Below are 63,861 nucleotides of genomic sequence, written 5' to 3'. Positions count from 1 at the left end.
TGCATTTTGTTGGGGGGCCTGTGGCTCTTACCTGTAATGCTAGTTACTCAGAAAGCTGAGATCTGAGGATCACAGTTCAAAGCCAGTGAGGTCAGTAAAGTCTATGAGACTCTGATCTCCAATGAACCACCAAAAAGCTGGAAGTAGAGTTGTGGCTCAATTGGTAGAGTGCCAGGCTTGAGTGAAAAAGCTCAGGGACAGTGCCCAGGCCCTGAGTTCAAGCCCCAGGAATGACACATAAGCACAGACAACTCTCCCCCCACCCCCGCCCCATGCATTTAAGCTAGGGACTCAGCGGGAAGGGGGTGCTGAAAGCAGCTTATTCCTGCTCCAGGGTAGGCATGTGGTATCTGAATGCATTTTGAAAGGAACACAGCTGATTCCTTTCAGAGTAAGCCCATCTTTAAGACTAATAAACAGTGGTTCTTCTTTGCCTCTCTGGCATATCCTGAGAAGCTACTCCTGCATGGTGGAGGAACTGAGTACCCAGGGGTACTTATTCTCATCCTCTTGCTCCTTCACCACCCAGGGTAGTGACTTAGTCTTCTCTACCCCAAGGCTGGCTTTGCTCCTGGCCCTCCAATCCCAGGAACCAGGATGGGAGCTGTCATCAGGAAAAAGTCTCTGTGGCGTATGGCTTCCTTGAACTTGAATTATTGGTGCACTTGTCAAGGAGCCATGGGGACACACAGGCCCCATTGACAGGGGAGGAGAGTATAGTTTTCCATCTGTTCTCTCCAAAACTCATTTCTGCCCAAATGAGGACATCTAATCAGCAGTCTTTCCCCTCTGTCTTCACTATTCCCAAACCTCACACCCTTCTAATAGAACCAAGGACAAGAGGATCCTAGGAACAAAGGGGGAAAAAAACCTACCTCTGAGCATGAAGCTTCATCCTTAAAGAGTGAGATTGGAGTCAGCTGTTGGAGAGAAAGTGACCTATTTTGCCATGTGATCAAGCAGTCTTTAGATTGTCCCCCACACTCAGACATTCCACTCTCTCTAAAGGGGAGCCCCAAGTGTCTAGGAAGGCCTTCTTTTCCTTTTTGAGGTGCAACCAGAACCCGAAGCCCACCTTTGTTGAGTGAACAGTCCATTGGTTTGCTGGCTCTGGGCTGTCTTTCAATGATGTTCTGTCCTGCTCTATGCTTGGCTCGGTGCAGTTCACATCCAAGCAAGGAAGGCAAAAATAAAAAAAAATAAAAAATTCCCCCAGCAATGTGGAAATGGACATGCCATCATGGAGATGCACACTATAAAAAAGGCCAAAATGGCAATTTACAATTTAAATAAGTCACATCATGGAATAGCCTTCTCCATTCCATTCTCCCAACTAAAACCTTCCAGTAGCTAATTCCAAGTACAGGTCCAGTAGGATCTGATTCCCAGAGCCAGAAGAAGTTTTACTACTCTGTTCCCTCTAAGCTGCACAAAACTCTCCCATCTGCCACAGGAACTGTTTTTGTTGGTTTGTTTGTTTTTTAACACTGTTCTTCAGTCAAAATTTTCATCCCTAGCCTCATCGTTTAGGTCCTAGTATAAAATCCTCTGCTACCATCAATGGTCAACACCCTAATGGCTGGGATTTCAGGCTGATGGGGGTGTGATGGTTCTGGGAGCTTCTCTCTAGTGGGCCAGAACTGGAAGATTCCATGGTGCCTATGTACCCCAGTGGCTTCTTCCCTCTTTTGACCCCCGAGAATGTATGGAGTATGAGTTGCCTGAGGCTCTATGTTGAGTCTCTTGGAGTCACAGAGGGGTTGCATGAGTGAGCATGTGTGCACATATGTAGGGGGGCACGGGTCTCCTGCATCCTCCTGATTTAGTTACTGGCTGGCTGGCTGGTGTTTCTTTCCTTGTCAAGCAGAGATGGTCAGAAGTGGCCCCATTTGACTTCTTTGGAGAGGGCCTGAGGCCCAGCCCTCATTCCACAGGCTCATTTCCTGGCTCTGAAACAGCTCTGAGCACAATATTCCAGGCAGCATCTCAAAAAGCATCACATTGGATGATGCTTTCCCAGCACAGAGGTGTCTCCCCCTCTCTTTCATGGCAACTTTGCGTGGTGCTTCTCCATACCCGACATGGTAATAAGAATGGACTAGGGTGGTGCCAACAAAGATCAGGCCTGCTAGGGCCTCACATAGCAGGGGAGGGTGGTTCTGGCTACCAAGATTGCCCAAGGTTTTTCAGTGGATCCTGAGTAGAGAGGGAGGAGATTGCTCAGGCTCTAGAGTCACGTGGGCTGCATCTCTGTTTTAGTTCTTCCTGTTCTGTGGCATGTCAGACTCTCTCAGCCTGCATAGCTTCCATTTCTGCAGCAGTAAAAATGAAAATTCTCAAGGTACTTCTCTAGCTCATACATAGCACCCAAAGGAGGACTAGCAAGGCTGATACATGTAGATGAAAAACAGTCCCATGCTGTGGTTCCTCTCTGACAACTCTTGGCCCAGGAGTCTACATTGTTACTCCCGTCGGGAAGACCTCTGAGCCCCAGTGCAGAGGGTGTCTGCGGGCTTCTCTATATCTCAGGAGGCCCATAGACCCAGGAACAACAAAGAGGGGGTGTACAGGGGAAAGGGACCTCCATCTTCTCTTTCTTCTTTCTTCGTTCAGTCTCAGCAGCAAGACTCAGGTGAGGCCTGGTGACCTCCTTCCCCTTTTGGATGCCTTGTGGCCTTGGATGGGGCACAGGGTAGCACGTAGCTCTATCTTCCAGTCACCCAGTGATGCCCCCTACTTGGTCCCAGTAGTGACATCTGTTTAGCCTGGGCTTCAGGTAAAATACAGTGGGAACAGAGGAGCAAGGAGCTGTAAAAGACCTGGCTAGGAGGGGAAGGCTCTCTGGGCCCAGCGTGTGGACTCTACGTGCCTGAGAGAGTCAAACTATCCTATGATCCAGGAACATGGCTGCCTTCAGGAAAAGGACACACATAAAGTTTGGGTCACAAAGGTCCTGCATAGCCAATAAACCCAGCGTTGTGCCCAGAACTCTGAACAGACTAGCCTACTTCATCTTCATGATAAATCTAGGAAGCAGAGGTTGATAGTCATCTCCCTGTTATAGAGGAGGCCTCAGAGGTTAAATGACTACTGAAGGGTACACAGGTAGAGAGCAAAGACACCCCAGACATACAGCAACCCATCTCAGAGTGATGGGGACACTGGCTATACAAGAGATGGAAGATGCAGGGAAAGGATGTGAACATGGGTTGGCACAGAACCTGCAAGGCCTAGACTTGTCTCCTGCCAAATGGTCATCTTTTAGGAGTCAGGAGACTTGGATTAGAGCCTCAAGCTTGGTTAATTTCCTTGGTTACCAGTGGTTTTCCCTTCCCTGGGCCTCAACCTCCCCATCTGTGTGATAAAAATCCACTGCACAGGTGCTAAGCAAACCAAAACCCCACCACAAAGACGGGATCAAAACAGTGGAAAGAAGATGTTTTGAGTGTCAAGAGGGGTACAGGGCCACATGAACAGTGAGAACTCAGGACTCTGGGGCTGATAGAGGCTCAGATTAAAAAAAATGTTGGTCACAGACAGAGTCAGATCCCCATTAACTGTGTGGGCATCTGAGGGTTCTCTGTCACAATTTGCCTCAGAGGTGCTGCTGGGTGGGCTTGAGGGGTATAGAAAGAGTGGCAGCTCGCCAAGGGTAGACTGCACCTCTGATTCCCAGGCTGGCACAGTCCCATCCACACAGGCATACATTTCTTTCATTTTTATTATCACAAACACACATGGCTCCGTCACACTCAGGAAGTCTGGGGGCCACTATCCTTTTTCTTTCTTTTCTACCTGGACAAGGGCCACATAGAAGTGTCCAAGCCACATGTGGATGCAAGACACATTTGACAGAAACAGTTCAATTCATAGCTTATAATGATGCCATTTCTCCAGCTGTGCAAGAGCTCTACAAAACCAGGCCAGGACTTCCCAGAATGCTGGATTGCTTGATTCACGTTTTATGAGATCCACGATGCCCCAGAACGTCCCTTTTCCAGGCACTCGGCATGGGCGGGAAATTCCACGTTTGGGATGGTTCCTTTCTAGAAATGAGTGTCAGATCATGACATCCAGATCTGTGCATGCAATGGGCATTAACAACCATGCTTGGGGTGTATGGGGTGGGATGGAAATGAACAATAAAAATAACAAAGGGCATCTTTCTCCCTGCCTCCCTCTTCCCCATCCAAGGCTCAGATCTCATTGCAGTGCGGCCCATGTCTACTGAAGTGTGGTCTTTGGTTTCCAAAACATTCAAATGGTCTCTTTGGCAAACTGAGAGAACTGGTGGGAAGCTGCTGCGTGCGTTCCTCCTGTGGTCCTTTGTGCTAGTGCTTCATCCTCTCCAGTAACCTCTGATAGACCGGGGCTGAAAAGAGGGAGGAGTGCCAGTGAAAGAGCTGCACAGATGCCACCTGATGTCAAGATGTCATCTCAAGGGCAAGAGCCAAGTGGCTTCTGCCATGTTCTCCTGTGCTCACCAGGGACTGTGCGTGGCTTGTGGAACTTCTCACTTAACTTGTCTGGTGATCAGGTATATTTTTTACATCTATCAGCTTGGAACCAAATCTCTATCATCAGCTCCTGCCAAGCGCTGTGCTCTATTCCCACAGTCCCAAGCCAAAACTCACATCAACCCTAAAAAGGCTGTTATTGTTATGATCTTCCCCTTACTGAGAAGGAAACTGCATTTTTCTGCCTCTGACCCTAATTCACCCCACTGGTCTGATGCCCAAAGGCAAGGCTTGTTCCGCCAAACCGTGATGCTCTTATCTATATACAGCTGTTGGAATTCTTGAGTCCTTTGGAGATGGGCCAGAGAGGGAATACAGAGACTCAAAATGCTGAAGAGACTCACCTAGCCGCACAGACCTCTGGGCAGCCTGGAATAAAACACAAGGGGTCAGGTTTTCTAGTGAAAAATCCGCTCCGTGTTTATGGAGTAGATTTGTGCATCATCATGCAAGCAAACAAACATTAGGGCCCAAGCAGAAGCCCCAAGGCTGCTCCATCTGTGTCCAACCCTAGCAGGCGGCTTACCCTGGAGAATGCTGATGCCTGCTTGAAGATTTCAAGGGCAGAGTCAGCCAGCTCATCCCCTCGCTCCTGAGGCCGGTTGGCTAGAGAGGATGGAAAAGGCCACTTTGGTGAGAGCGGAACCTCCAGCGCAGCATTCCTAGCAGGCATGGCTGGGAGGCACTGCTGAGATTCCTGGTGCACACTTCCCAATGAAGTCTTTTTTTTCCTGTATAGCTTTATTACTCATGGTGGAATTTGGCTCAGAGAAAGGTGAATGTACAAGTGAGGAATGGTGGCACTGAGGGTTAATTGTCACCTCGAGGGGTACAAAGAAACCAGGGGAGAAGAGCTGGGATCCCTGGGAGTCAACATCTGTATGCATAAGAACAGTGTCTAAGACCAGAATGCGTTTATAGATCACAGATTTTCCTGTCCTCAGATCTCAGCCTCCTGAGTAGCTAGAATTACAAGAGTGAGCCACTAACACTACGATGTAGTCTTTGAAGTCACCAGTTCACTTTTCAGTCAGCCGCAGGGAGGCCGGCCACAAAGGCACTGTGTGATGGTCATGATTTCACCTTATTCTGATTCATGCGTAGGACAGTTTTCCTGCTAAGCACAAGCTACCACATGAAGAGAAGGTCCAGGCACCAAGACTCAAGGATGAGCTATGTTGGGGGTCTCACCTGGAGGTTGCAGAATGCTGTTGATGGCATAGACCACACCATTTGTGGCCATGATGTCGGTTTCAGCAACAGGCTCCTTATTGACATTCACCACATTATTTTTCTATAAGGAAGATAAATGATGGTTATTAAATGTATAACAGACTTATTTTATCCATGTAACTGCTGAGGACAGACCTGGGCCAGTCCCGGGGGATAGTCTCGGGAGAGGCACAGTCCCTGCCCTCTGCAGACCTTCCTTCCCTCATGGACTCAACACAACACCATTTACAAAGTTCTTGGTCCCCATAGCAGAGGACAGCAAAGGAGGGTGAGTATTGTTGTGTCTGATCAGAAGTGGAAACAGAGATATGAGGGGCATAGTGTCCCCCCCACCCCTTTCAAGCTGGGACTAGAAGCTAGGCCTTCAGATCTGCACAAAAGGCTCTTCCCACCTTCCCAAGATTGGATAAAGAGTCCCTCTGGGGAGGCCTATTATGTGTGTGTCTGAGAAAGGTAGGACCCCAACACCTGAAACGAGGCGCAAGGAGATTATTGGAGGATAAATATCTCCTAGACCTCCCTCCCTCCATTCCAAGGGAAAAAGAAAAACCAATAATGAGTGAGCCAGAAAGGCTTGTAATCAAGAGAGAGGAGCGGGGGGGGTGGGTGCTTCCAGCCACATTCTAGAGTGTCCCTCCCCAGGGAGACCAATGGCTTCCCCTGAGCAGTGGTTCTCTCTCTCTCTCTCTCTCTTCTCCCCTCCCCGGCTCCCCTCTGAGATAGGGTGTACTAGGTACAGCTCCAAGGTAGAATGGTATCATCCACTTGCAGAGCAAGGTAAACTCTCAGAGCAGGAATGGGAGCCCAGGGCACCTCTGGGGACATCTGGATCATGGTGGCATCTGATTGAGCCCCATGTGTGGGGAATGGAGCAGGGATTGGCTAGGGGGCAGATTGCTCATGAGAGACACACATAATCGCCTACCCTCTCCTAAAGGGCCGCTCCCAGATGCCAAGTCTGATGCTTGCAAATCTGGAAGTTCTTACATCTAATTGTAATCTGGCTTGATTTCCCTGAAGAGCTCCCCCCTCCCCAAATCTTTTCTTTATTTCTGTGGACAAGTTGCCCTCACAGATTCAAGATATATCTCCAAGGTTGTGTGTCTCATGCCAGCCCTGGAGAGATGTGGCCTGCAGGCCCTGTAGCACACTCACGGAGCTGACTTCCAGCTTGTCTCCTTGGAGAGATTTCAGCCTCACCAGGGCCCCGATGCCTCCGCTAACCAGGATTTCATCGCCGATGTGGTATTTCAGGATGTTGGCAAGTTCCTTAGCATTTCCTGCAGGGATGAGGGAAGAAGAGGCAGATTTAATACCAAGGTTGGTAACTGGCAAGGTGGAGGGCTCAGAGGAGAAGGTGCAAGTGGTTGACCCAAAGATGGAAAAGTCCATGCACAAGATAAGCATTCACGGAGCACCTATTGTGTACTCAGCCCGTGAGGCATACTATCTGCCCCCAGGACAGCAGACATGAGACGTATGATTGTGGCCCCGGACTGGCCCCGCATGGCTGAGCTAAGCGGAGCTTCCTGGTAATGGAGGAGTTAATCCATATTCCTCTGTGAGCATGACTCGTGTTTCCATGAGCTAAATATTTGCCTGGAAATCCAGGGACCTTTCCAGGTTCGCCATCTGGGATGCTTCATCATCGGCATGGCTGGCTCCTGCCGGCCATAACACAGTAGTGAAATATTTACACATTCTATCCTCTGATGCATATTCCACCGGAGAGGGCCATTTCCTGAAGGGGGACTTGAAAGAGGCAACAGCTGTGCTCTAGAGGAGCCATGGAGCTGGTGAGGTCAGGACCGAGGGGGTATTCCCTCCCCAGTCCCCCTGCTCAGCACTGCACGGCACCGGCATTCCTTCCAGCTCACATCAGTTCCCCACCCCCCCGCCCTGCCCCCATGGCTGGGGAAAACATCCAATTGCACATAAAGGTAACATAGGCCTTTCCCAAGTTTGGTATGGGAGGCAGTGCCTAACTCTGCCAGCTGCCTCTCTGATCCTCCCTCATTTCCCCAATGCCCAGCTGATGGCTCATTTTCCCAGGGCTCCTTCCTGGCTGTCTGGAAACTTTCTCAGGAGTTTGCTTGGTTATTGATGAACTCACATCAGTGCCAAGGGATGGAGTCAGGGGTATCAGGTGGTTTCCAAACATCCACAAATGGTGATGTGTCCCATTCCCCTCCCCAGCCCCTGCCCCGCCAAAGTATCGCCTGGCTGGGAATAGATAAGCCAGCCCTGAGCTGCTGGAAGCCATCCTTCTTTCTAGAACTCTTACATGGGGATGGGGGTGGGGCAGCCCCCATTCCTCAGGTCTGGAGAGGAGAGGTCATGTTTGGGAAGCTTTCTTTCTCCCCCTCTCCTACTCCCACAGAAATGAAAATGAGGGGAATCTGAGCAGGCTCAGGCCACCTGGGAAAGAATAGTTCATTCCTGCATGGCTGAGAGAGGATGGAAAGTTTATATTCAGAGTGAACTTCTCCCCCTCTTCTCAAGAAAAATACGTCAGCATCACAGACACAGGCATCCATTTGATAATAAAGAAAATTAAACAGGACACAAATTCAGCTCAGAACTGACAGCAGCCTGAGTCTTCTATTCTCCTGCAAGAATGGAAATGTAAACAATATGTATCCCCAGGTTTGACTAGGGTCCTTCCTTGGTCCTCTTTGCCCTTCTCAGAGTCACCTTGCCATGCATGAGAGGGCAAGTATCTCTTGTGGGCATTCATCTTTGTTCCCCCCACTCTCCATCCCATGGTGCACCTCAGTGCCATTATAGTTATTCAATATGTGTGTCCAGCCCTACGCATGTAACATCATCCCATTCCATCCTCACCACAGACAGCAAGGGGCTCTGCCATCTCCTTTTTCTAATGGGCTCAGGTTCTGCATTTGTTTTTGGTTCTAGTATCAGGGCTTGAATTCAGGGCCTAGGCACTGTCCCTTAGCTTTTCGCTCAAGGCTAGTGCTCTACCACTTGAGTCACACCTCCATTTCTGGTTTTTTTATTTTGGTGGTTAACTGAACACAAGAATCTCATGGGCTTTCCTGCCTAAGCTGCCTTGGAATGGTGATCCTCAGATCTCAGCCTCCTGAGTAGCAAGGATTTGAGGCATGAGCTATTGGGGTTCCTGGCAGGTTCAGGTTCTGGCAAGCGCTCACTCACCTAGTAAAATGCCAGAGAAAGGAGTTGAACTGCTTCCAGGTGAATCAGCTACCCAAGCTTGTGAGCACACAACATTTGCAGCCCCATGACTAAAAGTTCTTGGGAAGGCATGGTTCCCCAAGAACATTTCCTGCAGGTAAGCACTTTTCCAGGTCCCCAAGGGAGAGGCATGCCACAGTGACTGGCTGGTTGTCTTTCATCTACTTAGACCCTGACCTCTGTGAATTGCAACATCTGCTCTCTCTGCCCTCCTGGAATCAGCCAATGGGAGCACTGACCTGTAGGAGGCTGGGGAGGCTGAAGTGCTCAGTGGTCCTCACAGGAAATGAAAGGCTCCGGTGGCTTTCTGAGCCTTTTGTCTAAGCCCTTCCTGGTTCCCGTCATCACTCCCGTCCCTTCTTTCCACTACTGTCAGCCTCTGGATGTCTTCTGCTCTCTCTCCCAGGTCCTTCAATCCTCCTGCCCTCCTACAAATGATCTCATTATTGAATTCCTAGAGTTAACCCCTTTGTCATATGCCAGCTCTTTCCCCCACTCAGGGGCCTGATGGCTGATGACTTTGGAAAAAATAAAAAAAAAAATAGGAAGGCATTGTTAAGCCAGTTTTTACCCAAGAGTTTGTTCAGTTCCTCTGGCGGCATGGCTTGAAAGGCTTCATTTGTGGGAGCAAAGACTGTGTAGACCCCTTCCCGGTTGAGGGTCTCTGTCAGGCCTGCAGACTGAATGGCGGCCACCAGCATGCTGTGAACACACAGGGAAGTGTCACCTGCAGGGAGCATGGCACACTTTTTTTTCTTCCCCTTCACTTCTACCCCCAGGCAAAATAGGGAACCAGTTTATCCATTATCACACTCAGATGAATGGCCCAAAGTCAAATTCCAGAGGTAGTGGGAGGAACAATATCAGAGCCATGGCCGACTCAGAGACTGGCTGGCCCTGGGAATGGGTTCTGGGGAGAACAAAGAGGATGTGGTCCTCTTGTGTTGGCAGGTGGCTGGAGTGAGTGACGGGAAACACTCCACATGAGAGCATCCATGGTGGATAAGCAAGCGAGTCAGGAACAGAAAGGGCAGGTTAGGAAGGTAAACTCACACCAGGGCCACAGTTACTAGGAGTAGATTCTGCACAGAGAATGGGAGACCCACCCCAGCTTCGAAGCCAGCTGCTACCAGCTCATTGGGGATTTTCCAGCGACCATGTGATGTTTTCTTTGGGCTTTTATATTAAAAATGCTTTCTCTCCCTTACTCTCTCTTCCCTTACTTCCCATTATAAGAAGATGACACTCCCAGAAGGAATCCTGCTTCCCAACTCAAGGTTGCAAGATGACCTTCATCTTCTCCCTGCCCCAAGCCTAGATGCATTACTAGCATTAGGCAACCCTTAGCACAGGCTCTCTCTTTGATCTTCCAAAGCAGGGATCTTGACACAAATCTGACAGATTTCCTCATCATCTCTGTTTGGCAGAAGCCCCACTCTGGGAGAGACCGGTTACCTAAAGCGATTGTCCCCTTTCAGGATGTCCATGACTGTCCCCATTGGGGGGGTCAGCATCCGGTCGATGGTGAACAAGGTCCCATACCGCCCCCTCTTGTCATGGGCAGCAATGCAGCTGTTCTCAATGCACAGGCTCTGCACAGAAGAGAGACAAAGAGAGGAACAGCTGGTTATCCTCCCAGGCAAGGGCCTCCTGGTCGGTTCAGGGCTGTGTCTACAGCATATCCCCAAAGGCTGGTGAGTGTGTGTATCATAGGATATCCTAAAACCTGGGCCATCATGATGTATTATTTTCAGGACAGAAAACCATAAAGAAAAAAACGGTCTTTCTCAAGGAAAGGATGATCCAATAAAGGCACACAGAGGTTCCATAATGAGGAGATCTATTGATAATGATCAATGACTGAAGCTATTGATATTTGATTGAATTTGAAGAGATGACAACTGAATAGAGTTGGTTAATCCCAGGCCTGAACAAGATTGAGTTGAGCTTCTTTTTAGATATACCAAGGTAGATTAGGATTTGAAAATAAAGAGGAGACAGGAGAAAGGGAAGGAAATTTTTGTGGAAAAAGAAGGGGGTTGTAATTCTGTTAGAGGGCTTCTATTCATAGAATCCTGGAAGGACAGAAAACCTCCATCCCTCCTCCCATGTGTATATTTCTTTGAATCACAAGCTAGGCTTCCTTCCTAACTATTCAGACACGAGTGGGATTTATTCTACAGGACATCCACAAAATGATATTCTAACTCTTCTGCAGAATCTCAGTTAGTAAGAAATTACTTTTTTACTAGATTATGTAAGTCCCTGCTCAAGGAGTATTTATTTTATTATTTTTAATTTTTATTAATAAAATTTCCACAGACAGGCTACCCGTGGCTCACACCTGTCATCCTAGCTACTCAGGAGGTTGAGATCTGAAGATCACCATTCAAAGCCAGCCCGGGCAGGAAAGTCTGTGAGACTCTTATCGCCAATTAACTGCTAGGAGACCAGAAGTGGCACTGTGGCTCAAAGTGATAGAGTGCTAGCCCTGAGCACAAAAGCTCAAGGATAGCACCCAGGCCCTGAGTTCAAGCCCTATGGCCAACCAAAACAACAAAACAAAAACCAACTTCCACTTTTTAAAGAGTTGAACCAGAGAAAGAGCATGACTGAGGACTCAGAACTTACATTACGATAAACAAACACTCTCAATTTCTTGCCACCCAACGTGTCCAGAGTCTGTCCATGGTATAAGTATTTAGAGGCCAGCTGGTCTTTCACTATGTGATTCAGAAGCAAATTCTTCATTTGGGCATCAATGCTAGGGGCTCCATCTGTAAGACAATGAGTAGTTAGGGCCAGAGTGAATTGGGTCCCCTGGTGAAGAAGATAATGGGAGACAAAGTGAAAAGCTACCCTTCCTTGAATTTGTAAATGGAGATTGAGAAAGTGAGTGGGGGCTGCTAATATTTCTGAACATCTCGCATCTTCTGCAGAAAATAAAAAATATAGGTAATCAAAGGCACTTGGAGTTTCACCCTAACAGGAAAGGGGAGGCATGGACACAACTTGGCTCCTTCCCTGCCTTGCCCATGGCTGTAGCTCAGTGGGTCCTTCCTGCCTGCACAGTGATACTTGACCTTGCAAACAGAAAGGGGAGATGCAAAGCCTTGAATTCCTAGGCAGAGATCCCCCAGCGCATTCTTGGCTCTTGCAAACCAAACAATCAGTCAGAAGTTTCTGCTGGAGTCACATCTAGCTGAGTTAGTTGGGAGGCCTGCTGTCGAAGGACTGTGGCAGAGCAGAAGAATTTCATAAAGGTGGCTGATGGGGGTGTGGTGAACTAGCAGGGTGCTTTCCCCATGTTACCTTTGAATACAGAATTCAGTGGGGCCAGGAGGGTCAACCGCTCATTTCCAGAGAGATGCGTGTTCAGGCCAGCTTGCCTGAGAAGGTCAACGGTTGTGGAAACGTCCGATTCTGCTGCCAACTCAAACAGGGTCTTGGCTACAGGAAGGAGAGAAGGGGTTCAAAAGTTAACAGTGTTGTTTGTGCTTATCTTCTGTGCACCCCACCGCATGGAACTCGGCAGCAGGAACAACATTATGGGAGTCAACAAACCCTCTAACCACTGCGGGGACCCAGCGGGTTTGTGTCAGCTAGCCACTGGAGAGATGATTTGAGTGCAGAGCTGGCAGAGGGCAGAACTGTCCTCTGGCGAGGCTGGGATAGCTTGGGTCAGGGCCACATTGCCTGTGTGGTGACTGAAGAATCTACAGGGCCAGTGACCACTCCCACCCAAAGAGTTTTACTTTTCCCAGTGTGATTCCTTCTCTCGTGGGCCAAATGGAAGCTGAGTCAAAGTCCACCCAGTCATCCTCTCTGGGTCAGTGACTCAGGGATGCCTTGGATACCCATGAGAGAGCAAATGCTCTGGGGGTCAGGAAATGGGCCTTTGTGTTCAGCCGCCATAGGCAGATCTGAAAGGGCTCTGGGGACCTTCAATGACTCCCAGTGCTGCCTCTAAGACATATGACTAGAGCTCAAGCACCTTCTCAATCTTACACCCCATGAGTTTTCTGGCTGTGGGCTGTAAAGTGGCTCCAGACAGGGCAGTACCCTGAACAAATCCCTGAGTCCCTCAACCCTCATCACCAGGGACGATGGCAGAGGGATGGGAGGCTGGGCAGGAAATGGGCCCTTGGAGTCCGGCTTACCTGAATCTGGGATGAGTAGTTCATCAATGAAGTGGATCACGCCATTAGTGGCCAGGATGTCTTTGTTGGAGATGATGGCCTTCCCGTTGATGGTCAGCCTGTCTCCGCTGCAGCCCACTTCTAGTGTGGTGCCCTCCAGGGTCTCCATGGACAGTCCTGCCACAATGGCTTCGGCACACATGGCTGACTTCAGAATATGGTTGTTCAGTAGGTCTGGGAAGGGGAGGGGCGAGAGGCAGAGAAGGACACAGGCCAAATGAGAGCCCAGTCAGGCCTGATCATTTGGATCAATCTCCAAATGAGGTTGGATGCCCAGATCCTTTTCTTCTCCAGCTTGCTACCCTCTAAAACCAGAGCTGGGGCTCTGCGGTCAGCTTGCCTGAGCTCAAATCCCATGGTGACTTGCTACCTGGGAGCCTGGCTAGCCACCTAGCTTCCTTGAGCCTCATCTTCTTCATTAGAGCAGATGACAGTAGCAGCATTTGTCCTCTAGATGTGATGTGTGAAGCACTTAACACGCAGCCTGACCAAAGAGTAAATGTCCAACGAATGTCAGCCATTGGCTGTGAACATGGAACTGCATGCTGAATTATCTTATTTAGGACTTCAGGGAGGAAAAAAAGAAACTCAAGTGAGCTTACCCTTTTAAATCTACTGACCTTGCTAAAACAGGTAAAACGTGACAGGAAAAGGTGAACACTGTACTGAAGGACAGTTTCAAAATATGTTTAATTTGGCCAGGTTTTGTTCATTTTTACCCAAGGATCTCTTAGCTGCCATGGTCTGTCTAGAGACTGGTAGTGATGGGCAATAAGAAGTGTGGCCTTTTTTCCCCATCCCGTCCACTATACCTGTAAATAATAAATATAGCTGCTATTTGTCCAGACATTACATTTTGGGGAGAGGCTGAGGGAAGGGATCCCCTAAAAAGGCTCTTACAAGCATAAGACTTACACAGATGAAATCCCAAGGACCAGGGGAGGAGGGCGTGCCTCCACCCTCACCCCAGGCTGAGCAGGCTCTCTGAGACCCTCTGTCTTATCTTCTCACCACAGAGAACAGTTTTAATCTGTCCCTAAAGTGTGGGAACCAAAACTGTGCTGTCACAGGCAAGAGGAAGTGGAGACCCACACTGGGCTGCGGGAAACTGGCAAGTCAGTGCTTACCCAATCCAGCTAGATAGGAAGAAGGGATATAGGAGCCTGTGGGAGGGGCTGGGAGCATAGCTCAACTGGCACTGTACTTGCCTAGCAAGCAAGAGACCCTGGGTTCAATCGCTAGTAGTGTGAAATAAAACAAAACCAAGGCCTAAGGGAATGATGCTTTGGGAAAATTTTGCTTCTCAAAGAAGGAAACCAAAGGCCTGGGGTGAGACGGGGTGATCCGCAAGGGTTATTCAGAGGCTGACCAGAGCCAGGACTGGAAGCCACACTTCCCATGAAATACATACCAGGCCCCAGCTGCTACCTGCCTGCCTGTTGGCCCAGAAATAACAAGAGACTGTCAATAGTGGACCCACACCCCCCTTCCTTCCAGCATGAAGCTATAGCACCCCGCAGAGGGCCCTTACTTTGAGCAAACCAGTTACTGAGTAGGATAAAACCAATATGCAAAAGACCTAAATTAGGAGTTGATTTTTCTTCTTCTACTTTAGAATAAGAAGATCTGGTACCTTAACATGTGCTGTGTACAGAAGGTGTTTTAATGAGGACTTATAGTTCAAACCTGGAATGTCCCCCCGAAGCCTTGCTGCTTGATGGGGGAGATTGTGAAAACCTTAAGGAGTGGAGTCTAAAGGGGAATGGTGCCCTTTAAGAGGACTTGAGATCCAGGCACCCCCCCCCACCCCCACCCTTTGGCTTTGGGATTACTTTGAGTGAGCAGGCCTAAAGCAAAAGGGTCAAGTGACCATAGACTGAAATTTCCAAAACTGAACCAAAGCAAAGCAACCCTTTTGTCTTTATAAGCTGACTTTCTCAGGTATTTGATACAGTAATAGGAAGCTGACTAATGCAATGGGAACATGGCTCTTTAAAAAAAAAAAGACGCCAGGTGTGTTGAGATGCATTTATGTCTCACCTCCTCCAGGAAGCCTAGAGCCCCCCCACCCCAGGATGTATGGCCACCACCCCAGCCCCCACTTCCACTGTGTGCTGCATAACTTTGTTATGGCACTCACCAGATTACATCCCAACAACTTGCTCCTCCTTGCTACCCACTAGGCTTTCATTCCTCGAAGGCACAGACAGAACTGTATCCAATCCCAGTTCCTGGCATGGAACAGACTGCTAGAGGCACCATAGTCACTTGGACACAGAACAGATACCATCTGTGCTTTCAGAAATGGGCCCTTTCCCATCCCCGTCTGGCCAGAAGGAGAATGTTTTAAATTTACAGGGTGTCTGAAAGGCATTAGGCATCTGACATACTACATTGCCAAGGCGTTTTAAATAGATTCAAGAGAAATTAAGATATCCCCCTGATGTATTAGGGGTGGGGAGGGGAGAGTGTGATTAGGGTACACAGGGAACTTGGGGCCTCCTATCCTCTCCCAGACTTGTGAAGACAGCTTAATGCTCAAGGTCCTTCAGAGGTCATGGAGTTGAAAGTGGCCTGGTAAGGGGAGGACAGAGCTCCCTCCCCCGCTCTAACTCCCTTCTACGCTTAGTCCTTCCCCATCCTTCCATCCCCTAGCCTAAAGGGGAACTGGCAGTGAGAGTTTTTAACTATGATGCCGGCCTTTCCATGAGGCCTCTGGCCAGACTTAAAGGAGGGGGACACAGGAGGTATTGGGCTCAGTCTAGCCATCCAACAAAGACAGCAGCCGAAGCAAGAGGGCACTCACCTCTCAGGGCCTCTGGATCACCCAGGATCCGGTTCAACATCTCAGCAGGGATCTTCTCAAAGGCCTCATTTGTTGGGGCCAAGAGTGTGAACTGGCCTTCACCCTCCAGCACAGTGTTGAGCCCCGAGGCAGCCACGGCAGCCTGTGGGGATGAGGGAAGATGAAGTGCTCTCCAAAGGGCCTGGGTTCTCCTCGAGCCCAGTCAGTCCTCCTTCTGCTCTCATAGCAGCCGAAAGAGGTGGGTCGCTGCTCCTCACTTACCATGGCCTGGGGTCTGGCTCTGCACCCCAGCCGCACTGGCCATCTTTCAGGCATTTAATAAACATGCCTTCTTCCTCTCTACCTCCATGTCTTTGCCCTTGCCATTCCCTCTGCCTTTCCTTCTTTCATTGCTTCTTCGACTCCTATTCCTCTGGGATGCAAGTGGGCATCTCCTCTCTGGTCCATGGGCCCCAAATGAATAAAAGTCTGTCTGGTATGGATGTTCTTGCTGTCCTTCTGGTAACTGTAATTTCAATTGCCTATGTGAACTCCAGGTAGAGAGGTCACATGACCCACTCTCTACAGAGCAGCCAGGATGATCCTCTAACAGCAGAAATGGATGCCTGCTGTTCTTAGGATGGAAATGGCCTCCTCTGTGTATCAGCAAAGCCCTGAAGGATGTGGCCAGTCTACTCCCCTGACACCCTTTGCCTGCCTCATGCTTTTCCCTTTGGTCCACAGACCTCCTCCTTACAGCACTCGTCTCTGATCGCCCCTCAGGCCCTCCCTGCATGGCTGTGATTGTGCCCCAGTGCCATGGAACAGGTCTGTTCTCATCCTTCAGCCTCTCTTTCCAGGAAGCCTCCCCTACCATCCATCTCTCTCCTGTGACTTCTGCTCACCATGGACATTGCTGACTGCACAGTACTTATCACAGTGTTAGGATGTTCAGGTTATGTTTGTCATTTGTGTCTTCATTTTCTCCGGGTTTTTTTTTGGGGGGGGGGATATACATTAGCTCCAAAGTGGATAGAAAAAAGTGTGTCATCCTTGTTCACTCAATACTCTAGCACAGAAAACAGTCTCTGGGAAGGAGCAGGTGCTTCCTAAGCATGTGTTAGAAGAAGCAAAGATGGGCGTTAGGAAGTGGCAAAGGGTTAGAAGGAAGGAAAAACCTAAATAGTATGGGGAGGTTACTCAACAGGACCAGCTGTGGTTAATCAAAATATGTGACACTGACTTTGAGGTCACATTATCCCTTTGCAGACCCTCCCCCATCCTTTGTGTAACCCCCAAAGCAAGGCAGAGAAGAGCTTAGAGAGTTAGATCCCTTGGGGGTCCTCCAGAGTTAGTTAAGAGCTGCCCCCAACTTGCTGAGGCCTGTGGATACCAGCCAGCCCGAGCGTGTTTGATTCTGTGTTGGAGATCTCCAAGGAGGGGCCACCCCACTCCCACTTGTGTCCTTTGTGGTTAGGACGTTCTCCTTGAATCAGGGCAAAAACCCTGACAGGGCAGCCTGCATTCACTTCCTCCTCCCATGCACCATCTGCCAAGAGGAACGCCCACTTGCCCCATCCAGTTGTAAGGCAGAGGCCTACTGGGCAGTGGGGAAGGAACAGTATCCTTATGGACACTCCCCCCCCGCCCCTGCAAGCAGTCAGAAGCTAGTCCAGGAGTCAGACCCTCAGACTCCCGGGTTCACACTGCACCTCTCTGCTTGGTCCGGGCACCAAGGGATTAGAGGAGCAAGGCATGCACTCCCGTGTGGGAAGCAGATCTGGAGGAGAGGCCCTCTCGTTTCAACCTCACAGCACAGGCTCTGGGGCACAGAGGACCCTGTCTTGCTGCAAGCCACAAACCACTGGATTTTCCAAGGGAAGCCAAAGAAAGAACAGCTTTATGGAGGAGAGGACAGACAGGCATTTCACAGGGTAGATGGAGGCGAGCACTGACGCATGGTTTCCCTGCATGAGACACCCTGTGCTTCTCCTACAGAAGCCATCTAGCCAGACCCCTCTCCGGAGGCCACATGTGTCCCCAGCCTGAGCCTCCCCTGTGGAGGTCAAACCCTCACCCGCAGGGTCTCAAAGGTGTCCTCGATCTCGATGATTTGCTGGATGTTGTTGGTGACGGTGGAGATGACCTTGTCGATGAGGTGTACCACACCGTTGGTGGCATGATGGTCAGCCTTCAGCAGCCTGGCACAGTTGACTGTCACAATCTTCCCAGAAGAGAAGCAAGAGCAAGCAGTTACCCGGGTGCTGGTGGCTCAACGCCTGCCATCCTAGCTCCTGAGTAGAAGGCTGAGATCTGACGATCATGGTTCAAAGCCAGCCAGGGCAGAAGAGTCTGTGAGACTCTTATCTCCTATGAACCACCAAAAAAGCCAGAAGCAGAGGTATAGCTCAAGTGGTACAGAATGCCAACCTTCAGTGAAAATGCTCAGGAAACCAGTGCCCAGGCCCTGAGTCCAAGCCCCAGAATGAGCAGTTCATATAACAGAGTCTGGAAGCTTCTCTGTGCCCAGGAGGAGAAAACCATACATTCATATCCAATATCAGAATATAGGTTCCACCTGCTGTGGGGCAGGAAGATCCCAGAAGTCTGGGAGGCATGGGAGGCCAGGGATGGCCTTGTCACACCAGAGGACAGGTCCCAGAAAGCAGCTCTGCCTACAGGCCAGAAGTGGGAACAGAAGCCAGTGCTGTGCATTGGGGGGGTGCCCTTACCCCATTGGGATAGTGGTGGATCTGGATGTTGGAGTTCTGGTACATGGAGGTAAGTGACATGCCGTGCTTCAGCTCATCGGTCAGGACCCGCCTATCTACCATGTGGTAGCGGAGGGCGTTGAGCAGCTCGATGTTGACATTGCTCACCAGAGAGTCCAGCACTTCCTAGAAAGAAGCCCAGTGTCAGAGGGGCTCTGGGGATGGGTCCTGGCTCCCTTGGGAAACACATTCCCTAAGCCCTCAAGGTGGGGGGGTCTACAACTCTCTTTCACTCTTTAATGGGATGGCGGGGCACCGGAAGAGACTTGGCCCTGGTGAGGAGTATGTTAGCTTCATCTGCAGGGTTAAGGAAGCTGCTTCCTGAAACTGTGGGGGGGAGGGGGTCACCCATGCCCATGTCTAGAGAATAAGGTAGCTCCCAGGAAGAATCCCTTGAGCAGAAGAGACGGGGGTGGGGGGTGGGGGGAGGTCATCTCACCGCAGGCAGGGAAGCCCAGGCCTCATTACTAGGAGCGAAGATGGTGAAGCTGCCTGGCCCCTCTATCTCGGGCCTCAGCTTTTCCGTGCGGTCTGTGTACAGCTGCGTGGTGGTGGAGCCGACAACGCCCAGGGTCTCGTAAAGGTTTGAGAGTGGAAGGGCTACAGTGGCAAAGGACAGAGGAAGGATTGGTCTAGGGGGAGGGGGAGGGGCGGTGTCCCAGGCTACCCAGGTATACCTGCTCTCCCTGTTCTTCTGGAGAGGACAGTTGGGTTCAGCTTTGGGGGAAGAAGAACCAAGCAGTGGGCCCTAAAGCTGGGGTGCCTAATGCTGGCTGCAAATGTCTTAAGAAATGACTCAATAAGTCAAATGCTGCCCTATGTGGACCCAGCTAATTGGTAATTTCTAATCACTTTAATGCAGCAGAGCAAAGCTTTTGTTTGTAGACGTTTGGATAATGTAGGCAAGAATGTGCACCAGGAATAGACATCTTAATTACAAACTAGTCTTACTAGTTGCAGTAGCAACTAATGTCTTCATAGCTTATACTCAGATGGAGCTATATGTCTGTGAGGTAACATCGTGCATTTGTTAGATGACAAAATGTTCTTTTCACAAGGCGTCCTGAAGTTGAGAGGGGCCTTCTCAGACAGTGAGTCTAGCATTCATTTCTACTCAACACATAATATGTAAAAATTGAACGATGTGACTTGAGGGCAGGGATGGGAAGGGGGAACTAGGGGAGAATGATGGAAGGGGGGATATTGATCATGACCCACTGTACTCATTACCTCACATACGGAATTGCAACCTCTTTGTACAACCACTTCATACATAATAAAATTTAAAAGGATCTGAAACCAGGCTCCAGAGCTTGAATTCCTCTATAGGCCAGTCTCCTATTCCCCTGCCTGCCCTCTAACTTGGGTCAGTAATGTCAGGACCCCACCCATAGCACTTGTAACAACCATACACTCCTTGTGACTTCGTACTACACTGTCTTCAGTCTAGTGCAAGGCTGAGGTCAAGGTCATTTGCAGCTCCCTTCTTTGCCTCTGTGAAAAACTGACTGGCTGGCTAATCTCCTCTTGTCACACTCCTGTAGGCCAAGCTCAGATGCTGAGGGAGGTGGGGCATTTGGGGGCTCCCAGTTCAGGCAGAGGCCAAGTTACCCCATCTGATCTCTCACAGAATTAATGGGAAATTGACTGACTGCGCTCCATGCACTGAGAATCCTAGCCAGCACCATAGTGGGCTTCTGTTCCATCAGGTTTCTGAGGGGCCTGAAGGACTTGCTCAGGAGACTTGGGGTTTCCAGCTCCCATCTTCCATGCCCTCATGGACCTAGAACAGAAGCCTGCTCATCCTCATTCTGTGGACCTCCATTCAGAGCCGACTGCCTTTTCCGTGTGTACCCCTCCCTCTCTTGTACCTCATCCCTCCAGTACACCCACAGGCAAGGCCTGGTTCACTCACCTGCTGGGCAGCCTTTCTCTCCTGGGACCTTTTCATATCCAGGACAGCACTCATAGCTGATGACTCTGTAATGAGAAAGACACACATGTCAGGAGTGCGTCACTCTTCCTCATATGTCCACGGGGTCTTTCCAGGCAGAATCCACTGTTGCAATGTTCTCCACTCAGGACATTTTTGCTAGAACATGATGGTGCCACTCCTTCACAAAGAGCTTGTAGTTCTTCCTGAGCCTTATAGAGTGCTCCTGATAGCTGGCTACATGGAGAAAACCAACAGGGAAGCCAGACTGCAGCCGTATACTCAGTAATGTGATTAGAAAACATAACTCATCTAGAATGGACCTTCAGTACCATGTGTGGGAACTCAAATATTAGCTTTTTTTTTTTTTTGGCCTTGGACTCAGGGCCTGAGCACTGTCCCTGGCTTCTTTTTGCTCAAGGCTAGCACTCTGCCACTTGAGTCACAGCGCCACTTCTGGCCATTTTCTGTATATGTGGTGCTGGGGAATTGAACCCAGGGCCTCATGTATACCAGGCAAGCGCTCTTGCCACTAGGCCATATCCCCAGCCCCCAAATATTAGCATTTTGGAAAGGGAGAGATAAAGAGTAGAGACACCCCCTTCCCCTGCCCAGTTCTGGCTCTATCTCTCAGCCTGCCATGGCCCCAACCACTCCCATCTCTTCTCTGGGTCTTAGTGTCTTCAACTGTAAGGGTGTGTGTGTGTGTGTGTGTGATAGGTCATCGGCTTAAGTCTCTCATGCTCTTCCAATTCTGATTAACAACCCAAAGGGCAGTATATAGATTGAGTTTTCCCTCAATCTTCATAATCAAGCTTTAAAATTAAAATACAACAAAGCCCCTGACCTGAAGATCCTTTTTTTTTTTTTTTTTGGTCGCGGGGCCTGAACTCCTAGCCTGGGTGTTGTTCCTGAGCTATTCAGTTCAAGGCTAGTGCTCTACCATTTGAGTCACAGCGCTATTTCCGGTTTTCTGGTGGTTAATTGAAGATAAGAGTCTCATGGACTTTCCTGCCCAGCTTGGCTTTGAACTGTGATCCTCAGATCTCAGCCTCCTAAGTAGCTAGGATTACAGGTGTGAGCCACCAGTGTTCATCCATTTAAAAAAAGTGTTTTGAAAAAAAAAGTGTTTTGATTGAGTAAAGAATATTTTAATTTAAATAAGTAGAAAAGCTGGTGGCTCACACCTGTAATCCTAGCTATTTAGGAGGCTAAAATATGAAAGATTATGATTTCAAGCTAGCCTGGACAGAAAAGTACAAGAAACTCCATCTCTAAAACAAATAACAAAAAAGGCATGGCTCAAGTGATACAGCACCAGCCAAGCAAACAAGCTGAGCAAGCCAGAGACTCTGGCTCAAATCAGCACTGACAGCAACAACAGTTTTTATGGTTTCACATTAAGTTCCCCAACCACCTCCCTCCTTCCACCATCCTACTGTCTTTCCAGAAGGCAACCAGTTGGCAAAGTTCTTCACTCTTGGATAACTGGCAAAGGCTCAGTTGAAATCACTTGTGAGGAAAGCTAAAAACGTTCACCTCTCCTTGCTCAGGTGAGCTCATCAGAGGGCATCGCCACCATCTATCTGGAGGCTGAAAGACATCACTTCTGCAAAGCTCCGTACTTTGTGGGAGTCCCAAAAGTCAGAGAATTTCACTGTAAGAAAGAGAGAGTTCTGAAAACCACTCTCTCTAAGACAGAGTTAAAGTTACCTCTTTACATTCTGCAGCATGAGCTCAGTCTTAGTAGGTCTAGAGCCAAATGCAAACATGCCTATCTTCTCTCCTTCCCTTCCTTCCCTCCTCTTTCCCTTCTTTCCTTCCCTGCCTTTTGCTGGTTAATCTGAGATGGACTCACACTTTTCTGCCTGGGCTGGCTCCAAACAGCAATCTTCCAGATCTCAGTCTCCTAAGTAGCAAGGATTACAGGCCTAAGTCCCTGGGGGTAGGCTCCCTCATTTTTCTTAGCCATGGATATGTCCTCTGGGATGGGAGCACTCCAGCTTGAATTGTGGCTTTGTGTCGCGCCCGACTTGTGTATGAAAGCATGTGGTTAGTACCCACAGCATTCTCCCCACAGCAGAGACTCGGCCTCTGAGGCTGCAGAGCCTCCATCATCCAAGGGATTTAGCCTAGCTAGCTCCATGCCAGGAAGCTTTCTCCTAATCTTCACGCTCTGTCACCATCTCCTTCCCCTGTCTTCCCACTGCCTGGCCAGACATCTGAGCTGTTTCTTAGAACCCGAGGGCCAGGCATGTCCGCTGCGGGAGCACAGCAGCCTGATGGGCAGAGATGGTCCAGCGGCCGGCAGCTTCTCTGCTCCCAGTGTCCTGACAGCACCAGGCCTTCTCAAAACTGGATTTCCCTGCCCCAGAGAAAGCAGAAAGCAAACTACAAAGCCAACCCTTAGGGACAACCTTGACAAGAACTTCCTGCTGTCTGAATGGCAGCCTGTCCCACCCACTCTGTGCCTCTCTGTGTCAGCTCTGGTCCTGGGAAGAACACAGCTGCTATGAGCAGAACAAGGCTCATGAACCCTCTTCAGCCCAGAGCCTGGGTTTCATGATATCTCTCTCAGATGGATGCAGAGCAGGATGAAAAGTACAGGGCACCTGCAGGTCCCCTGCAGTTCCACAGTGTCCCTGGGCAGGAAGGACAACTGTACCAGCCTCTAGACACCATCTCAGTCTAAGATGCTCTGATGAAAGGCCCTGGCTTCTCCTTCACCAGACATGATCTAGCAAGCAAAAACCTCAGGTCAGGAAAAAAAAAATGCTCGAAGGCAATAAGCTACTAATTATCTTCTTGGGGCTGAAGAACAGCTTGAGGAAGAAAAGCAAGGAGGAGGTGCCTTATTTGCCTTATTTACAAAGGCATCGAAAAGAAGGATGCAAAAGTCTCATGGCAGCTCCAAGTCTAAGTGTAGGGATGTTAGCTTCTCTTCCACCTATGTTATTTTCTACGAAGTTAACACAAAGCTAAAGCAATCACTCTCTTCCAGAGCTGACTGTACGAGTCTGGCCACCGTTCTGGCTGTTAAGTGTCTGGGGATTAGCTAGATTACAGAAGATGATGAAGCAAAGAGTGGAGCCTGGAAGCCAGTCTCCTGCGACCGAAGGAACGTCTTCAGTGTGTCCTGCTTTCTGAGAGCTGCTGCAGAGCAAGAGCAGACCCATCGCATCTAGACACGAACATGGCCCGTAGACTCCATGGCCCAGTGGGGTTCGTTTCTGCACTGCGCCTTTCCAAACACAACTGAGCTGATCTTTGAGGCTCCAGGGGAAAAATATCAAAGCTTTCTCCTGGAGACTGTCCATCAGCAAAGGCCTCTTGCTCCTGTGCTATCTATCAGCTTGGTTAGGGATGCGGACGGAGATTCAGAAGTGATGACTGAATGCTTCTGGGGCAATTGCTGTGTGGAGTGGGTGGGCATTTCGGGGACTTCTGGATGTTGACTATGTCTCCCCACTTCCTATGCACATTGTCTGATGAGGGTTTTGAGAAGCTCCCTGCCACAGGAAAGGATAATAACCACCAGACTCCAGATAAGCATAATTGGGAGAAAGATGATAAGCCTGGGTCAAAGTACTGCTCTGACTCCAAGAAGGCAGAGACATGTGGAGCCTGCTTAGGCCCAGGCCCAGATCTGTTCATGTGTGGCACCTGTCATGCTACTGGAGTAGCCGCAGTAGAGTGGGCAGACCTCAACATTGACCAGTGCACGACTTTAAGCAGGATGTCTAGGTTTCCAGAGTCTCAACCTTCCTATATGCAAACAGGCTAATAATCAATTCGTATTAGATCACAGAGTGATTGTGAGGGCCGGAGAAGCTTATAAGCAAAGCACTTGTTTATCAGCTGCTCGGTGCTTAGTTGTCAAGCTCCTTCTAAAACAAAGCCAGAACACTGCGGGTGGAAACTTTAAAATGGAGGCCAAGCAAATAACTTATCTCACCTGAGACCACTGATCAAATCCCAGTGGGACGAACCCCCTATCCCATACTCATACACTCAGAAGAGATGGGCTGGGGACTGTATTCATTCTTCAGGTTTGCTGCCTGAATGCAACACAAATGTATTATGTCACAATTCTGGAGGTTAGAATCAGAAGTTGGTCTCACCCGGCTAAAATCTTCACAGGTTGTGTTCCTTCTAGAAACAACTTACAGTAGAAACAAACCACTCCTTGTTTCTCCAGCTTCCAGAGGCCGCTGCATTCTTTGGCTTGTGGTCACATCCAACCTCACTAGCATATCTGGTCTAACTTTGCCCATGCAGCCTCCAGCCCTACAAGAATTCTTACACTTATAGTGGACTCACCAAATAATCTGGGATAATCTGCTCTCAAGATTTGTAACCACTAAGTCCCTGTTTCTATGTAAGGGAACACTTACAGGTTTGTAGATTAGGAATGTGGACAGCTATGGGGCATGCTTTACCTTAGAGCATTCAGGGAGGCCTTCAATAGAACAAAATTCCATGTCTGCTAAACAGTCTTCTCATTTACAGAACAGTCTAGAACTTCTTAGGGAGGCTGAATGCATACCTAATCTCTGTTACCTTTGAATTGGTTACGGGGGCGGGGGGGAGGGGGCACGGTGGAGAATCCTAGGTGGTTGCATAGACAATACTGAAACAGAGAAGAAGGTGCTGGTGTAGGGCTAAGGATGGCCTAGATGGCTTCTCCCCATCTTCTTCTTTTTCCTCCTGGAAACAAGATTATGGGATGTAGGAAAGGGAGGAAGAGGATGACACCTCTTTAGCTGTCTCTGGATGCCCTTCCCAGAATGACTTCTGGGAAAACAGATCTGCAGACTGATAGAAAAGCTCCATCATACCCAGGCTGGTTTCAACCGAAGTTCAGTCTCTGAGTTTTAACCTCGTGTTGAAGAAGTGTCACTCTTTAGCCCCTGGGCAAAGCCACACTTGCTACTAGAAAAACCAGAATGTGTCCTTCTTGCCAGCCAGCTGGTCTTGGCTCCAGAGAACAGCCTCTGTACTTGTGAAATAATTCCAAGATGTTGGAATGGACTCCTGTCCCCTTGACCTGCTGGCATTCCCACTGTCCCTCCCCATGCCACCTTCCTGATGCTTAGATGATGTCTGAAAGCTGTGACACTTTTCATTCCTTGAGGCTCACAAAGAAGAGAACCTCCAAGAAGCTCTCAACTCACCACGTTTTTTTTGTTTTTGTTTTTTAAAAAAAGATGGCTACCAATCAAGCCAGGCTACCAATCAACCCACATCACAAGAGGAATGCCCTCTGCCTCCCAGGAACCTTGTTTGATTGTGTCACTTTAGTGCTCTTTAGCATCTGAAATAAAAGCTAAAGTGAATTTCTAAGTAATAAAAATGCACTCAGACACTCCATAGGGGTCCCCTAGTGGTGACACCATTCACACATCGGGCTTTGGTGCTTTGGCCCCAAGCACCACATTCTCAGATCTCTTTGGAAATGAAGAAGAGCCAAGGGCAGAACTGAGGCAAGGGGCAGCCTCATGGCAGCAAAGGGGCTGTAGGCCTCCAGTCTTGCCAGGCCTATTCCCTGTGACTGTGTGACCTCACACCACCAAGTCTTTATTCCGGTTCCTGGGGTTCCTCATCTGCTTTCAAGCCCTGCCCCACACTCCCTGGAGGTCTGTGCTACCAGATCCTCATGACATTATGTTCCCTTTCATTCCAGTATGAATTTCGGGTGCCTGGAGTTGTGGTGAAAAAAAAGTGCCCCCTGCCCATGCCGGCTCTACCACCACCACCACCACCACCACCACCACCACCACCACCACCACCGTGCTTGCATTTCCTAATCATTACCAGAGAGTCATTCTTCCCAGGAAGACATCACCTGCACCCCGCACCCCATTCTGGCTACAAAGTAACCCTGGTATAGTCTCTCAGGGATCATGTCCCCCATACCAGAGCCCCACAAAGCTGCTCTTCTCTCTTGGGGACAACAAAGATGAATTCTTTCCCAAGTCAGCACCACCTTCCTGAGGCCACACACAATGTTCCAGGAAGGGTCTTGGATCATGATTTTTTTTTTTTTTAATCAACTCATGTTTTCCTATCCTCATTTCCTCTTTTTTTTTTTTTTTTTGAAGATGCTCCAAACAGTTGCATATGAGTATCTTTTTCTTTTGGCTTTGTGAGACCTGATCAATAGGTTGGACTGCATTATTATTATTTTTTTAATTTTTGAAATTGTTATTATAAAGGTCGATGTACACAAGGGTTACAGCTACATAAGTCAGGTGAAGACTTATTTCTTTTTGGACAATGTCACCCCTTCCTTTGGGACTGGGTTATGAATAGGTCTTGTGTGACTCAACTCTAAGTCTCACTCTCCTATAGACATGTCCATTCCTGTCTTCCTTTCCCTGGTGCTGGATAGAGGTGCTGGCCTAGCTCTCAAAACTAAACCCATAGCAGAGGAGAGGCCTAGATCACCAGGCGCTCTGATGCTGTGGTTTGTGTTTGTCTTGGCACACATGGAGAAAGATACGGGCAGCTAGAGCCACTGAGCCGATGTGACTCAGAAAACAGCCACCGTGTCTGCCGTCTGGTGGGACTGCCAAGGAATGTCACCAAGCTACTCTTAGCTCCTCGGGCCAGTGTCCCAAAACAGCATGGCAGGTGCTGCACTCTGAAGCCAGCTTGCTATTACAAGTGGGTGGGTCCTATTTTTAGAAAAACCTGACCTGACAAAAAAAAAAAGGTGGTGTTCTTTGAAATCTGGGCTCCTAGATCCAGATGAGCTGTTTAGTTGGCACTAGCCCTTTGGTCACCTTCCAAGAAGCAATTATGTGGAGGCCGGCTTTGTGTTTAATTAAGTAATTAATTGTTTGAGGAGATAATGCACACATACAAAGGAAGCAATTGGTACTAAACGCATAATTATTTTTTAACCTGGGCGTCATGGAAAAGATGCATGGTAGAGAAGCTGCATAATCCTTTTATTCAAAAGAGTAAAAATTATTGCTGAGTATCTGTTTTTTCTTTTTTTTTTCTTTTGCTAAATCTTGGGAGGCATGTGCTAGTTCCCACAGCTGTGGCTTCTCCCTGAGGTGGGGAGTCAGAGATCATGGTCCTGTCATCTTGGTACTGCTGCCGCTGGGCAGAGGGGCAGGCTGGTAAAGGCCCGCTCTCTTCATGCTCACAGAGGCACCTGTAAACCCTAGCCTGGTTCACACCTTCTATTTGTGTGGTCCAAATTCTGGGGAAATAGTAGCAGCTAGTATTTTAGTGTATTCTCTCACATCTGAAATGATTTCACTCAATCCCCATAGCAACACACCAAGACTGGTCCTCTGGTTACTTCAGTTTTACAGATGATGCAGCTAGGGGTTTTAAAAGGTGAATCTTCCTCTGGTAAGTAGCAAAGCCAGATTATGAGACTGAGTCTGAGCCAATGTCCTAAAGTACTATGCTGGTTCTTCATGTGCCTATTTCTAGGCACCTGAAGTCTTTTATAGGTGTTTATCTTGGGTTCGTAGCACAGGAGTGGTCATCTCTTTAGGGTAAATTTACCAACAGGGCTTTCTTTCCCAGAGATATGTTGGTGGTTTATCCTTTAAATAGTCAAGACCAAGATACACACACACACACACACACACACACAGCTTCATGCCTCTTGGAATCTAAACCGTATTCACAAAATCTTTTTAAAAGATGCAAAATCAGCTTGGCCAGCCCCTCCCTGAGCATACTCCCTGGCATGCTCGCACAGGTATCTTCATGGCTCCATAGGCAGTCCAGCCTTTTTCATGGTTGGCCAGCCTGAGCACCTGCAACCATCACACCAGCACTGCCCCTCCCGCCCCAGCCCCCCCTCCCTTAGTAGGCTGCTTGGTCTTGGGTGGTTCCAGATACTCACGTTGATTTCCCGCAGATTTTTCTCTGGTACCACTGCTTGCAGTTGGTGAAATACTTCTTGTTGGTGCCAATGAGCTTCTGCACAGCACACACATTGGGTCTGAAAGCAAAAGCAATGGTGTTAGTGAGGTGGTTAGCGTGTCACCACCCACCTCGATGTTTGACTTTTCCATGTCATCAGAACTGTCTGGAGAAGAGGAGAGACAGCATTTCAATATCAGCCCCAGAGAGTAGAGTGTGGGGTACCATCTACTTAGTCCCCATCAGAGCTTTCCCTCAAATAAGAAACCACTCAGATTTGTCTTACACATTGCTATAATTTCATGTAAGTACCCTTCTCGGGCATAGCTAGTGGTTATGTGTGAGTATATGTTTTTAAAGCATCTTAAGGAAATTCTAGATTGCACATTATAGACTGAGAAAATAGGAAAAACCAAGGGGTGTTTGTTAAGTAAGCAAAGCAGCTTTGAGAGATGTCCCAGCCTTCCCCCTGCCATCTGTACTCCAGACTCAGCAGCCCAAACGTGGCAACCCAGTGTGTGCCCCAGGCTCTGTCATCGAGGAGAGGAGGCTGCAGCTCCTCCCTAGCAGCTCCACACCCAGACGCGCTCTGCGTGCCTAGACCAGCTGCCTGGATCCTGGAGCCAGCCATCATGAGTGTCCACCCTACATGCTAGGGCGCATGGCCAGCAACTTACACCAGGGCCTTCCCATTTAACTGTTGGTTATCCTTAGACCCCAGCTTCAACTCCACTCCCCCAGGTACACTCTTGTTGGCATCACATGACCTGGGATGCAGCCCTGGTTTGATGCTGGGTACCCAAAAGAGGTGGCTGTCTCCTTTCTCTTACTATCCCCTAAAGAACCCAGAGGGCAAGAGTTCTGTTTCTGCCGGTGTCTGACCTTCTGTTGGGGGATCTGGCACCCTAGAAGGTATAGGGGCTTGGGATGAACTTGGAACCTCTGGAGTGCCTGTAGCATGTTTTATTCTGTCGTACCATCTCTACTCCAGAATGGTGCTCAGGTAAGATAATGGCAGAACCTTCACCAGGGGCTCCTGGAGCTAGAGACTACTGAGATGCACGGGGAACAAATGTGAGGGGACTTCTTGAGTAGGAGGCTAGCAGGTCACATGATTGAATCATAACTCAGAGTAGGCAAAAAAAATTAAAAACCCAAATTAAAAAAACAATACACACACACACACACACACACACACACACACACACACACACTCCTACCAACTGAGCAGGATATGGTGGCACCCTATCTGTCATCTCAGCTACTTAGTGGACAGAGGCAGGAGGATCTCAAGTTTGAGGCCAGCCTGGGCAAAGTTAGTGAGAACCTATCTCAAAAATAAAAAATGAACAAAATACTGGGGGTGTGGATCAAGTGGTAGTGACCTTGCCTAGCATAGTCCAGGGACAGGGATCATTTTCCAGCACTATAGGGGTGGAAAAAAACCCCACAAAATAAAATAGCAAGTAATGGCTTTTGCAAGACCCTTGTGCTCAGGAAACTCCAGGTAGCATCCAAAAGCTGGACTATTTCTTCATTATCAATGCCTTGGTTTTTTTTTTTTTTTTTTTTGCCAGTCCTGGGGTTTGGACTCTGGGCCTGAACACTGTCCCTGGCTTCTTTTTGCTCAAGGCTAGCACTCTGCCACTTGAGCCACAGCGCCACTTCTGGCCATTTTCTGTATATGTGGTGCTGGGGAATCGAACCCAGGGCCCCATGTATATGAGGCAGGCACTCTTGCCACTAGGCCATATCCCCAGCCCCATCAATGCCTTGGTTATTTTTAAAATGCAATCCATAGATAACCTTTGAGGCCACAGTATTTTTCAAGAAAACGTTGATTTTTTTTTTCAGTGACAGCTAGACCTAATGCCCACCTCTTACCCCATCCTTTGGACACACTGGTCAGTTCCCAAAACTTCAGCCAGGTTACTGGGGAGTTGTTCATCCTGGTGTCCTTTACTTCTCTTCTACAATATGACTATCACCTCTGATCCAGCTTTTTGTGCAGTAGGAGAGGTGAGTGGGTTGAAGGGGACAAGGAATGTTTGGGAACTTACAGAAAAACCTGAGGGGGGCTGGGCACACCTGTAACTCATACTTGTAATCCTTGCCACTCAGGAGGCTGAGAACTGAGGATCATGGTTTGAAGTCAGCAGGGGCAGGAAAAGTCTGGGAGACTCTTATCTCCAACAAACTACTCAAAGTGAAGCTGTGGCTCAAGTAGTAGATCACTAGCCTTGAGCAAAAAAAGCTCAGGGACAGTGTAGAGGCCCTGAGTTCAAGCCCCAGTTCAAGCCCCAGACTGGTATACACACACACACACACACACACACACACACACACACACACACACACACACACACACCAGCAGACCTCAGCAGCTGTTTGCTGCCTAGAAATTCACCAGTGAGTTCCTAAACAACCATGAAGAATTCTTGTCAGTCACACTCGAGTCCTGAGTCCTACGAATGTATACAATCCCAGAAGGACTTCTCTCTGACCAAGCAGGACATAAATCCTGTCCATGAATTTCCTGCCACTTCTGTGTGGTGGTCTTGAGTGGACCTTCCACATTCCAGTGCAGTTTCCATTGCCCCTATCCTCTGTGACAGGAGCAGAGGCTGGGAGACTGGGGTGGGGGATGGGCATGGCCCTCTCCCTTGCCCAGCAGGGGTGTGGGTGATGAGCTGTGCACACAGGGAGTCTATGTTGAAGGGTAATCAAAGTGAGCAAACGCATTTCTGGGCCTTCCACCTCATACATAATGACCTTACCATTCATCTTGGACCAGAAAACCAAGTGCTTCCGGAAGTTCAGCCTACTGTGTGGCTGTTGGTATTCAGGAGTATGGTCACACTTTTACTTCTCTTTCAGTTGTAATTTTCCCCCCTTCCCTACAGGCACAGATAGAGCTGGGAGCCAAAAGATTGTATGGCAGTCCTACCCTCCCACCAGCTTGTGCAAAGTCATTAAGCCACAGGTTCACCCTCTATAAAATGGGAACAGGACAATAGTTCTCCCTATGCTGGATGGGGGACATGGTTGTGGTAGGGGGATAAATGGTTGCTTGGGGAGCAATACACAGCCATTATTTTTGTCCCCCATGTGCTAGGGGGAGTGTCAGAAACTAGCACTGACACTTCCTTCTACCAGCCCTCACTCTGAATAAAAAGTTGGAGCTTAAACAAGGTTGTGCATCCACATGGTACACCACACCCATGTGTGTAAGGCCAGTCTGTCTCGTGGCACTTCCAGGGACAGTTAGATCACAGTAAATGCAACTGTGCCTGCAATCATTTTGTCAAGGCTCATGTGCATGCCTGTACACCCAGATTTTCCCAGGGGAGGGAATGAATCCCCTCTTCCCAGTACTTTTTATTTTCCATGTAGTTCAAGGCCTTGTGCCCTCTAAGAAAGAATCTTACCATCGAGCTACATCCCTATGCCTTTTTTATTTTGAGACAGGGTCTTGCTAAGTTGCCTAGACTGGCCTTGGACTTGTTATCCTCCTGCCTTAAGCCTCCTAAAGTGCTGGGATTACAAGCGTGAGGAACCATGCCTGGCTCTGAAACTTCTTAACCATTCTGTTCCCCAGGGCTTACTGCAGTTTTTGTTCTTTTTTTAACCAGCTGCTCTGCAAGAAGTTTATCAAGAGGACTGGCCAGCAGGAATATGAGGGGCAGTTAATTTAATATCTGAAGCTCATATTTTTTTTTACAAAAGACTCTTAAAATAAAAGCTCTATTTTTTCCAGCTGGTGTGTCTTCGGGGCTCTGAGGTGAGGCGGTTTACCTGAGATATGGAACTTGGTGCAGCACTCAATACTTTGATCAACCTTCACTGTTGGTGATGCATAGATTCCATTCCTGTGACAGTGCTACAGGCAAGCATACCTTCTCCTGACTTAGCGGGTAAGAGGTGAGAGGAATAGAAACCTCTCAGGCAGACGGAGGCACACAAACACAATCCACAAGTGAGCCAGAGGGATCAAAGGGGAGCTGGTGCCACATTTTGACTCTGAGGTCTCCTCTCGCCTGCATCTGCACCTGTCCCTTCTCCCTCTCTTCATAACATGCAAGTCAAAGATGATTCTTTCACTTCCTAAGGCCTCCGGAATAGCCCTGTGGAGTCCTCCTTCTAGAAGGAGGCAGCAGCAGCACAGCCTGACTTGATTTCATTCTGCAGGGTGGCCAGCAGCTCCTGTCCTGCAAAGCCCTGAGCACCTAAAAGACCAAAGGAGACTGAAAAGTCACTGGCAGCAGAAACCAAGGTAATAAATGACTCCCCACGAAAGGAGAACCTATTCCCAAACCCAGGTGTGATATCAATGGGTTTGGGTGTGAGTACAGACCTGTCCCAACTTTTTTGGGGGGGCGGGGGTGGGCTAGGCACTCTGCTTGGGGTGCCAGGCTCTGATGGTGTTGGGACCTCTCCTGAGTAAACCCTACCACACACAATTTACCTAGAGCCTGGCACAGCTGGAAGCTGCGGCAAAGCCTGGCTAGGAGAGGTGGATGCAGCCATCCTTAGCATGGAGGAACCGTGCCCACCTCTGCTTGGGTCTCTCTCCACAGCAGACTCTAGGTTGGCACTCTTCATTGAGCCAAGGGTAACTTCAGAGTCTCAAAGGAAAACTGCCCCGCCTTCCCAAACCTAGCTTTGCTTTGAGACCAACTCCAACCCTGGCATCCAGTGTACACTACAGGATTGTAGGAAAGTCCTGTGTCCTCCCGGGACTCAGTTTCCCCATCTGCACAAGGCATATGCGTTCTCCTGCTCTGCTGTTTATTTTTTCAGAGGAAGAGGGGTCCAGGGTGCGCTTGATGTGCCCAGAGAGCACTGCCTGGTGTGGGTGCCGGACATGGCCAGGTGCACAGAGTCCTGGCGTCTCTAGGACCGATGTCACCTGGTGTGGCTAGTCTCGTGTCCGCAGTGCTGGGCTGGGATATGAGCCCTGCAGAGTGGATTTCTCTTCCCCGTGATGGAAGGCAGTTGCCCCCTTCCACCTCTAGCTCGGGCTGAGGGCGAGGTGGGCGTCCTTACTGGGGTTTGACTAGGGAGAGTCACTGGTCCGCTCTCCCTCCCTCTCCCTGCGTCTCTTCCTGGCTTTGTCCCCCGACGGCCCCAGCCATCCTGCCCCAGCGCCCCGCCGGCCCGCGGGAAGGACGCCTCGGCTTACCCGTGCTGGCGGCCCCGGAGTCGGCTGTGCTGCAGCACCAGCTGGTAAGGAGACTTGGGGGGACCGGCCAGGGTGGCGGCGGGGCCCAGGGCCAGTGCCAGGGCGCCGGCTAGCAGCTGCACGAGGAGCGCCATGGAGAGGATCAAGGCCCGGGCGGACAGAGCTGCGGGTCCGAAGAAGTGAGAGCGCTGGGGCCCTGCGCGCCCGGGTTAAGTAAGCAGCGAGGGGAGCGAGAGGGAGCGGCCTGGAGGGGCGGGGAGGGAGGGAGGGAGGGAGGACCGGGCGGCCCTGGCGCCTCCCAGCTCGTGCCCCCAGGCCGCTCCCAGAGCACCAGATCACTAAGGAAGGAATTCTCCCCTCTGGGCTCCTGGGCTGCCCAGCCCTCCCCTCTCAATCCTCCCTCTCTCCCTCCCTTAGCCCACTGTCCCCCTGGGTACAAAGGGTGCCTGCCGGTCTAGACCTGGCTTCTGCAGTTGTTCCACTCACGGGTGGGTCATGCTAATAGAAGCATAGGTGGAGAGCGTATCTGGTGGACAGAAGCCCCATTCCCTCCACCCCTTGGAAAAAAAGAATGTAAGACAGGATTTGTTTGGCCCTAAGGTGCTCTTGGAAAAGGGTGTGGACCTCACCTTGGTGCTCACAAACATCTCTGTGGCCCCACCTGCCAAAGAGGTGAGAGGAAGCTATGGGAAAGTTTAAAAAAAGAGGGAAAAAGCCTCCCTGGGGAGCTCAGAGTAAGTGAAGGAACAGTCATCAGGCTGAGTGGCATGTTCTGGCCTCAGCACCTATTAGTCACCACCAGCTACTTGGAACTGCCAGCCCTGGCACTGTGTGCTAGTCCGTGGGCCAAACCAACAATGTCCTCAGAGGGGTAGCTTAGGGCTTCAGGAATCAGAGGAGGCACTGGCCTTGACAGGAGGTAATACCTGTCATCCCAGTGAAGGATGAAAAGGCTTTAGCCAGGTGAGTAGAGGAACCTCCAGTGGCCCATCTGGAGGAAGCCCATTTGGGTGGAGTCAAGAGTAAGGAGGAGGGCAGGGGCCTTCCTGGGGCCCAGACCCCAAGCTGAGTCCTTCGGGTGATGAGAAAGCAAGCAGGTAATGTGATCAAGGTCATGAGCAGGCTTTGAGAAGACCATGTAAAGTAAGGTGAGAAGATGAGGTGGCCAGGAAAGGAGCATGTGGGAGCTTGAACTATGGTAGGAGAGGGGAAGATGGATTGAAGTGGTGATTGGGGTAGTATTCCGGAGAGAATAGACTCAGGAGAACTTGAGTGCTGTGTGTAGGAAAAAGAAGTCAAGAAGGAGTAAGGAAATCTGGGTGTGAGTCTTGAGCGAGGGGTACAGAATGGAGATCCACACCTGGGAGTTGCTCTCCAGCAAGAGCTTGTGGAGTAAGGAAGCAAGCGATGACATGATTGGAGGGGAGACACGGGCAGAGAGAGTTCTGGAAAGGAGACGAGGAAGTGCTGACAGCAGAATGGGTGGGAATGGGGAGTGTGGAGAAGGAAGCTGTTGACAGAGAGCAACACTACATAGGAGACAGATGGTAACAGTGTTCACTGTATCAGGAACAAGGAGGTCACTGGTGGGCTCCCCTGCAGAGGGCAGACTGGCCAGATCAGAGATGGAGCAATGCAGTGGTGGAGACAAAAATGTAGAGAGTAGGATGGAAGGGAAGAGTTAGGATGGAGGCCAAGGAAAGACAAGGTCAAGAGAGGCTTGGAGATAGGTTGGATTTGATGGAGAGAAGAAGGTGAGAAGCCCTAAAAACCAGAGAGGGAGCAGGGCAATGGGTGGGGAGGGGACGATGAGAAGGAGGGGCAAGGAATCATAGGAAGACGGGGTGGATTGGTTTAGGCTGGAAGGGCAGAGTCCTGAGGGCAGAAACCTAGAGGCCCTGTCTAGGAACACTGGAGTGAGTAGAGAGGAGCAGGTAGGCACTGGTAGATGAAGTGAGTCAGGACTCCAGCTGCGTTCACCCAGCAAACCATCCAGCTATGTTTCCAAGTAGACAAAATGGACAGGAAGGAGCTGAATTCACAGGTCTGCAGATCAGGAGAGGCGTGAGGACTGGAGGTGCAGCTTTGCAACCCCAGTACTGGAGGTGGCAGTCAAAAACACAGGGGTCTTGAGGAGCTCCCTCAGCAAGGAGGAGGAGGGAGAACAAGACAACAGGGATCTGGAGGAACTCCCTCAGCAAGGAGGGGGGAGGGAGAACAAGCTGACAGGGCTGGTGCCAGAGGCCTACATCTGTAACCCTAGCTACTTAAGGGACTGAGATCTGGGATCACAGTTCAAAGCCAGCCTGGAAAGGTAAGTCCATCAGGCTCTTATCTCCAAATAACCTCCAAAAAAGCTGGAGTAGCTCACATAGTAGAACAACAGCCTTGAGCACAAAAGCTAAGAGAGTGCCCAGGGCCCTGAGTTCCAGTCCCAACACACAGAACACATTCACACACTATCCATAAAGAATATCCACCCGAAGAAGTTGAGATGGTTAAGGGACAGGCAGAGAGAGAACTTTGAAGGGACAGAGGGATCCACAGATGCTCAGAAGCTACTAGAGAGGATTTCAGAGAGTCCTGGTCACTGCCAGGAGGAGTGGAGTTTGTTGATTTCTATCATATTATTGGCACTCAAGAAATGGAAGATGATAAGACTAGAGAAAGTTTCCTATAACATTTTTTTAAACCCAAGCCTGTTACCTTTTACACAGAAGACTAAAGGATGTTTGGGGGTGACTTCTGAAAAAAGCCAAATCCTATCCTGATGCCCTATTCTGATGTGGGGTGGGCAATTCTAGTGGTAGGATCTGCTGTCACAGGGAGAGAGATTCTCTGTCTGGTCTCTGTCTAGGTGAGGTTCACACTGCTGCCTGGTGAGGACTACCAAGTACATGATACTTCAGTCTAGAATAAGAGGATTTTTTTCCCCCCTCCAAAACAACTCTGAGGAAAGAGTACACAACTCATGTGCATCGAGGTAGATGGCAGTGAAGACACAAGCCCACAAGGCTGATTGGCTGGGAGGATGGGGGGAAGGCCCAAAGCATTGTTACCCCAAGAATTGGCATCCAAGTATGAACTGCTGTTAAAGGACCCTCTGTAGAATCATGGTGGTCCCTGAAATGAAGGGTATGCCCTCTGAGGGGGGCAAGTTGCCTCCAGCAACTCAGTTCTGACTGAGAACCTGGATCCCAGAGCCGGGATCCACCAATGAACAAAGGGATTGGTGTAGAATCAGGTGACCTTCATCCTAATGCCAGCCCTGCTCCTTACTAGTTGTGTGGCTGCAGAGAAAGTGAATTCGGCCTCACAGATCATAACAAACCCTACCTCACAGGACTCTCGAGTTGATTACCTGATATAATTCAAGCAAACTGGCCAATCTTTATGAGTTCCTATTATTCCTACTGTTCTCCAATAATTGGTCTATGTAGTAGAAATCAGTGAAGATATAGGGTTGTGCTCACAGAATTGATTGAAAGCAAAAATACTTTCTTTGAACTTCAGTTCAGATACTAGAAAGCACCCATAGGAAGTCAAATACAGGCTCAGTCCTAGATATTGGAGTGCTGGACTAAGTCATGTGATCTCACTGGATCCTAGTCCCCGTGTCTGTGAAACTAACCTTCAATGACTCAAGCTTTTCCATGAGCTCAGTGAAGAGATTACGGTACTACTTCAGTTACTGTTTGGATATTAAAAAAAAAAAAATTCCACCCCCTGCTGCCCTATCCACTCTCTCTCTGGAACCATAAAAAAGTAGAAGCCCATGAATGTACACATTTTGTCCCACTGGCAGCTGGTTTTAGAGATGTGGTGACAGACAGAGAGGGGAGCAAAGCCCTTCAGCCCCAGGTGTTCTAGGGGTACCCAGATCAGATCCTTCATTTGGGAGGCATTAAAAATTTTTTTTCTTTCCATGTCAGAAAATCTAAACAGGAGAAAATGAAGCTCATTTGGAGCAGTAATTACTAGGCTTTTTTTCCAGATACTTTGCAGAAATGAGTACTTTCCTACTCAGTGGCATATACTAGGTCATCAGAGACAGTTTAGTTTTTAGGCCAGGTGTGGTGGCCTCTGCCTGTAACCCAGCTATGTGGGAGGTGGAGGTTTGAGGACAGGCCATAGTGGAGGAGGGGGGAAGAGGGGAAGATGGGAGAACAGGCTAGCTTTGATTAAAAGTGGAAAAACTGATTTGAAAAATAATAAGAAGCATTAAGGGCTTGTGTATGTGGGGGTTGCTATAGAATGCCTGCAGTTTGAAGCCCGGAGTTTGAACCCTATTTACTACAAAAAAATGTTTAGTTTTTGAAAATAACCTGGTAGTACATAACAATAGTCCTTTAAGCATCAGGATGAATTAGTGGTTCTTACAAGTTTCCCCTAGGGAACCTAAGAAAAACTGTTTCTGGGAATGCTGGTGGCATTTGTATCAAAATCAGCCTCCCCAAACTCCCTAGTGACAATGTGGGCACCAGGAGAGTTAGTTGCCCATCAAAATAATTTCTAGTTTGGATACCTGTGGATCACACCTGGTTGAGACCTGGAGGATCAAAGTTCAAAGCCAGCCAAGGCAAAAAAAAAATCTGCAAGATTTCTTCTCTAGTGGAACAGAGTGGTGACTTGTGGTAGAGTACTAGCTGTGAGCAAGAAAGTTGAGCAGGAAGAGCTCAAGGTCCTGAGTTCAAGCCTTGATGCGCGCGCGCACGCGCGCGTGCGCACACACACACACACACACACACACACACACACACATTTCCAAAGGACAGTCTTTCAAATCTGCATCATACAGTTACCCAGAGAGTATTAAAAATTCAGGACTTTATAGGGAGAAAGAAGGTGAGTTTTGGCATTAGCTCTCCAAATTAATTTAGAGGGATTCTATTTCTTGGTTAACACACAGAACTTAGATCAATATTTCACAAGGAGCAATTATTTCATTATTTCATTCATGTACCAAAACTAGAAACATCCCAAGTTACTAAAATTAAGGGGTGATTATAGTACTGCCTTGGAGGATTTGATTTTTTTCAACTATCTTCCACAACCTTCCCACTCAAAATGTCTGTAAACAGAAGCATCTACATGACCCCAGAACTTGCTAGAAATTCAGAATCTTAGGCCCTCTGCAGATGGACCCCACCAATCCTGTTTCTGCATTTTTACAAATTTCCCTCCACCCATCATGTGGATTCACATCAAAGTTTGAGCAGTCCAGTCCTGCAGGGTCATGGGAGTAAGAGTCTCCTTATGGTTACATTGACCAAAAAGAAATACAACTGAGCTGGGCACTGGTGGCTCACACCTGTAATCCTAGCTACTCAGGAGACTGAAATCTGAGGGCTGCGGTCAAAGGCAGCCTGGGCAGTAACGTCTATAAGCCTCTTTCATATCTAACCACCAAAAGAGCCAGAAGTGGAGCTATGGCTCAAGTGTTAGAGTGCCAGCCTTGAGAGAAAAAGCTAAGGACTGTGGACAGGCCCTGAGTTGAAGCCTCAGTACCAGCACAAAAAAGAAAGAAAGAAAAGAAAGAGAGGAAAGGAAAAACAAATACACTTGAACACTCCTACCAGAGGAACTCTCAGCTCATGCTGAGGCCTGCTCCTGTGTGGATACATATCAAGGTGGGACTGCCAAGTGGCTTTTTCTCCATGTCTCACTGTCTCAGTGTTTACCATACTCGGAACAGAGGAAACTGGATTCGGTCTGAGTTGTTCTCCATTCTTCTTCCCTCTCAAAGGATGCAGAGGGAGGTGGGCTAGGATGGATTACGGGTTGTGACAGAAAGAACTTAATTTCAGGCCTCCCAATGGAAAGAGAGCAGCTGTCAGAACCTGGCTTTTTCTTTTTTTTTTTTTCTTTTAGACTGAGAGCTTTGCCAAATGTTACTTGCTGGTTGGAAGCCAAATTTGTTTTCCAGGGAAACTGACTCTTCATAAAAGAGTTGCATTGACTTGGCTCTGCTAAAATGTCTTAGAAGAATCCAGAGGCTCTTTGGGTGGGTAGGGGATGCTCTAATTGCCTGACCTCAAATATTTTGGTGGAGCGATGCCCACAGACAATTGTTGGCTTGTGGAGCCAACAATTCCCCACGCCTTTCCTCTGCTTCATTAGAGTTTTCTTACTAGGCAGGCAACAGCCTCAGAGAAGTAGATACCACCCAGTGCCAAGACATATGGAGTTTGCAAATCCCCCTGGCCTCCCTTCTCTGTGTCATCATTCTTGTCAATGGTACCACTCAAGGCTGGGAATTTTGCATTGCAGTTTTGCCTCTCTCCACTCTTTCTGATCATCACAAGCAGTCAGCCACCAAAATTCTAGATGGCGGGGCGCTGGTGGCTCACACCTGTAATCCTAGCTGTGCAGGAGGCTAAGATCCAAGGATCATGGAAAGTCCCCGTGAGACTTGCATCTCCAATGAACCACCACTCAAGTGGAGCTATGTCTCAAAATGGTAGGTGGCTAGTCTTGAACAAAAAGGGACAGTGCCCAGGGACAGTGCCCAGGCCCTGAGGTCAAGCCCCAGGACCACCACCACCAACACCACCAACAAAAATTCTACAGATGTTCTTCCTAAATGACTCCTCCAAGTTTCTCTTCCCCTCTCTACAATATTCCCCTCTCTACCTAGATCCCCATCACCCCACCTCTCATCCCTTAGCCTCCAACCGCTCCCCTTAACCTCAACTTCCACTCTGAAGTATCTATCTTTACCAACTTTGCCTGTTATATCATCCTAAAACATGTCTACGAAAACACTGCTCTCCTAAGACCCTCCCAATGGCTTCTATTATTTAGGAGAGAAGAGACAAGCTCTCTCTTTTTATTACAAATTTAATAAACATCTTGTCTCCCTCAGCCTCCCTCCCCATGAAAAAGAAAAAAAGATTATCTGCCCATAATCCATTTATGAAAAGCACTTCTGTGATATTGAATCTCTTCTATTGTGCCTGACTCCTAAGACACCGCCCAAGTTCTTCCTTGGGGTCCCCATGCCCTGCCTGCCCAGGTGTACCCATGCCAGAGGGGCTCCTGCAGAACATGTACCTTTCTCACTCTTTCCTCCAAAGCACCAAGTCTTACTTCTGCTTCTCAGTGGTTCTCCTGGCTTCTGTGAGCATGTGCAGTGCTCTCTCTCTCTAGCAGCTTTGTTAGCAAATACTTTGTGCTTTGCAGAGGCAACTTCCTTCACCTTTTGGAGCTGCTGTTTTCTTAGCTGACCTTGCAGTGTGGCATTCCCACTGATGGAGTTTCTCTCTCCTTTTTGAAGTCGAATGTATGTCCTCAAAGTTAGCTCCTGTATTTGCTCCTGTGGTTCTGGTACAGCCTCTGACTCGGTCAGCACGGAGCCCAGTTCACATGGACAGATCTGCTTGGGGTGGGGGGCGGAAGGGCTGGCCGGCTGGGTTTTCAAAGGTCTTCTCTGAGTCCTTTCTGGTGGGATTTACACCCTTCCTTATAGAGAAGTCCAGATTAGACAGAGACCTTGGTGGATGCTGCTTTAAGTGCCGATGTCCGATAGGCTTTGGACTAAACCATTAGGTGTGGTCCTCTGGGTCAGGCAGAAGACTCCAAAGACCTTAATGAATCTGAGCTCCATAGTGTGGGGGTCCAATTCCAGCGTGAATGAGCAGTGAGATTCGCCAAGCCAGTGATTCCAACATCACAGCCTGGTTCCAATCCATCCCAGGTTGAACAAAGCTCTTCATTTCCTAGGTGGTGTTGTGCCAAATCCAGAGACTAGAAAGGCAGGCTGAAGCAGTTGTGATTGCTGCCTCTGCAGCCACTTTTCTGTCCAAAAATTCCCAGAAACTTTCTCTTATCCTGACACCATCCACGGCACCAGAGAACATCTTGGACCTTTGAATCTGTGCTAGAGAAGGCAATTGAAGCAGGCTGGAGAGCTCAAGAGACAAGGGTCACAGCATTTTACCAGCAAGTCTTAACATAGTTGGATTCTGACGTTATCTGGATCCAAAGTGCTTTTGCCCATGATGAAAGGATACAATTAAACCTCATAGAATGCCCTCAGATGCCCACTTCAGACTGCTTTGGACCTTCCACTCCCTTTCTGAGCTGAGAAAACAGGTTCATTAGTATCAGCTACATGTACCAAGCCCCTTTCTCTGTCTTCTCTGGCATGATCTTTATTAGCCTTCCATTCACAGAACTTCTGATATCTCACTAGGATCGCTAGGATATGAATAGGGGGAGCACTGTTCTCTACACAAACCACATGGGGCCCCACAGTGAAGAACAAAAGCATTGTGAAGGAGAAAGCTGTGCTGAGGAAAGCGTATAAAGTTGGAGAATGAGGTAAGGAAGCAGTCAGAAGAGGAAAGTAGATCTGTGCTGGTGTGTGCACAAACCAAAATCAAGCCTGTTAACAAAGAGCTATAGCTTGCCATAAACACTTTGCATCCCTGAAATAATCTTCTGATTGGATGTTGTTACCTTTACTGTTTTAGACATGAAGTAGAAAAGGCTGGAGAGGTGAGGGAACTCACTAGCATGTTTGACAAAGCTGGTAAACCCAAGAGTCAGCATTTGAAGGGAGTAGACTGGGCCCCAGGGCTGGTCTCACCCAATCCTGCACCTACCACACCCTCTCTCCATGTAGGGCAGTTGCATGCATTTTGAAAATGCTCCAACTCTGTGCACTGCATGGCCACCACTTGCTCCCTTTTGCAGATGGACAAGGGGCTTGAATTGTTACAGCACTCTTTAAATTCACCACAAAGGTAGAGGTCATTTGAGTGGATATTCTAGCATTAACCAGCAGCCTTCAACAATCTGACTGTCACCAGTGCCCGTCTATAAGGAGGATGCTCCATGTTTATGGCTTGGGACATTTCAGGGAGCCATGCTTCTGGGGCTAGGTGAGGGATTAGCTATCCATCAAATGCTTCTATTGCTCTTACAACCATGATTTTCATTTCCCCTCTAAAACAATCTGTTTCGGGACCTTCCTCTGATGTAGCCTATAGACTCCCAACTAAAAACTAAAAATGCTACCCACCAAGCATGGGCAAAGGTGATTTCTTTCTCTGAGTCTATGGTAAGTACCCCCTTGTGTTTTCCTGGGAGTCTGGGTGAACATAGAAAAGGGTTTGCAGGCCTGACATGGAGCTCCCTGTGGTCTGGGACTGCCTGGAGGGAACATTCTCCAGCTCCATCCCATTCATCATTCGTCATCATCACCACCCCCTCCAGGCCCAGGTGCTAATTTAAAGCCCCAGCTCATGTGGGATTCTTTAAACATACCCAAGTAGGAGCCAGCAGGTTTCTACCTCTCAGCTTGGGTTGTCTAGACCCCTCTCTAGCCTTCTGCACTTGAAAAAATGACCTCTGTCTGACTCTTGGGTTGGCAAGGCAGATCATTTTCTCTCCTAATGTATTTCACATCAGATAGAGACTCATATATACTAAGCAGTCACTGTTTCTCTTAAAGTGCCATAAAATGTATAAATTGAAAATGGAAAATGAGTGTGGTGGGGGGAATGCTTGACATCACCCCACAGGGCACCTTAAAAGAAAAAAAGGACCCTTTTCTTTAGTACTTTAATTACTGATCCACTATTATTTATCTGCCTGAGAATTAGTCAAACTAACGGCACAGTTATTTTAATTAACGTTTTGTGTACAGAAAAAAAATATCCGAGGACAAGAAAAGAATGAAAGTGAACCTCCACAGAAAGAGTTTTATATGCTGGTTAGTTCGCATATTTCTGAAGTAAGAGTCAAATTAGAGGCTGCGTCCATCCCATTACTCAACCGTTTAAAAATACTACAGTGCTCAGACAACCCCCTCGCGACACTTGCTCACGTCACGAGCCGGCAGTGGGCTGCAAACGGCTTCCAGACAGGAGTGAGTCATGGTCTGGCAGGAGGCACTTGGTCCACAGGGAGCCAGATGCACATATGATGAAACCAGTGCCTAATACCCGGCTATATACAGAAGGATCTCCAAAGGGAAGTACCAACCACACAGAGATACGGACAAGGGTGGGGGTTTAGGGAAAGTGGGGGTTGGGGAGGAAAGGGAAGAGCTAGAAGAGACCTAAGATTCTTCCCAGAAGAGGTGATTCATCATCTGGTTAAGAAGGAAGCCAAGTCAGCAAGGTAGACTGCAACTCATCAAACAGACGCGAGACTGGGTTAGCACTAGAGACAGGACTGCTGGTCTGCCTTCCTGGTTCTTGTTAGCACCTTATAATTCCTCAGAAACATGTTTGAGCCTCAAAGAGTTGCCATTCTGGGCTTTCATTCTGATTGGCCAAGAAAAATGCCATCCTGATTTTTCTATCATCCTTTTATCCCTTTGTCTATGAAAAGTCCGTAAACTTGATTTGGCCCTTCTCCAAAACAGACCTATTTTTCAAACTCCTAAGCCAAAATCCCTGAAGCAGGCCCCTAGGACTAATAGATCCTATTTATATCTTCAGGCATCCACCAAGCAACCAGCGGGACATTGATGCTGATGCTATAGGAAGCCTAGCTCAGCATCCTATGAACCTCTCAGTTGCTTACGATTTAAAGGAAGCAAGAAAAAGACAAATGTGTGTCTGTATGATGTGCAAATACCAGACTCTGTATGACCAAATCCAGTAAGTATAAATTCTATCCAGCCCTTGAGACAGATTCAGCTGAGCCTGCCAAGTTGGGGAGGGACTCAGAGCTCAAGGCGGGACTCACAAAGGCTTGGCTTGATGATTAAAGTCCAACCCCATAGGCGACTTCAAACACGTGTTTATTTAGATACAAAACCCACCCAAGCCCCTGAAATAAGACCTTGGCCTGTTTTCCTTATGGTGCGACAGTTCTGGCCTACGTTTTACATTAGTTCCCATATTATGTGCTCAGGGGACCCGAGTTGATAGCTCCAAGCCAGTGAATTAATAAATAGAGGCAGCAGAAAGAAGACTGCAGGGTCATGAGACTCAGCCTTTTATGCCTCTTCTTTCTACATAACTGTTTCCAGATGTGGGAACTTGGCTTGATATTAACTCCAGGACGATAACTAATGAAAGCCCCCCCCACCCCTTTCCCCAACTAACAGCAGGTGGCTACTGCCCCCCCCCCCCAAAGCACAGCTTGTTTGTGTTTTCTTTTCAGGGGACTCACTTGGCTGGGGGCACAGGCCCTTGTTGAATGTTTATCTGGACCATAGAGTAGATGAGAGCAAGAGACCTCCTCCCACAAACCAAGTTGCAGGAAACTGTTTCTAGCAGTAGTTCAAGACAATAAGTAAGACGGGAGCTAGCTTTGGGGTGCATACATTCCAGCACAGGAGAAAAGGCACACATGATGTCATTAGCTCAGGCCCCTATCTTTGCCTTTGATGGACACTTGCTTCCTCTCTGGGTTTGGAGGAGTGAGTGGAGAGACAGTTATTCCAGGCATTTTTCAGGGAAGGAATCCTGGTCAACAAATGAAAGGGCAATCAGACATCCATTCAGTAAAGAAAAGGGAAATTCTATGCCTTGGCATGATTCAAGAGACTAGCCTCTTAGTGTGATTGACTTTACCCTTGAGCTTAGACCTGGGGCAATGTACTAGCAGGGCTGTGTGCAGCCTGAGGTCTGGAGGCCCAGGCCGCCTGGGCCCTGCTTTGTTCTCTTTCAATTCATTTTTTTTTTTCATTTGCTGACCAACTTGATTTGCCAGAGGGGCAAAGCAACTCTGAAAATCTGAAACTGGAAACACATAAGTTGTCCGACAGAAATGTGGTCTCTTGCAGCATACAGATAGGGGGTAGGTTTTCCAGGGCTGCAGGCATCACTGAGTACCTCAGAGCCAACTGTGGTGTTCAGATGGTATAAGAGTGAGGGAGTCTTTAACTGCTTCCTAGAATGCCCTTGACTTTGGTTTTCCAGGAATACCCCACAATTCCGACATAAAAGGAAGATCCCGTCCCAGGTGGGTTTGATGTGTCGATGAACACAGTTTGTCATTTGCAGGAGTTAATTTTGTGGACTTGAACAGAACACCCCAAAAGGTGTGAAGTAGACAAGGCGAGTGTGCATTGCCAAAGAAGCATCAAGAAAAGCTGAATCTGCCCACTGGTGACTGGTGATTGAATCTGCCCTGCTCACAACCAAGCCCGAGTCTGAAAGGACAGTCCTGCTCTCTCATTCCTGCTGCTGAGCCTGCTCTTCCCGGGTCTGGGAGAAGAGATGCAGGCTGAGGCAAGTTGCACCATTACCATTCTCCCATCCACAGACTCAGAGCCTCAGACCCAGCGTTGTTGGGTATGCACCCCCTTTACAAGGGAAAGCCTTCTACATAACTCTGCTTCTTGAAACAATGCATAAAAGATTATTTCAAAGCATTACTTCTGGAGGTTCATGTCCTAGGGATCAGAGGGTGGGAGCACATGACATGAGCTCAAGAAGTTCCTGAAAAGACTCCTTTTCCAGTAAGTCCAACAACTAGTGAGTCCTTGTTAAAGTGCTGGCTGTGGGTATTACATAGTCAAGCAACTATAGCGGTAAACACAAGCGATATAGAGGATTCTTTGTTGCCCAGAAACACATCATTGTCTAGGAGGGCCAAGAGAGGACAAGAAATCAAGTTCAAGAACATGCATATCCATAGATAAGTTTATAAAATCTCATTGGGTCTCTGGACCCAGCACAAATTCAAGTCTCTCTTCTGCTTTTTTTTGGCAGTTGTGAGGGGCTTGAACTCAAGGCCTGGGCACTGTCCCTGACTTCTTTTGCTCAAGGCTAGTGCTCTATCTCTTTGCACCACCGCTCCATATCTGGTTGTTGAGTGGTTAATTGGAGATAAGAGTTTCACGGGGACTTTTCTGCCTGGTCTGGCTTCAAACCGCAATCCTCAGATCTCAGCCTCCCGAGTAGCTAGGATTAATAGGCATGAGCCAATAGTGCTCAGCACTCTCTCCTGCTTTCTACCTTCCATTGGCCATGATATTTTCATTCAAATAACTTTCCCCAGGAAGCTCTCCTAGGTATTCTTAGCTTGGTAGAAGCCTCTTCTCTAGGCAGCCCTGTTCTTTTCCCATCAGAGTGCTTATCAGTGGCCATCCTCCCTACTAGACTGCTAGAGGACAGGCATTGCCAGACCCACTCATTAACCCCTTATTTATGGAGTACCCAGCATGAGCCAGTCAAATGGTAAAAGACAAAGGTCATTGGGAATCTGTATTGGCAAGGGGAGGCTTCCTGAAGGAGCTGTACTTAGAGATTTCTTTGAGGAAGTTTGAAAAGAGAAGGTTGCAGAGGCATGGTACCTGGCTGCATCATATGCCTGCTCCCTGTCCCTCTCCCATGAGATGTCTGAGTTTCCATGGGAACCATTACTAAGCGGGATAAGCATTCACTTTCAAGGAGCTCCTACCACATGCCAGGATGGGCTTCCCAGATGCCAACCTGCTAATAATACTCACCATTCACCCAGAGTGGGCTGCAGGCCCAGCCACTTCTTGGGCTGTCTCATCTGACTTTTTCAACAAGCTTGCTAAGAAGATGTTTGTCCTCATTTTTATAGATGAGGGGCTGATCCTCAAAAAAAAAAGGGGGGGTGGGTGGGATTTGGCCAATACCACGCAGGGACTGAGCCAAGAGTCTTGGCCAAGGCTGTTTGGCTCACAATCAGTAATCTTCAAATATGTTGTTCACAAACCTCCTCAAACAATCGGCCCTCCAGCACATTTAAAATTTTGCATACAATTTTTTTAAATCGTATATTTAAATAAATGAGAAAGACGAGTGTGTACTTACATTGTATTTTTTGGTCAAAAAATTGAAAATGTATGTTTAGTTATACAATGCATAAAAATTCTCTGCTATTATATTTCATCTCTCTCCTTTACTTGCCTTGGGTAAATTGCTTAGTCTCGTATGCTTCAGTATTCTGTGTAAGTAGGGGTTCATAATGTAATGACACTGAGAGAGCTGTGGGGAGAATTAGATGAGCTAGCACCTGTAAAATGCTTAGCACAAGGACGGGTCAGCACAGCTGGATGAGAGGGTGCCCTGCTTTTTCTGATCTCATTGTAAAGCCAAAGCTCAATGCCAACACTGGCCAAGGCAGACTTAGTTCTGGTAGGAAAGGCATGGTTGCATTGTTCAGTCAACACAAATATATTACCAGATGCCTTCTAGACAACCATTTCTCTTACATTCTAATTTAGGAGGGACAAGTAAGTCTGTCTCACTGGATATTTTTTGCTTAGACAGCACCTTCACTATTTCCTGATTTGTATCCTGGAGCTTGCGCCATGCCGGAAAGGGCTTCCTGTAGTCCTGGAGGTAGGTGTCCTCCAATTGAAAATTTGATTTGTCTTTGAAGGTTAGCAGCCACCAGCAACTGAGGAAGCCCTCACATTTGGCCCAAATCCCAGATGTCCAAGGTTTTCTCATCTCCAGAGATGTTAAATTGGAGGCAGCTCTGAGGGGGAATGGGCAAACCCAGCACTGAGACAATTGATCTTCATTGATTCTTGCAACATAAACATTGCCTTTATAAAAGCAAACCGTTTCCTGTCATTGGTAGCAATGTCAGTGCCAAACTTCAAATGTGGGCCTGCTCCCTTCTAAATAATAGCCTTATGCTTCAGTGGGACAAGATGGGTTCATTACCATAGCCAGCAGAAAGTGTCCAGCAAACTTCAAAGGATACATTCTCCAATCACTGCTTATTCCTCACTCTGGCAGCCAGAGCCTGGCCTCAGCTCAAGTCCATGATAAATGTTCTTTTAATCTGGGCTGGGCCTCTGCCTCTCTTTTCCTTTTATGCTATGGAAATCATCTAGTAATTTTCTCTTACACACTTCAGGCAGCAGTGTAGCTATTGAATATCAAGAAGCAGCCCACAGGGAGCGAGACTTCCTCACTGTCACCGATGTTCCTGTGCTTTTCTTTCTCTCCAGGGTTCTGGAATCCAAGCTCCTTACTCCTTCCTCATGTTCACCCACCCCCTTTCTTCCCCCTGCCCATACCAAGTACCCATTCCTAACATGGCTCTTCTCAGCCAGTGTTTTGGGCAGGGTCCTGCTAAGTATCAGGAATTAGGTCACAGTCAAGTCTTTGTTTTTAGGAGAGTCTCTCAAATTAGCCCTGATTGGTCTTGAACTTCCTATGTAGCTCAGGTTGGTTTTGAACTTGAGATCCTCCAGTCTCGGCCTCCTAAGTGCAGGGATTATAGGTGTGAAGCACTATATCTAGCCATATGCATGGTGCTTAATTCTTCTCACATATCGGAGTTGTAGGTGCATGGCAGGACTTATTAAAGAGCCAGATAACATTTTCCCCAGTATTCTAATCTCAGTTCCAAGCCATCAGTCTCAAGAGAAATATTTGAAAGCACTGCTTTCCTAACACATAAACTAAGAAAGTATGTAAGAGAGGCACATTTCTCTTTGTCATACTTAAGTGTGTGGTATCCAGCTAGTATTCCACAGGGCCTCAGACTTGAGCATCAGGCATGGCGTAAGCTACAAAGGCTGCTGGAAGATGTCCCTAGGACAGCTTTAAAAGACTTGCAGGCATGTGTTCCACCTGGCTGAGGATGAGCACCTCAGGATGAGGGGTGGGAAAGCCCTTGAAGGCTGTTCCTACCCCTGGATTTGTGTGCTGTGTGCAGTTGGCCTCAGGGCCAGGGCCAGAGCTAGGTGGCCTCATGGTTCCTCTCTACATTTTGTTTCAGAGCTTGGAATGCTTCCAGCAGACTGTACAGCTTCCAGTCCACTCAGGCTACACTCTCACATAGGAACTTCAGCTTAGGAGAGAAAAATATAAGAAGAGAGCTTTCTGGGCCAAGCCCTGATAAACTTGTTAGGACATGCCTGTGCATTTATCTCTTGGGAGACAAGCCATGATGAAGCATCTCAATCCTGAACTGGTCCTTATCTCAAAAAGAAGTCTTTCAGGAAATGATCCCTAAAGTCAAGAACTTAAACATGCATATACTGAATCTGAAATTTCTGATGAGAGCTGCAGTTTGAATTAGACACTGACAGTAAGAAGAGGAAATGACTTACCAAATATCAGCGTAATTTTTGAGATTCTGTTTAATTACACAATACTCAACTTCCTCTTCTTCAATAAATATGAACAAGCAATTGTCTGAACTATTAACTACATAAAACTACCACAAATACTAACAAATAGATCCTAGAATTTGTGTGTGTGTGTCTGTGTGCATGCATGTACACTACACATGTGCAAAGTAAAGCATATGTATACCTTTCTTCATGGGGAGGTTGAGATTGGAAGGAACACAGTTTAAGGCCAGCAAGGGTAAGAAGTTCATGAGACCCCCATCTCAACCAATAGCTGAGCACAGTGGCATGTACTTGTCATCCTAGCAGGAAGTGTACAGTAGGAAGTATAAAATAGCAGGACTGAGGTCTAGGTACAGGCCTTAGAAAAAAAGCAAGACTTTGTGTTCAAACTCCAGGATTAGTACACCTAAAAACAGAGAGAGAAAAAGGAAGGAAGGGATGAATGAATGAAGGAAAGAAGCAAGCAAACAAGATGGTGGAAAGGTAGGAAGAAAGGCAGAAAAGCAGGAAGGGAGGAAGGAAGAAAGGAAGGAAGGAAGTATTGTATAGCTAAGTAAGTCTTCCCCCTCTGTCCAATTTTCTTAGAGAATCTAAGAAACCGCTTTTCAAGTTCCTTTCTGATTTTCAAAACCACAGGCTGATAACAATAAGCAGTTACCTTTTAAATCTCTGACTATAGCCAGCCAGAATGAATTTCTCCTTTATTAATCCAGGGAGAATAATTACCAAGTATAAGCTCCTCTTTCATTTAGTAGCCATGATTTGTTTCAAATGCATGCATTCTGCCCTCATTCAATTTTTTGTACACATGTGTGATCACTCAGACATTGGAATAGGTTTCCTGTTAGCTGTCAATGTGCACTGCTTTCCAATAATCTAACACACACACATACACACACACACACACACACACACACCCCAGATTTTAAAGATTATAAAATAATAATCTTTCAAAGCTTAGAACAAATCCTCTTATTATATTCCCAACAACTTTCTATCTCTTATTGTAAGATTATATCAAGTGCTTTGACTTGTGTTTTCCAACACCCAGACAATTTCTGGGAAACCTGAGTCCAGGCAGGTTGGCTTTCCTGATTCAAGACAGCATTCTTGAAGGGAAGAAAAAGTGATAAACTCTTAAGTTGTTGATGCTGATAGATTAGCAGCTAAACACTCATCCAAGTGAAGAAAATAAAATAGGAGAACACTGCTTGTCAATATTAAATAAAAGGAAGTAATTGTCTTATGTGAGCTCTATCAAATGAGCAGTATGGGAAGTGACAGAGCTCTCTCACTAATGAAATAAACATAGTCTAGGGCCCCTGTCTATCTAGGCCCCATGACTGTTTGAGGAGTTTTATTTCTCCAAGGCCATTGATTGAAGTTTCTATCTTTTCGGATCAATGTACTGAGCACAGAAGAAATAATAACACATGAAGGAGGAAAAGAAGGAAACTTCTAGGGAGTCTTTGTTGATCTCACACAACACTGGCCCCTAAAAATATAATGTGAGCTACACATATAATTCAAAATTCTCCTTTTTTTTTCTTCATTGTTGTTTTGTTTCTGTGGGGCCAGGGATGGGACCCAGAGCATCACACATGCTAGGCATGTGTTCTACCATTGAGCTACACACCCAGCCTCTTCATGTAACACTTTCTAGTAGCTATATAACAAAAATAAGTAAGAAATAGATGAAATTAAGCCTTCAATATATGTGTAATCAAACTCAATACATTAAAAAATGCTCTGTCATTTCAACAGTAAAAGCTGATGCTAAGCTTATCAAAACAGTTTCCATATTGTGTGTGTGTGTGTGTGTGTGTGTGTGTGTGTGTGTGTGTGTGTATGTGTCTACCTCAGTCTAAATGCCTGGAAGTTAAGAAGTCACTTTTCACTGGGCATTGATGGCTCATGTCTATAATCTTGGCTACTCAAATAGGCTGAGACCTGAGGGTTGCAGTTTGAAACCAGCCCAGGCAGGAAAATCCATGAGACTCTCATCTTCAATTAACCACCAGAAAAAATGGAAGTGGCATTGTGGTTCAAAGTGGTAGAATGCTAGCCTTGAGTACAAAGAGTTCAGGGACATTGCCCAGGCCACAAGTTCAAGCCCCAGGACCCCTCCCCCCCCCAAAAAAAAAGAAAGTCACTTTTCAAATGTTTAATATTCTCTTTTCTAGTAGTCACCATATTGAGCAGCACAAATACAGACAATAAGTTACTGGAAGGAGGAGCAGAAATGAAGAAGACAAGTCATGTGGCTGTAGGTTTTGGGCAGAATTTCGGAAAAAATAAGAATTTTTAAGAAAATCATGCTGGCAGCAGTGAACTATCAGGTACATGCATAGAACTGCTGTGGCACATGTCCTTAGATCCCCTTTTGTAATTTTCAAGGAGTAAAAATAAAATGTTTGAGTGATTTTGAAATGTATTTGGGTGAATGGACTATTTCTTTAAATAGTACCTCTTTGAAAATGGACTGCTCAGTCCTGTTTATGGGTCCTATATATAACCCATTCATGGATGGAGGAAAGCTAATGAAAATATAGGTTTAGAATTATGTGAACAGGAGCTCAAAATGTAGCTCAGCACTAAAGCACTTGCCTAGCACGCATGAGGGCCTGGGTTCATTCCCCGCCCTCAGGGATGAATGAATGAGGTGAGATGAGAAGGTAGAGATTCCAACTCATGGACCCTGTCTTCATGAGAAAGATGGGCAGAGGCCATGATCATTATCTAAGCCTTCACAAGAATGTCTGTTGCTCATCTGGAATAGATTACCACCCTCCCAGGAGGGAAGGAAGCCAACGCATCAATAATAAGCAAGTGAGAACATCACTTAGAATGGCCTTACGAAACAAGAACCTGGAACCTCAGGAGAAGCCTGGGGCCCAGAGCTTAGTGCATAGAGAAGTGCACTCTGCAATCAGGACCCAATCAGGAGAGGAGAGTTCCTGGTCTGTCACCTACTGGAGGCCAGGGACTAGCATAGCCTGGAGCCCATTCTTTATCTGATGGGAGTCAAAACACCCTGAACTTGCTCGGCAGTACCATTCTGATGGCCTTCTTCAGGAGATCTCATGGAAGAAATACTGTCTTGGGGACAGATCTCACCAAGGCATCTTCCTGAAACTGGGGCCAGGTCCCAGGACCCCAGAATAGTCTCACTAATGTGAGCCCTGAAGTTCTTTGGAACATCTGGCTGAGCTCATATAGGTGAAAGAAGGTCAGAGATGCCCCCCCCCCCCACCTCATATGAGGCCCAGGGGTCCATATTTGTTCCTGAATTAGAGTTTCCTGCCTGGGTGACATCGATGGTTCTGTTGTCCCCACATATGGGAGGGGACATGGAAAACTTCAAAGAAGTTTACTCCAAGGTGTAGGGACCTTTAAAGGCAAGGGACCCAGGCCAGAGATCCCCCACTCTCTGAGTCTAGGGACATATGGGAAGGCCTCCTAGTATAAAAGAGAATAAAATCAATACAAAGAGAGACAGATCGAGTGAGATCATGTAACACAGAGCATCCCAATGACACACAGTCCTGGGGGGACGGGGTAGGCAGTTCTACCCCTGCAATGGTCAGTTTGGGTAGCCAACAATTTCTCTTTCTGACTTTAACTTCATTGTGTTACAGCACTGTCGCTTCCTATGGAAAAATGCCTCTGAGAAGGCCGAGTTGTTACCCAACGGCTTCAACACTGAATTTGTGACTTCTTTCCTCAAAGGAGCCATTCTGCCCCTCCCATCCCATGGCCAAGTCAGTTTTCTCTCCTGTAGCCTGAGCCTGTGTTAGAGGGATTTGAGCAAGCCAGGTTCAGCACAGATTACCTCCCTCGCTGGAAAACAAGTGCATGAATGGATGTGCAGGGTCATTGCTACTGGGGTTTTACCAAGAGGTCTTCTCAGAATGTTCTCATGAGCAGATTCATGGCACCCCACCCTTCCCCGATGGCTTCCCAATGTGTGTAGAATGACCTATGGGATCGGGCCCCTCCCTGAGCTTCAATCGCATGCCATCCACTCCCCAGGCCTTCCCTGGGCTCTCCAGCCATTCTAGACTTCTTCCTGTTTCTTCAACATGCCAAGTTTAGTTCTACCTTAGGGCCTTCACACTAGTCTTCTCCTTCTGGGATGTTCTTTCTATTCTCAACTTTCTGTCATTCAGATCTCATTTTAAAGGGTTTTACCTAAACACTCCTGGCCTTACTATTTTAATTGTCTTACCAGCTGCTACAATTTGATTTGTTGGTTGTTTAAGGGATGTCTCCCCACCCCATGTACACTCCAGATAGGTGGGAGCCTTCTATCTTTTTATTTATTTATTTATTTTTTTTGGCCAGTCCTGGGCCTTGGACTCAGGGCCTGAGCACTGTCCCTGGCTTCTTCCCGCTCAAGGCCAGCACTCTGCCACCTGAGCCACAGCGCCCCTTCTGGCCATTTTCCATATATGTGGTGCTGGGGAATGGAACCGAGAGCTTCATGTGTAGGAGGCAAGCACTCTTGCCACTAGGCCATATTCCCAGCCCCTGAGCCTTCTATCTTGTTTACTACTTTATCCCCAACACATAGAAGAATTCCCGGTACATAGTAGACACTCAATAAATATTTACCATGTGCAGAAAACAAATGTACAGGGCTGTTTTGGCTGACAAATATGGCCACCTTCTCAGGCATATTGTCCCTTCAGCCTTTTAGTGAAGTTCAGCTGACTTGTTCTTCTGGCTTACAAGATCATCTGGTTATCTGGTGATAGACAGATTTCTTAACCTTCAGGCACTCAGAGTGGGGCAAAGACACTCGCGCAGGTATGAGGCAAGGTGGGAACCATTCTGATCATCCGGCACATGGGCACAGGAAACAGAGAGGAGAGCAGGCAGGATCACATGACAGGCACAAGAGAGGACTCCATAGAGAAAGATCCTTCTGGAACATGCACCGTTTCCCCTCTTGCAACACCACTGGTATGAATTCTAAAAGTGGTCTCTCTCCCATTGTTGTCTTTCTCAAAAGAATGGCTCTATAGGCCACAGGGACAATCATCAATTTGTCTTGAAAGGAGGGGGAGCTGGAATATACCAAGTATGTGGGAGAGCCTGGCATCATCCATTTAGTGTACTGTCAGAGGCCAATTAGATTATGTACACCTATGGAGTAGGTTTTGCATGAACCTGAATGTCTGGTTTGGGCTATGTTTTATAATTTGCTTAATGATCTAACTGGCCCTTTTGTCCTGGTGGGGGGCAAGGAGATGTCCCAAAATAGAGTGGGACAAGCCTCCTCCTGTCTGTGGAAGGCTGGGGAGGACAGAGCTCAGGAAGGCTTTGAGCTCCCAAGTCTTCATCCCATTACCCCCAAAGTGCACATACCTCAGTCCAGCCCCATCAGACAGCAGGGTGCCACCCCTACCCCCCCCATCCCCCGCCACGCTGCTCTTTCCAGGGGCTCTGACTCATTTCTGCCTGCCAGGCAATAGGTTTGGAATTCTGAATACAAGAAAAATAATCCACCTGGAGGGAACAGGAGGCTCCAGGCCAGGTCCCCCGGTCTTGGAAGCCAGGGGAGTCTTTGTACACTCCGATGTGTCAGAAGTTACTCACTTGTGCCTTTGGAGTCCTTGTCTAAACTTGGCCTAACAGAAGGATCACATCTGCTTGCCAGAATGAGGCAATGTCCGACTGCCTATGGCTCAACCATGAATCAGTTGTAGGATAAAGAATGTTTCTTTTAATAGGAAACTAAAAATCCATTTTCTATTACTTTAGATGTACACATGAATGCACTGGGAAGATGATCTGACCCAAACTAGAAATGCATGTAGTACACAGGCTGCTGGGTTAGAAGGCGATCCCACAGATGAAGAGACAAGCCAGAGAAGTAGGACTTGGGCAGCGCAGAGTGCAGCCTGGCACTGAGGCCAGTCGCTGGAGGCTGTGTTTTTCCTGTGCCAGAACTGATAGGTCAGCCTGGGGTCAAGCCGATCCCTATTTTCTGCAGTATCCCACTGAATCACAGCATTCAAAAACAATGATGAATGTTGGAGAGGGAGTCCTACTGGAAACTTTCTAGACCAATCCCCTGATTTGTAAACAAAGCCAGAGTGCTCCAGAGGGAACCCTGCCTTGTTGTCCAAGGCAGGTCCACACTGGAGTCAGGACTGGGAAGGATGTGCACATGACAATGCACTGTGTGGCGCTGTTCCTTTCATGGGTCAACCCCTGCTCCCCAGGGAGACTCTCGACTCCCACAATTCCTTGCAGTGCCTTTTAAGTTGTGATCCCAGAGTTCCTTCACTAGAAGGTTTCTTGGGATTAGAGTTTTAAAATGATGCTTGGGGAAGAGCCCCTCCCCACTCCCACCAAGCTGCTACCAGTGTCTCATAAAAATTCCTAAGGCAAAGCACAGAAATAGAGGGACAAAGGGTGAACAAATGCAGCAGTGGTACTCGTTATGTTGAAAATGAACTATACAACCAGTGGGTGGGGACGGGAGGGGAAAACCAAAACAGAGCAAGGGGAGGAGTGACACTCTCCAAAAAGAAATGTATTCTTTACCTGACTTTTATGTAACTGTGACCTCTCTGTACATCATCTTTATAATAACAATTTTAAAAATAAGAAAAAAAGTTCCTAGGACGATGTCAAAGAAACCCAAAAGGTAGTTCTGTGAATTACAAACAACATTCAACTAAAAGTAAGAAACTGGTCTGAAAAATCCAGAACCATCCATATGGTATGCCTAGAACCAAGAAGGCAGGCACAATCCAGTCAAAGCTTGGGGAGTGCTCCAAGGGTGTGCTCTAGCCCCACGGGGCTCTATGTCCCAGGGGGTTATAGGTGGAGGACCTTCACACCCCACAGCAGCCAGAATAGGGGTGCCCATGCACATGTACTACAACCTATAGATGTCAGGCCCTGGTCAAGTGAGGCACTGTTCTTTCTAGTGACTCTATTTCTTTGGCATGTCAGAGAACGATCTGATGAGGTACAAGAAGATGGGCTTGAGCTTAACAGGTAGTTCAATAACTGAAAACCCACCAAATACCAGGAATAGGATAGAAGTCATAGCCACACTCTGCTACTCGATCATTTAATTCAATAGCACCTCTGAAAGACATTCGGGATGCTTAAGGCAGTAATACACATAAATCCCTATAATCTCTCTATTGGAAATTCATGGGTCCCGGTAGATCTTGAGGATGAGTGGCATTGGGGAGGCAAGAAGAAAATAATCATGAAACTTCTGAAAATGCTCTTGAGTTTGCAATTAAAAACACATTCTTAACAGAATCCTAGGGAAATTACAAAGTTCCAGTAGTTCAACAAGCAGCCAAGCTGACACTTATAGAAAAGTACATTGGTAATGTAGACAAGCATGAGACTAAAAGAGAGGCAGAGGAAGAAAGCAAAGTGAAGGGCATGATGAAGGAGAGAGGGATGATGGGTCCTCATTCTCTATGTATCATATCCTTAGGAAGTTTTATAAATTCCTAAGGAAGAAACTCACACAACTGAGGCACAAGCAATAATTGAAGAAATCATTATGGAAGCCAGGCAATCCTAGCTATTCAAGAGGCTTGAAGCCAGCCTCTGGGATCTCAAGGCAGCTCAGGCAGAAAAGTCCATGAGATTTCATCTCCAATTAGCCAGCTAAGAGCCAAAAGTGGAGGTGTGGCTCAAATGGTAGGGCACCAGCCTTGAGTGGATAAAGCTAAGCAAGAGAGCAAGGTCCTGAGTTCAAGCCCAGATATGAGCACATTTTAAAAAGAAAGGCTTACAGAAAATTTTATCTAGTATGCATGTTGAATTGTATCCTAAGTAAAGGAGGTTATCCAGAAAAGTTATCTGAACAGACTTGAAGCTGCTTATCCTTAGCCAAGTTTCTTGCTGACCCATGAGAACTTAACCCTACACAGATATAAAACTTTGTTATGAAGAAGGCTTTGAAGGAGGCTGACTCAGAGGTGACAGACTAATTAATCTGGTGGAGAATATTTCAAAGCAGTCCAGTGTTCAAGAGGCTGTGGTGTGGATATTTCTGACTGCATTTGGACAGGGTTAATTACTGAGAGCACAGAGCAGGGTTATTTGAAAATCTTGCAGTTTGATCAGAAAGGTCAGGAAGCACGTGACCAGCAGTGCTCCACGCACAGCATATACTGTGGGTGAGCAGTGAAACTGGGGTTGCCTGGTCTGCACCTGACCCTGGCCCAGCTCTCCCTCAAGAGTCTTGGATAGATTCCCTTCCTCTCCCCTGAACTACAATGTTTTAGTTGGTGAAAAATTGTAATGTGCTTTAAAAATTGGGCCCACGCATAAACTAAAAACAGGAGAAAAGCTTGCCATCTTAACCTCCATCTTGCACAAGTCTTTGCTCCGAGCCATTCCCTCTGCAGTCACCTTGAAATCCAGGAAGGACATTAGGGATCAATAACATCTATCTTCATGTTAAGGATCCCAAACTACCCTTAAAGAACAACATGGCCTGCTCAGGACAGACCACCCACCAGGCCACAATGACTTGTTTATCCTGACCAGTGATGACAGGGAAACAACTCCTCCAGAGCCCTTCCCAAATGAAGACCGAAGGAATGGTCAACCAGGCCATAGTTTGCTCAAGACTGATTAATAATTCTGCATACTACTCTCCCCTGTCCCTAGTTTTCTGTTTATTTAAAACTAGAGTTCATATCTGCACCTGGAAGTTGTCTCATGATGGGGTTAAAGTGTTTATTTCATCTGCCCTGATGATGTAACAAATTTCTATTTTCTGTCCTTCACTAAGTCTCCTTACTTGGTAAAGCTACTTTGTAGCTGGTCCTGACATAAAACTCTTGGAGTTTTAGGCTGGGGCTTGAAACTCCTGTTTTCAAATGTAGCTACAAGCATTTCCACTGTAGACATTAGGTTGCAACTGCATTTATAAAATATCCAGAGAATACATGCTGAAACTCTCTTGGTGGCAGGCCTTGTCCCTTTGCCCTTTTAGTTTTCTGCACGGAATGTGCATTGCATTAATAATATTAAGACATATGTGCACAAGCACAAAATATCACTGCTGTGTAAGGAGTTTACCCCAGAGTCTTGGGAAAACAGCTGAAATCCATCTTTCTAGGAAGAAGCAATGATGGTGAGTGGTGAGCCACCCCACACTCTAGGAAACACAAGCGCCCCAGTCCCTGGGCTGGCCTGCATGGGGGAGGAGGAGGAAGGGACACTCCCCAGCCTCCTGCCAACAGTCTTCAGGGTCACCATGCGGGGGCCACGCCTGTGCAGGCAGGTCTGCACACTGCCCCATTGTCTAAGCAACACATCCCACTGAAGTCAATGAGAACCAGATGGTGAGAACCGCTCTCGCTCCACACACCTCCGAGGCCGGCCTGCTTCCGAGTCACCAGCGCCAGCGAGGCAATCTGCTTTTCATTTCGCAGACAGCGGAAAGCCACAGAGGAAGGACTGAGGTAGGCCATGGTTTTCAGGGTGTCCGGGGAGTTGAGGGAATAATTCAGCCCCAAGCCCCTTATTCTGAAAGGCGAGGCAGTCCAGCCCCAGCAGGATGCCTGCAGAAGGAGCTATAAACTCCAGCTCACCTCGGGCTACCTCTGGCTCCAGCAAGCCCTTGCCGGAAGCTGTGGGCTGGACTGCAGGCTCTTGGGGTCCGTGGGGAAAGAGTTCAAATGCCAAAGCAGTGTGCAGAGGAATCCCACGGCTATCACAGTACAGGCAGGCCCCTGCTAGGTGTGTGTGTGTGTGTGCAGGCCTGTGTGTGTGCAGGATTGGAGGGATGAAGGGACATGGGGGATCATACCTGGGGAACTCCTCACAGATGTGGGGGGAGAGAATCATTGTAAATACTGACAACTAGGAGTAACCATGTGGCCAGTGCAATGCATGAGATCATTTCCTGGATAGGATCATGGGCTTTGTAACTGTCTTGCTTAGATGCTATCCCAGCTCTCAAATTGCTTTCTGTGTTAAACTACCTAAACCCTTGGAGGCCCAGTTTCCTCATCAGACAGGTGAGCACGAGGCTGGGGCTAGCACAGGAAAGAGGAGGACTGCAGGAGAGTCTCACAATGCTTACTGCATAAGAAATGCTCAGGAAGGTTTACTGTTATAAAGGCCAGATTTCTCTTCCTCTCCACTGCACATTGTAGTATAATTTAACATCATGGGGGACCTTTGAACATGCTTTCTTCTCCTAGCCCCAAGGGGATGCAGTCTCTACTTGTGGAGAGGGTAGTCTTTGCTTGGGTTCCACCCAGTGATCCCACCTGCAGTCAGTCACCATCTCACTAAACAATGATTTATGTTCTTTGGATGAGTCTGGACCATTGGATGTGGCTATCAGATTGCATGACAGGTCACCATTCTCCACCCACCAGGAATTGTGTGGCCGGGCAATTATCTCCTGAGCCACCAAAGAATGGCTGGTAGATGGCCCCAGTAGAGAAGTGTTACTTGGAGCACGAAGACAATGGGGAGGAGAAGCAAGCGCAAAGCAGAGGCAAAGAGGTAAAGAAAGGATGAAGGATCCCCAGAGAAAAGGGGAACAATCAGGAAAGCAGGTGAACTCTGAAGGACATGGCAAATTGACATCAAAGAAGGAACAGAAATTCAAAATGCCCAGGAAAAAGAAAGGTTCGGTGGCCTTTTGGATGTAATGACAGAAAAGACCCCAAAAGAAAGCCATCACTAATCATGGAAATTGGGGAAACCAAGAGTCACAAAAATGCCTACACAAATGCCAAAAAAGTTACAGATGTAAGGAAAAGAAGGGCAATGAGCTTTTCAGAAAGAGATGATAAGGAACTGCATCAAGGCATGTCCAAGTTAGGCGAGGAAATGCTGAGCTGACAGCTTTCCCTCAATGTGCTAATTACACTGTTTTGATCTCAAACAAACAAACAAAAAAAGCTTATTTATCATGGGGGGAGAGATGGCAGGGCATGAGAGAGCACTTCTTTCTGGAGCAGGAGGTGGCAATACTGGAATGACAAGTAACACATGGCTATATAGCAGCAGGGTGGTTACTTCTCACCAAGACTGGGTCTTATTTCTCTATCTCCTAAAGGCTACTGGACTAGCAGGGGAACACTCAGAGAAAAAGAGAAGGTTGCGATTGTTTCACATTGTATCGGCCATTGCAAGCATGCTGTTGCTTGGCTGTGGTTCCCTTTGACCTTCAGCCCTCCCCATGACTCTCAGGCTTTTCTGCCCATGCCTCCCATCACAATCCTCAAGGCACATTTTGGGCTGGCATGACTGATCACAAGGCTTCCAACTCGACTCCATAATCATACCATGGGAGGGGAGCAGAGACTCAGAGCAGAAATGCAAAGATGGATCTCTAAAAGCTGCTAGCCCTGAGCCCCCTCTCTTTCCAGGTGGAGAAACAGAATCAAAGGGAAAACCACCTGTGGTGGGCAGAATTCTAAGAATGCCCCGAGATTCCATGACCCGCACAACACCCTTTTCTTGAGTGTATGTGGTACCTGTAAATGTGTCAGGAGAGCCCACTGTGACTCCATTACCATCACCTTGTAAGGCAAAGGGGATCTGGGGATGGAGGCGGCTGAGCCCTCTCCTGCCGGCACTACCATACTGTGAACTTCCCTGTGGAGGTGGCCCTGGGACTAGGATGTAAGTGTGCAGACCTCAGCCCAGCAACTTGGGAAACTGTCAGAATGAGGCTGGGAGAAGACTCTGAACTCCCCAGCGAAAACCTTGGTTCCAGCCTGGTAGTGAGAGAGTAAGTTAGTTAGGACCCAGGGGCCTAGCAATCCAAAACCAGATACGCAAGACATATTAGTTCAAAACAACATGGCTCTGCTCCTCCATACCCTTTTCTAGTTACAGCAACCTTCCTCTGACACTAGGGAGAGCATTTGTAGAAGGGGTGGCATTAGGAATTAACTATCAGAATATTGAGGGACTTGACCGAATACGTGTCCCCTTCCAACACATCAAATTACAATGAAGGCAACCAATCAGAGCAGAGCACAGAGTATAAGAATGCCCCTAGACTCAGAGACACTGAGATACAGCCGAGTCAGCAAGGGATGGTGACAGCTAAGACACTTGTTTCTGAATAAAGTTCTTTATACTTACCCTCCTGTTGTCCTGGACTTCATTTGTCAAATTCTTGAGACAGGAACCTGAGGACTGTCTCAGTGACTGGCAGTGGAGCTACAACACTGGCAGGTGTTGTCTGGCACTGAGCTGCAACACCAAGTGGGTTGTGCCAGAAAGAGTTGTTTAGGTTGTACCCACGACTAGCAACTGTAAGTAGGAAATTATGTATCATCAGTAAGACCCTTGCTAAGAAAGCAGACATGGCAACTGTGAGCTGCCACTGAATTTGAGGCAATGTGTTCTGCACTAAAAAAAAAAAAAATCAACCCATCACATTGGGGAAGCCAGGTTAATTCCCGTAACTATCAGGAAAAGAAGCTAGAAACGCCCATCATTCTCTTTTCCTATCATTCTCTGCTCCATTCAACGCGTCATTACACACCAATGACAGCATTCTTTGAAAAACGTTGCCTACCATGTCTCTCCTGTGCTCAAAAACTTACACTAACTTCCTTTAAAAAAACAAAACAAAACAAAACTTTACTAACCTCCTTTTGCCTGAGACATCAACTCAGGGCTGCAGATCCGAATGTTCAAGGCCTTCCAGCTCCTTCCATTTGTCCTGTTGAACACATACTTGTCTATTTCAGGTCTGCTGTAGCTACAGAGCATCTTCCCCAGCTTACTTCCTGGGTGCTTGTTTGGGCTTTAACATGCTATGCCCCAATAAAATGGCTTAGTGCCCCAGTCCATGCCATACTCCTACTCTCTGACTATTCCATAGCATCTACAGCAATCACCAAGCATTGCTGTGGAGGATTTTATCCCCTTCCTACCCAATAGTCTGGTTCTATGAGGATCCATCTTTCAAATCTTTCCTCCATGCCAGGATTGCAAGCTCTGTAAGCCATGCTTACTCCACATGCTACATACAGGACAGCTCATGCATGGGTTAATCCTACCATGGGCTTTGTAAGTTCAGCAGTACATCTTGGGTGCTTTATTCACTTGGATGTGTTCAATGACCAGGGAGTCTACATCGAAATCCTTCAGTTCAGTATTACTCTCTCTATTCTTAAGCATGTGCAACAGAAATTCAGTACTCTTTTTTGGGCCACCGACCCTGTGTCCAGCCCCACTGTTTGGCCTGGGCACACCTGCCAAACTCCACCATTGTAAGGAACGGCACACATTGCTTCTTTGAAGTGATGTCTTTCAGATACTTGGTAGCTTTTTGGATATGTGTACCCTTGATGGCCTGGGCTCTTTCTCTGGTGTTCTTGAAGTGAACATGAAGATTTGAACTTCTTGGCTTGCATGATTTTGTGGGGGTTTCTGGCTCTAGAGAGCAATGAACCATTTTCACAGGTCACCTGAGGCTGCTTACAGGAAGAGCTTGGATACACTTTAAAAAAAAATAATTTTTGAACAGGGCGCAGGTGGCTCATGCCTGTGATCCTAGCTACTAAGGAGGCTGAGATGTGAGGATCGCAATTCAAAGTCAGCTCAGGCAGAAAAGTCCCTGTGAGACTCTTTCTCCAATTAACCACTCAAAAACTGGAAGTAGAGGCTCCGGGATAGTGGCCAGACCCTGAGTTCAAGCCCCACAACCAACAACAACAACAAAAAATTTTGACATAAATTCTATGATATGGATGGATTTCAAAAACTTTATACTAGAGGAGAAAGATGGCGCCGAGACAATAGGGAGGCACCCCGACTCGCACCAACTGAATAGCGAGCTGGGAACTCCAACACCCAACACTCCACCAAGAACCCAGCAAAACCAGCATCCAGAAGCAGTGGAGAAACGCAGGAAAACAAAAAGGAGCAAAAAAGAAGAACCGAAAACCTACACGGAGCCGGAGATTAATCGGGGCACCCTCCCCCCACCAGCCGGCCCTGGCCCAAACAGGGTCAGGCTGGGAAAGGGAAACCCGGCGATCGGCAGACAGGTTGCCAGGAGCGCAGAATCCATATAGCGGGAGACCCCACGGACACAAAGCAGGGTGCGGACCAAGACA

General features: G+C 47.8%; 1 protein-coding gene across 1 annotated transcript; it reads right to left on the bottom strand.

Moving 5' to 3' along the window:
* Nucleotides 1-3,707: 3,707 nt before the first annotated feature.
* On the bottom strand, nucleotides 3,708-33,879 carry Tgfbi (transforming growth factor beta induced). Its single transcript, XM_048334190.1, has 17 exons — nucleotides 33,727-33,879; nucleotides 28,525-28,623; nucleotides 20,634-20,698; nucleotides 19,158-19,318; nucleotides 18,680-18,844; nucleotides 18,025-18,171; nucleotides 15,969-16,110; nucleotides 13,124-13,336; nucleotides 12,276-12,413; nucleotides 11,595-11,740; nucleotides 10,419-10,555; nucleotides 9,535-9,665; nucleotides 6,906-7,030; nucleotides 5,709-5,811; nucleotides 5,044-5,123; nucleotides 4,862-4,886; nucleotides 3,708-4,372 (listed from the first exon to the last, which is right to left on the bottom strand). The coding sequence occupies exons 1-17, from the start codon at nucleotides 33,858-33,860 to the stop codon at nucleotides 4,332-4,334; spliced, it is 2,052 nt and encodes a 683-aa protein (XP_048190147.1). The 5' UTR covers nucleotides 33,861-33,879; the 3' UTR covers nucleotides 3,708-4,331.
* Nucleotides 33,880-63,861: the final 29,982 nt, after the last annotated feature.

Source organism: Perognathus longimembris, chromosome 25 (assembly GCF_023159225.1).
Source record: "Perognathus longimembris pacificus isolate PPM17 chromosome 25, ASM2315922v1, whole genome shotgun sequence".
Classification (NCBI taxonomy): domain Eukaryota; kingdom Metazoa; phylum Chordata; class Mammalia; order Rodentia; family Heteromyidae; genus Perognathus; species Perognathus longimembris.
Note: the sequence above shows the minus strand (reverse complement) of the source record. Positions and strands in the feature narration are given on the sequence as shown.

Bases quoted from the DNA above. Each gene is read 5' to 3' on its own strand.
- Tgfbi (XM_048334190.1), bottom strand. From the start codon at position 33,860: ATGGCGCTCCTCGTGCAGCTGCTAGCCGGCGCCCTGGCACTGGCCCTG. The intron at 18,172-18,679 runs GTAAGGGCACCC...TCTTCTGGGAAG, and splicing joins TCCACCACTATCCCAATGGG to ATTGTGACAGTCAACTGTGC. The intron at 11,741-12,275 runs GTAACATGGGGA...ATTGTCTTACAG, and splicing joins ACTGAATTCTGTATTCAAAG to ATGGAGCCCCTAGCATTGAT.